Source organism: Bubalus bubalis, chromosome 16 (assembly GCF_019923935.1).
Source record: "Bubalus bubalis isolate 160015118507 breed Murrah chromosome 16, NDDB_SH_1, whole genome shotgun sequence".
Classification (NCBI taxonomy): domain Eukaryota; kingdom Metazoa; phylum Chordata; class Mammalia; order Artiodactyla; family Bovidae; genus Bubalus; species Bubalus bubalis.
Genome location: NC_059172.1, coordinates 3735 through 75340, shown reverse-complemented (window position 1 = coordinate 75340; position 71606 = coordinate 3735). Strand labels below are relative to the sequence as shown.

At 43.7% G+C, this 71606-nt stretch overlaps 1 protein-coding gene and 1 long non-coding RNA gene across 3 annotated transcripts; one reads left to right on the top strand and one right to left on the bottom strand.

Moving 5' to 3' along the window:
• Positions 1 to 15424: 15424 nt before the first annotated feature.
• Positions 15425 to 42437, bottom strand: LOC102394940 (membrane-spanning 4-domains subfamily A member 12). 2 transcript variants are annotated; one of them, XM_006068475.4, is made up of 8 exons: positions 41921 to 42436; positions 40103 to 40192; positions 34095 to 34189; positions 31898 to 32041; positions 28716 to 28772; positions 21597 to 21716; positions 19687 to 19807; positions 15425 to 15624 (listed from the first exon to the last, which is right to left on the bottom strand). In XM_006068475.4, the coding sequence occupies exons 3-8, from the start codon at positions 34137 to 34139 to the stop codon at positions 15590 to 15592; spliced, it is 522 nt and encodes a 173-aa protein (XP_006068537.1). In that variant the 5' UTR covers positions 34140 to 34189; positions 40103 to 40192; positions 41921 to 42436; the 3' UTR covers positions 15425 to 15589. The 2 variants fall into 2 exon arrangements, with proteins under 2 accessions (XP_006068537.1, XP_025121749.1); XM_025265964.3 differs by lacking the exon at positions 40103 to 40192 and having other exon boundaries at positions 41921 to 42437.
• A 9424-nt stretch (positions 42438 to 51861) lies between these two features.
• Positions 51862 to 61162, top strand: LOC123329677. Its single transcript, XR_006640063.1, has 2 exons — positions 51862 to 52520; positions 60926 to 61162. It is a non-coding gene; the product is annotated as an uncharacterized LOC123329677 (long non-coding RNA).
• The last annotated feature ends 10444 nt before the right edge of the window (positions 61163 to 71606 follow it).

Genomic DNA, 71606 nt, shown 5'->3' with positions numbered 1-71606 from the left:
TCAAAAAACTAGAGTTAAACCATATGATTCAGCAATCCCACCTCTAGCCATGTATCAATGGCAACCCACTCCAGTACTCTTGCCTGGAAAATCCCATGGATGGAGGAGCCTGGTAGGCTGCAGTCCATGGGGTCCCTAGGAGTCGGACACAACTGAGAGACTTCACTTTCACTTTTCACTTTCATGCATTGGAGAAGGAAATGGCAACCCAGTCCATTGTTCTTGCCTGGAGAATCCCAAGGATGGGGGAGCCTGGTGGACTGCTATCTCTGGGGTCGCACAGAGTTGGACACGACTGAAGTGACTTAGCAGCAGCAGCAGCAGCAGCCATGTATCAAGACAAAGCTATAATTCTAAAAAATACCTGCAGTATTCTAAAGAATCTTGCATACCAGCTGCAGATCTGACAGGAAACCTTTACTCTCACATCAGATCAGATAAGATCAGATCAGTCGCTCAGTCGTGTCTGACTCTTTGTGACCCCATGAATCACAGCACGCCAGGCCTCCCTGTCCATCACCAACTCCCGGAGTTCACCCAGACTCACGTCCATCGAGTCAGTGATGCCATCCAGCCATCTCATCCTCTGTTGTCCCCTTCTCCTCCTGCCCCCAATCCCTCCCAGCATCAGAGTCTTTTCCAATGAGTCAACTCTTCGCATGAGGTGGCCAAAGTACTGGAGTTTCAGCTTTAGCATCATTCCTTCCAAAGAACACCCAGGGCTGATCTCCTTCAGAATGGACTGATTGGATCTCCTTGCATTCCAAGGGACTCTCAAGAGTCTTCTCCAACACCACGGTTCAAAAGCATCAATTCTTCGGTGCTCAGCTTTCTTCACAGTCCAACTCTCACATCCATACATGACCACTGGAAAAACCATAGCCTTGACTAGACGGACCTTTGTTGGCAAAGTAATGTCTCTGCTTTTGAATATGCTATCTAGGTTGGTCATAACTTTCCTTCCAAGGAGTAAGTGTCTTTTAATTTCATGGTTGCAGTCACCATCTGCAGTGATTTTGGAGCCCCGAAAAATAAAGTCTGACACTGTTTCCACTGTCTCCCCATCTATTTCCCATGAAGTGGTGGGACTGGATGCCATGATCTTCGTTTTCTGAATGTTGAGCTTTAAGCCTACTTTTTTACTCTCCTCTTTCACTTTCATCAAGAGGCTTTTGAGTTCCTCTTCACTTTCTGCCATAAGGGTGGTGTCATCTGCATATCTGAGGTTATTGATATTTCTTCCGGCAATCTTGATTCCAGCTTGTGCTTTTCTTCCAGCCACGCATTTCTCATGATGTACTCTGCATAGAAGTTAAATAAGCAGGGTGACAATATACAGCCTTGACGAACTCCTTTTCCTATTTGGAACCAATCTGTTGTTCCATGTCCAGTTCTAACTGTTGCTTCCTGACCTGCATACAAATTTCTCAAGAGGCAGATCAGGTGGTCTGGTATTCCCATCTGTTTCAGAATTTTCCACAGTTTATTGTGATCCACACAGTCAAAGGCTTTGGCATAGTCAATAAAGCAGAAATAGATGTTTTTCTGGAACTCTCTTGCTTTTTCCATGATCCAGGAGATGTTGGCAATTTGATCTCTGGTTCCTCTGCCTTTTCTAAGACCAGCTTGAACATCTGGAAGTTCACACTTCACGTATTGCTGAAGCCTGGCTTGGAGAATTTTGAGCATTACTTTACTAGCGTGTGAGATGAGTGCAATTGTGCAGTAGTTTGAGCATTCTTTGGCATTGCCTTTCTTTGGGATTGGAATGAAAATTGACCTTTTCCAGTCCTGTGGCCACTGCTGAGTTTTCCAAATTTGCTGACATATTGAGTGCAGCACTTTCACAGCATCATCTTTCAGGATTTGGAATACTCAATTACTCTCACATAGGAGTTATAAAATTTGCCTTCACATATTGCCTGCTTGCTATATGTAGACCCTTGGTTCATACTCCATGTAACCACACACTGTTATAATTAAATCCAATTTGAATTTTAGCCTTATTTTTTGGATGTGGTTTCCCTCCAGCAGTGTAGGAGCATTCCCTTTTCTCCAGGCCCTGTCTCCCTGGTATGACATTTCATACCTCAAAAACTGTTATTTGTTGATATGAATATCAACTTCATTTTAGCTCATTTTGAACAGAGAAGCAAAAAATTGGGGAGGGTGGCATTTTTTTCTGTTTTCTTCATGAAGAGAAATGAAACTGTTAGAAGCTAAAGTACCTGTGGCTCCTGTGCTCTTTGAGTCACTCATTGTTTGCAGGAATTTGCTTTTATTTTTTTTCAAGTGTGAAATAGTAACAAATAACAGAATTAGAAGAAACTAGTTTGAAATGATGCTTTGTTTCTACCTGGAAAATTTGAACCAATGGGACCAATGGGAACTGCAAAAATCAGGGTGCCACACTTTTAAGAATGTGTTAAGTTGCAAATAATAACTAGTATGGTTGAAATTTCAAGAACACATTTTTATTCTGATAAAGAATATACTTTTCCAAAAGGTTTCCAGAGGGGCCACCTCCTGCTGGAAGCCTGGGATGCTGAATCAGGCCACATCCTGTGTGTCTTTACACGGCACTGGGCTGCACTCTAAAAAATTCCCGGCCCCTGGATCCTGAACGAAGGAAAAAGCAAACGAGCCAAGCTGGTGGTAATCAGGCTCTCTCGCCCACTGCCTCCCGCTCCGGCCCCACGTTTTGTAAATACACGGCTCTGCATCAGCTGAGCCCGCTCACAGCGCAGCGCACGCACTTCACAGGGAGTGTGGCCGCAGACGGCTTTTGCTCTGTAAACATTAGTAAGTTCCAGGAGAAACGCCCTTGTGGCTACGATACGGCTGCGCCCGCTGGATCTCCACGAGACCAGAGGATACAGCGCGTCTGCTCTTACAGCCGCTGTGCCAGTCAGGAGAGAATGAACAAGTCTGCGGTTCCTACGCTCCCCAAGGTTTCTTCCAGCTTCCCTGCTCGTGCCTTGCCTGCCTTGGGTGCAACGAACAGTGAGAAACAGCGAGACACTGACCTTCACGTGGCCAAAGCAATTGGTAACACTTTGTTTTGCCTGTTGGAATGTTCAATGACACAGATTCTTCCAGTTTCACCCTCCCCTGATGTGGGTGAAGGGTGGAGCTTGCTGATTATTTCTTGGTCAAGAAACGTGCATCCTAATTCACAGGCAAGGGTGAGCGCCCTTCAACAGTGAGAGACCCTGCATGTGTGTGACCTGTGCCTCCTGGGAGAGCAGCTTTAAGCTAGTGTAGAAAGCTGAGTGCCGAAGAATTGATGCTTTTGGACTGTGGTGTTGGAGAAGACTCTTGAGAGTCCCTTGGACTGCAAGGAGATCCAACCAGTGCATTCTAAAGGAGATCAGTCCTGGGTGTTCTTTGGAAGGAATGATGCTAAAGCTGAAACTCCAGTACTTTGGCCACCTCATGCGAAGAGTTGACTCATTGGAAAAGACTCTGATGCTGGGAGGGATTGGGGGCAGGAGGAAAAGGGGACGACAGAGGATGAGATGGCTGGATGGCATCACCGACTCGATGGAGGTGTTTGGGTGAACTCCAGGAGTTGGTGATGGACAGGGAGGCCTGGCGTGCTACGATGCATGGGGTTTCAGGGTCAGACATGACTGAGCGACTGAACTGAACTGAACCCTGACGAAGGTCTGTATACGAGGTAGGTTCAGACCTGCCCAGGTGCCGTCCACACTGATGATGTTTAGATGAGACTGTGTGCTTCTACAGTGAGAGCATTTAGGCCTGGCCTTGTCCTGTGTGCGCTGGGAATGGAGACCTGGGTAGAGACCTGGTCTGGCCTCTGGCCTAGAAAATTCTGTGCCTGTGTCTGGATGTCAGTGCTCAGAGGTCTGGGGGCTGGGGCTGAGGTGGGCTTCTCTTGGTAACGTGCTCTTCTCTGAGTGGGTCGCATGGCCCTCCCAGGGGTCAGTGTTGCGGTAAACTCTTAGTCTTTCCTCCTGCCAGGAGTTGTTTGTATGTGTTGGAGACAAAGTCCTGTGGGTATCTTCCTTTGCAAGAATTTTTTTCCATCCTGAGGGTTGTCTTTTTCTTTCACTGCAGGTGTCCTTTGTTGTGCAGATGCTTTAAATGTTTATTAGGTCCCATTTGTTTATTTCTGTTTTATTTAAATAGTCCTGATTCTAAGAGGTGGATCAAAAAAGAACTTGCTGCATTTTATGTCAAAGTGTGTTCTGCTTTTTTCCTTAAGAGTTTCATTGTATCTGTCCATTTATTTAGACCCTTAATCTATTTGCAGTTTATTTTTGTATGTGGCATTAGGAGTATTGTAATTTCAGTCTGATTTTCTTTGCTAAGGATTCTGCCCGGTGTCCTCCACAGTAGCTGCTCCCATTGGCCATTCCCAGTATCAGTGTAGGAGGGCTCTCTTTCCTCCACACCCTCTCCAGTATTTATTGTTTGTAGAGTATCATCTGACTGTAGGCATTCTGACTGGTGTGAGGTGATAACTTGAAGTTTTCATTTGCATTTCTCTCATATTTAGCGATATTGACATGATTTTTGAAACTTTCTGAGTTTGAAATTCTGCCCTATTCTGAATATTTTTCCAGTGACCTCCCCTAAGACATTTCTTGAGGGCAGGTGTTTTTTACTTGCAGCCCTGCAGGCCCTGTTAATGTCCATTAAGTGCCCATCCGCAATGGCTTCAAAGTTGTTGTTATGGGAAATGGCCACAAGGTGGCAGCATATCTTTATGCTCAACCATGTTCTGGGGGAACCAGAGCCTTAGGGAAAGTCCTGTTCCTGGACTGTCAGAATGGAAAGTGCTGGAAGAAACACCCAAGGCTTGTCTCCCATTCCTCCTGCCTTCCTCACCCCCATCCCCTGGACACATCCCAGTTCCTGCAACACCACTCTCTGGAGGGTGCTTTCACCATAGGTGGGGCAACCCCAAGGAAGGAGGCTGGAGGTGGGAACCCCAACACTGGGAGACATGGAGCCCAGGGGGCTTTTCATAGCTCTTCCAGCCCAGAGGCTCCACATCCTTTGGGTGCAGGAGGACCCCCTGGATCTGGAGGTTGTGGGCCGGTGCAGAGGGGAGCAGGCACGCAGGCCTGTGGGGCAGGGCTCATTGGCCGGCACATCTCTCCCAGCTCTGTCGCCCCACGACAGTCCATCTGGGAACCCAGGCTTCAGGGATGTGCCAGCAGCCCAGGTCACCAAGGCCTGAGGGGAATAGAGTCAGCATGCTCTTTTTGTAATTTGTATTTCATATTGGTGTATAAGTGACTTACAATGTTGTAGGGTGTGTGTGTGTGTGTGTGTGTGTGTGTGTGTGTTTATCTTTGTTTTAGGTGTACATCAACATGATTCCCTTTGCAGAGATGTGGACATGTCCTTTTTTGGGTTCATTTCCCATATAGTTTATTATGCAGGGTTGATGAAGGGTCCTTACTGACTATTACACCTCATTTCTCATTGCCCACCACCTTTCCTTTTTGGTAACCATTAGGTGCTTTGAAGGTGATGGCACCCCACTCCAGTCCTCTTGCCTGGAAAAATCCCATGGACAGAGGAGCCTGGTGGGCTGCAGTCCATGGTGTCATGAAGAGTCAGACACGACTGAGCGACTTCACTTTTACTTTTGACTTTCATGCATTGGAGAAGGCAATGGCAACCCACTCCAGTGTTTTTGTCTGGAGAATCCCAGGGATGGAGGAGCCTGATGGGCTGCCGTCTATGGGATTGCACAGAGTCAGACACCACTGAAGCGCTTTTGCAGCAGCAGGTGCTTTGCTGTGTTGTGGAGCCCTTTCTATTTGGTGAAGAAGTTCATCTGTGTCTGTTTTTAGAATCTGCCTCTAAGTGATGCCCTATGGTAGTTGTCCTTTGTCTGATTTCACTTTCTGTGATCATCTCTACTTCCTTCCTTGTTGCTGGACATGGCATGATATCATCCTTTCTACGGCTGAGTGATGCTGCTCTGCGTGTGTATCCCATCTTCTGTATCCATTCATCTGTCCTTCTCTGATTAGCTGCTTTCTTGTCTTGCCTAGTGGAACCGAGATTGAAGATTACCCATGCTTTTAAATTTAAGTTTTCTCTGGATTTATTTCCAGGTGTTGGATTGCTGGGTCCTAAGGTACTTCTGTGTTATTTTTCAAATGAACATCCGTACTGTGGTCCCTATTGGATGTATTTATGTGATTGCAAAGAATGCTGCAGGAGGGTTCCCTTCTCTCCACACCCTCTCTATCATTGATTGTAGAGTGGCAATGGCCATTCTTACCAGTGTGATGTAATATTTCGCTGTAGCTTGGATTTGTATTTCTCTAGTGTTAAGTGATGTTGACATTTTTCATGTGATTTTTTTTTAAAAAACTGTGAATTAAACTTACATCTTGAAATTGGCTTCTTTAACGCCTGCCTTCTCTTGGATTCCTTTTCGATGACAACCCCTAGGACATTTTCCGAGGGCAGCTGTTTTTACTTACAGTCCCTGGGTTCTTGTGAATATTAAATGCCCAACAGCAGAAGGAAATGGCAACCCACTCCAGTGTTCTTGTCTGGAGAATCCCGTGGACAGAGGAGCCTGGCGGGCCACAGTCCATAGGGTCACAGAGAGTCAGACACGACTGAGCACATCAACTGCACAGCTCTTCATGGTGTTATTACAGAAAATGGCCACAAGGCGGCAGCCCTTGTTCATGCCGCATGCTTTTTTTTTTTTTTTTCAATCTGTAAATTCCTTGCAATTTTCTATTGGAATAGAGTGGATTTCTAATGATGTGCTTGTTTCAGGTGCACAGGAACTTGATTCAGTTATACATAGATGCTTATTCTCTTTAGGGCTCTTTTTTTGCATAAGGTCATGGCAGTGTGTTCAGTAAACTTCCCTATGCTGCTCAGTAGATACTTTTATCCTCTATTTGATAGATACAAATGTGCGTATGTTACTTCCAATCTTTTCATTTATTCTGCCTGTATCTGGAGGTGGGGGTCTCTCCAGAGGGAATCAGGAACTTCACCGCCTGCCACGTGCTCCCAGCTTGCTCTGCCCCAGGACACTCCAGCCTTGGCACCCAAACCAGCTGGGCTCCAGGGATGTGGCACTGCAAGTCACTGTGCCCTGAGGGAAATAGCGTTGGGGTATCCTTTCCGCTTCATCTGCTTTCATCCCTTCATTGGAACTGGAGCATACAGGTGGATTACAGTCTTGTGTTTTGCTTTTTCCTTTTCCTTCTATGACAAACTGTTTGGCTTCAGCATAGATGCATATATGATTTGTCAGGGTTTTTTCTTTATAGGTAGTGCAAGGTGTGAAGTATGTTTCCTCCTGTTACATGGTGGTCCTGGTCACTTGTTTTGTCAATAGTAGTGTGCATATATTGCTATAAAGCAGCTCTTTTCTTCCTGCCCCACATCTTTATATTTTGATGACCAGAAGTTTCTTTTCTAAGTCTGTGAGCCTGTGTCTCTGGGCAGTAAGTTCATTTGTATCCATCTTTATATTACACCTAGAAGTGATATCATATGATACTAGTCTATCCCTGTCTCTCTTACTTCAGTTGGAATGATCATCTCTGCTTTCTTTCCTGACACTGGACTTGGCATTTATTCCTACTTCTTTATGGTTGAGATGTATTCCATTATGTACGTGTACCCCATTGTGTATCCCTTCACCTGTGCTTCTACAATTAACTTTTTTTTTTGGTCTTGGCTGTTGTACATGGAGAAGGAAATGGCAACCCACTCCAGTGTTCTTGCCTGGAGAATCCCATGGACGGAGAAGCCTGGTAGGCTGCAGTCCGTGGGGTCGCACAGAGTTGGACATGACTGAAGCGCCTTGGCAACGGTGGCGTTGTACATAGTGGAGCCAAAATTTCAGGGTTGCCCATCTCTTAAAATTTTGGTTGTCTCAACCCATCTGCCTCAACCCCAGATGAGCCCAGACATGAGACACAAGCCTGCTGAGGCTCCTGAATGGCAGAACTGCCCAAGTCAGGGAGCTTGGAGGCAATAAGCTAGGCATTGCTTTTTTATTCCTTTGCTCTAGTCTCCTGCCTGTGCTGTGTTGGAGTATAGTTGATGTGTAGTTTTGTGCTTGTCTTCAGGGCACAGCCACGTGAGGCACTAATGACATGTACACTCAGCTTATCAGGGCAGTCATGTGAGTCAGTAATGACATATACACGCAGCTTATCAGGGTGTAGACACGTGAGTCACTAATGACATATACACGCAGCTTATCAGAGCAGTCACGTGAGTCAGTAATGACATATACACGCAGCTTATCAGGGTGCAGACATGTGAGTCACTAATGGCATGTACATGGAGCTTACCTGCCGGGGTCCAGCCCCAGTGGATCCAGGGAATTCGAAGGGGAGATGGAGTCAGTGATCAGGAGACAATAGCTTACTTAAGTGTTAATTAGAGATATAAAGAGTGGTTAAATAGGGATAGCTCAGTGAGAAAATTCAATGGAGAAAAGAGGCTGAATAACTTGGTTTACGTGGAAAACCAATAAAACTCCAAGACAAGGAGTTTGCGCCACCCACATAGGCCACAGGCGTCCTCCCGTTCTCCCGAAGGAGAGGAGACACTAAGGCCTCCCCATTCAGATCTTAGAAGCCCAGGCAAAATTAGTAGGCTTGGCGAGCCTCCACGCTCCAGATGGGAATTCAGCCAGAAGGTGAGAGAAAGAATGACATGGGGAGGCCAAGCTTTGGTGAGCAAGGCCTGTAGCTTTATTTTCAACAGGGGCTTTTATACCCTAAGTTGCACATAGAGAATAATAGGGTGGTGTGAAATCATGCAAAGTCAGCAGTCTTTGATCCTTATCGAAACCAGGGTTTCTTTTCTGCAAACTTATCGTGTACAAATGGTTTAGGTGATGTACATCATCTTCTGGCCAGAAGGCCTGTTAACATTTTATGACTCTGACAAAGGTTTATAAACCAAGTTATTCAGCCTCTTTTCTCCACTGAATTTTCTCACTGAGCTATCCCTATTTAACCACTCTTTATATCTCTAATTAACACTTAAGTAAGCTATTGTCTCCTGATCACCGACTCCATCTCCCCTTCGAATTCCCTGGATCCACTGGGGCTGGACCCCGGCAGGTAAGCTCCATGTACATGCCATTAGTGACTCACGTGTCTGCACCCTGATAAGCTGCGTGTATATGTCATATGTCAACCATAAGACTTATTTTCTCTAAGAGTAATTATTTTAAAGTTTGGCGCCATCCTCCAAAGGTGTTAGATAAAGTTGCATTCCTATAGGGCAAAGGTGCAGTGGGTTTACAACAAAGGAAAGAATTTATTACCTTAAGGGTCTAAAGTTGTTAACACCAAGGCCACTACTTATTTTTTCTACATACCAACTATATTAATTAATACACATTCAAGGATACAATACAGGGGATGTGGAAACTTGGCAGCAAGCATTGGCTCAACAATGAAATCTTCTACTATTTCTATTCTGACAATTTCTGACTCTCTGAGAGGCTCTATACTATTTGACTACCTTAAGCTCCCTGTGCCTCTCGCGGTTGGGAGACTGTAAACAACCGTATGCATAGCTGTAGGAGTCCGGGTAAACCTTTCAGGCCAGTTAGGGAGCCATCTTGAGAGAGTCATTTCCTAGGCAGGTTGATAGGAAATCTAGGGGTCCCCAAGGAGACAGGGGTCTGGAATTCTCAAGGAGGAAGTAAGGACAAACTTTTCACAGTCTTTGTAGACCAGGACCTGGGGACTGGAGTCGATGAAAATGAGGGGGTAACAGGCAGGAAGGCCAGGGGTCTCCAAATGGAGGAAATAGCCTGCAAGTGTCAGACATTTTTATCTCTCTTAAGCGGCAGGAAGAAGCAAACTAGCAATATTTTTTTCCTTCTCTATACAAATTTAAAGGGAGGTTTCTCTTAAAATACTGTGTTGCCATAATGACACCTGGTTTCGCCTGAAGTTAGCTATTCTTGAGCCTAGAGATAACCAATGCCTTTTTCTTATGGAAATGTTTGTCTTAAGCTATGCTAATGTACTATGCCTTTACCCCAAACTCTGTCTCCAAGTCGGTTCCGCCTCTTGGCCCAGAACCTACTTGACAAACCAGTATGTTGTACTCAGATATTGTTCCCCTAATCTATGTAAATGAAACTATTTGTATGGTGGTCTGCCCTTCTTCAAGATTCAAGTTAATCATTTTATGGCCCAGGATAAACCATTTGGTGCCAAGATTATCCCAAAATGCATCTTATGGGTGAGGGGCCTGGTGCCATTCTGAATTTTAAGACATTCCTTTCTTTCATTTACAGACTGCTAGTGACTATATAACATCCAGCTGAAGACTAGCAGGGGGGGTACTCTTTCTGCCCCCTTCTGATGCCTATGTCAGAAGCTTTCTCTATCTCCTTTATACTTTAATAAAACTTTATTACACAAAAGCTCTGAGCGATCAAGCCTCGTCTCTGGCCCCAGATTGAATTCTTCTCCTCCGGGGGCCAAAAATCCCGGTGTATTCGTGTGATTCAACAACAACCTTTCAATCTAGGGGGTTCGGATTTAAACACTCCTATTATGCCCAGGAAGCTAATTAGCTAGAGCTCTAAGTTGATTTCCTTCAGAGAAAAGGTGGTCGGGGATAGCCCCCGCCCCGCCCCATGACTGTCAGAGGAGTAGGTGAGAGCACAAAGCAGCAAAGTAGGCAGACTCTGGTTTTGGGGGTAGGTGCTTGAGAATTTCCAGGGGTACTCCTGAGGCTCGATCCCGCCTTTGCGAATGCCGAGCCTCCTTCCTCATGACCTTTGCCACGGGCGGAGTTCCTCACGCTGGCTCCGGCACTTACCAGGGCACAGCCACGTGAGTCACTAATGACATATACACGCAGCTTATCTGTTCTGTTTTGGATTCTTTTCCCATAGAGGTTATTGCAGAAGGTTGAGCAAAGTATCCTGTGTTGAATATCAGGTTCTTCCTGAAAATCTATTAGAGATACTGATTTCTGTGTATATGTGATGAGAAGGAAGGAAATAATGATTTTGGATTATCCATTACAGATAGAGATTTCTCTGTATACGTTAGAAATACAAATTTCTGTGTCTGTTTGGAAGGAAGAAAGGAAAGAGAGAATCCTTCTGGATTGTCTATTACTGATACAGATTTCCGTGTATATGTTATCCCTGACCTCCTAATTCATCCTTGTTCTTTCACATTTTTTTTTGGAACCTTCTGTTTCTGTTTGAATTCTGAGAGTCTCTTTTGTGGTGTAAATTTGTTCCTTTATTAATCTTTTCTTATTTTGCCTAGAAGAGATGATATCATATGCTGTTTTCTTTCTTGGTCTGGCTGAGCTCGCCTAGACTATATTCCTCCAAGGTCCATCCTTGTGATTATTACTGGCATAATTTCATAATTTCAATGGCCATTTTTCATGGCTGAGTAATACTCCATTGTATATATGTACCACATCTTCTTTAACTTTTAATCTGTCCAGATATATCTTGCTGGTTCTCTGTCTTGGCTATTGTAAGCAGTGCTGCAGTGTATGTGGGGTGCATGTGTGTTTTTGAATGGTGGTTTTCTTGGGATATAGGCCCAGGTGTGGGTATGGCAAATCATGGGCTGTGCTCTCTTGACATCTTGCTTTCTGGAGTGTGGACACACAGGCTTTCCAGCAGCTGTTGCTAATGTCCATTCCAACGTGCATGTAGGAGCTCGCTCTTCCCCTAGCTCTCGCCTGTGTTTATTGTTTGTAGAATCGTGAGTATGGCTGTTCTGACTGGTGAGATTGGATCTCTTGTCGCTTTGACTGGTCACCCTGTCCTATTTAGGGATATAGACCATCTTGTTCTCTGGCCATTTGGTGATTTTATTCTTTTTGTTTTTACTTTAAAGGGTGTGGGGAAAATTAACCTTGCAGTTGGCCTCTTCAAAGTTGGTTGTGTTTGCAGTTGATTTCCGCAGTACTCACCCCAGATCCTTTCCTGAGGGCAGCTGTCATTAACAGCCCCACAGGCCTTGTGACTTGGAGGTGCCAGTAAGCACAGGTGCTAAAGTTGTAGTTGTGGGAAATGTCCACAGGGAGGCAGCACTTCTTCATGCCCATCTTTGGCTCTACCTGTAACTGGAGCCTTAGGGAAAGTCAGCTTCCTGGGCTGTGAGTTAATGTGGAATGTGCTGAGCAAATACCCAAGGTCTTGGGTCTCACTACTTCTTCCCCCTGCAGCCTCACCCCTCCCCTCCAGAGTTATGTGTACCTGGGACACCCCTCCCTGCTGAGGAACCCAGGAGGCTGCACTCTCAGGATGGAGGCTTCAGTTGGGGACCACCTCCCCCACGGATCTGGATACCTGGTGACTTGACCCTGGTCCTTGAGGCCAGACAGTCGTGTCACCGTCAGGGTGCACAGGGAAGACGACACAGTTCAGGTTTAAGAGGAGTCTCAGTGCAGGGGGCCCTACCAGGTGTGTCAGCCCCAAACCAGTCCAGCCTCAGGAGTCAGAGCTGCTCTGGTCCCAGGGGTCGGCTAGCATCCCATGTCAGGGACATTTGAGGGAATAAACTGGGCAACACTTTCCTTCCTTTTCTTTAATCTCATGCTATATCACACACCTGGGTCTTCTTAATCACATGTGTCACACAGCCTGTGGCATAAGTCCTCTTGGAGGAGGTGGCCATTAGTCCCACCCACCACAGAGCTGCCAAGCAGATGGCCCACAGACTGCAGAACAATTACACCAAAGAAATTATCACACTGTTAAAAAAGTTCTAGGGCCCATAAAAGACTTCCAAACCTGGAATCTGGCAAAGGGACTGAGAACCCCCAGGGAATTTGACTTTGGAGGCCAGTGGGATTTGATTACAGAACTTACACAGGACAGGGAAACAGACTCCTGGAGGGCACAAACAAAACCTTGTGGGACTAGAAACCAGGAGAAAGGAGCAGTGACTCCACAAGAGACTGACCCAGACTTTCCCGTGAGTGTCAAGGAGTCTCCGGCGGAGGCATGGGTTGGCGGTGGCCTGCTGCAGGGTTGGGGGCACTGAGTGCAGCAGTGCATCATGGGATCTTTTGAAGGAGGTCATGATTATCTTCATCACCTCCACCATAGTTTGGCCTCAGGTCAAACAACAGGGAAGGAACACAGCCCCGCCCATCAACAGAAATTTGAATTAAAGATTTACTGAGCATGGCCCCACCCATCAGAACAGTTTCCCCTTCAGTCAGTCTCTCCCCTAAGGAAGCTTCCAGAAGCCTCTTAATCTCCATCAGAGGTCAGACAGACTGAAAACCACAATCACAGAAAACTGACCAATCTGATCACATGGACCACAGCCTTGTCTAAGTCAATGAAACTATGAGCCATGCCATGTAAGGCCACCCAAGACAGACGAGTCATGGTGGAGAGTTCTGACAAAATGTGGTCTACTGGAGAACGGAATGGCAAACCACTTCAGTTTTCTTGTCGTGAGAACCCCATGAACAGTATGAAAGGCTAAAAGATATGACACTGAAAGATGAACTCCCCAGGTTGGTAGGTACCCAATATGCTACTGGAGATCACTGGAGAAATAACTCCAGAAAGAATGAAGAGACAGAGCCAAAGCAAAAACAACACCCAGCTGTGGATGTGACGTGATGGAAGTAAAGTCCGATGCTGTAAAGAGCAATATTTCATAGGAACCTTGAATGTTAGGTCTGTGAATCAAGTTCATGTCCCTCTGAAACCTATGCAAGAAGGACCCTTCTTGACCTCTTTCTTACTTCTGCTGATTCTCCGGTAATCTTGCTATTACTGTTTCATAGCTCATAGATACATTGCTCCAACCTTCTGTCTTCATATGATGTGTTCCCTGTGAGTCTTCCCATAACCTTTGTGTGCATGTCTATCTCAGTGTCCAAATTTCCCCTCTTTATAAGGACACCAGTCATATTTTATCAAGGGCCCATCCTAATGACCTCATTTGCACTTGATTACTTCCATAAAGATCCTATTTTCAAATAAGGTCCCATGATGAGGTGCTGGGCATTAGGGCTCTACCATAGCTTTTCTGGAGGCTTCCCTAGTGGATCTCTTGGAGAAGGAAATGGCAGCCCCCTCCAGTATTCTTGCCTGGAGAATCACATGGACAGAAGAGCCTGGTGAGCCCCAGTCCATGGGGTCACAGAGAGTTGGACACAACTGAGTGACTAACACATACTTCACTTCCCTGGTGAATCAGATGGTAAAGAATCTGCCTGAAATGCAGGAGCTGCCGCTGCTAAGTCACTTCAGTCGTGTCCGACTCTGTGTGACCCCATAGACGGCAGCCCACCAGGCTCTGCCATCCCTGGGATTCTCCAGGCAAGAACACTGGAGTGGGTTGCCATTTCCTTATCCAATGCATGAAAGTGAAAAGTGAAAGTGAAGTCACTCTGTCCTGTCCAACTCTTTGCGACCGCATGGACTGCAGCCTACCAGGCTCCTCTGTCCATGGGATTTTCCAGGCAAGAGTACTGGAGTGGGTGACCATTGCCTTCTCCAGAAATGCAGGGGACCCGGGTTCAATTCCTAGGCCAGGAAGATCTGCTGGAGAAGGGAATGGCTACCCACTATAGTATTCTTGCCTGGAGAATTCCACAGACAGAGGACTCTGGTGGGCTACAGTCCATGGGGTCACAAAGAGTCAGACATGACTGAGCGACTATCACTTTCACTTTCTTCTTCATCGCTTTTATGAGAGATACAATTCTGCCCATAGTAGCACCTCTTAGCAAGCTCTCAATTGATCTTTTGGGCTTAGGATATTGAGTATATCTTCTGCTTTCAGAATGGACTCTCATCACCAATTCTTGGAAAATGGGAAGAACACTACATAGCTCTAACATCATCATGCTGCAGTTATAATAAGAGCTAATAAATGAAGACTAATAATTTACTGAGGGATTACCGTAAACTAGGCGCTGTTGTAAGTCCTTTTTTAATGATGTATTGTCATTAATCCTTGCATCTGCTCTGTGGTCCAGGGACTGTTACTTCTGTTTGGTAAGTGCGTTAGTTGCTCAGTCATGTCCAACTCTCTGTGACCCCATGGACTGTAGCCTGCCAGGCATCCATGGAATTCTCCAGACAAGACTACTGGAGTGGGTTGCCTTTCCCTTCTCCAGGGGATCTTCCCGAACCAGGGATTGAACCCATGTTTCCTGCATTGCAGGCAGATTCTTTACCACCTGAGCCACCATGGGTGAGGAATAAAAACATAGTGTCTTGCTATTGCTACATCGACATCCTGCCTGCTTCCAAAGTTAGAGCCTCCTTCTTTCAGATGGAGTCCCTTCCCTCAGGCCAATCTCCTCCAGTGTGAGATAAAGTGGGCATTCAACATTACTTTCCTATATTCCCCAGACTGACTTCATTTTTCCATGTCAACTCAGATTGGCTTTTATGAAAGGAACAGTCAACTTGTCATCAAATTGCATCCTTTATTGAAGAGGCAGGAAAAAGGAGTACCAGAAAAGACTTCATTAGAATGCATTTTCCATGAGGTCTCTTGAAAAAAAAAATTATGGAGTTCTTCACTAATTCACAATTAATCTTTTCTTGACTGGAGTCACACTGGTTCTTTGGAAATTACGAAGACACAGAGGATTCAGACAGTGTGTAACCTGGGGTGAGTAGAGTGATAGCAGATTCCTCATTATTATACTGTTATATAATAACATTATCCTTAGCCACTGGGTCAAAACAAGATAAAACAATAGCAATAACAAACATGTAAACCTGTGTGACCAGTGGAAAGCATACAAAGAGAACAGCATCTGCTCTGTCCTGGGGCCAAAGACACACTGGACCCATGGCCCATCAGAAACTGGTGGCTTCAGTGGATTACAAACCACCATGTTAAACTGAATTATGACTCTTTGCAAAACAACTTTCACCGTCAGCTGGACATTTATGGGTCTCAAGATTCCTCCTGGATCCTCTACTTCATGTTCTGGGTCAGAGAGAGAAATACCCTTCTGGAGTGGACAGCTATCTGGCTCCGATTACAGGATTTGGGGGAGTCACTGAAGCTGCAGAAGGCATTCTGATGCTAACAGTGTCATTCCGGTCCCCAGTAAAACTTTGGTTGGTCTTTTTGCATTTTAAGTTTGTAGCAGAATACTGTTACATTAACAGAGACACAAAAAACTGAAAATAATGAATATTTTGAACAGTTTTATATTCAAGTGAAATACAGATCAGCATTTAAAGCTAAGCTCAACAGTTATTGAGTATTGGAATTAGAAATAAACCATAAGCAGTTTATGTAACTAATCTACTACTTTTGTATCTACTAATTTTAGCTATTGAAAAACATTGAGTGTGAACCTAACTAATACATGAAACATTGATAAAATTCCTAAATACCTTTCGAGTTTATCCTCTTTAATTCTCTATAGTTCAAATTTAGGAATTCATCATTTGGCTCTAATGTGGCCTCTGTTGAAGCAATCATCTAAGTGTCCTTGTCTCTAGGCTTGTTCTTCAATTCTCTCTCTATTCTTCAGGTGAGTGACTTCTTCAAAATCATGCTTCTACATCTTTATCTAAATTCGTCATGGCAGTTCCATCCCCTTTGCCATTATTCAGTTCAGAAAGGGGCTGGACTAAGGCAACTGGGCCAGTATAAGGTAAAGAAAGGCTTCCCTTTGGCTTCTGAGAAAGAGAAACCATTTTCTTCTGCTGGCTGTGAGCCAGGAAGTATGCATCTTACAACTTTAAAATTAAGATGAAGATTGCAGAGGGAGACAGAAAGAATCTGGGTCACTGATACCATCACTGAGCTGTGGAATCAGTTGATCCAGAAGTCCCTTACTTGGGAACTTGCTGTTATAAGACATATTTTCTGATTAATTAAGCATTTTGAGTTGGGAGATCTGTAATTTGCTGCAGAAAATACTCTCATGGAAATAATGATATAACCATAAAGCTTGATAAAGAAACACTGCTGTGTAAAACCCTTCAATAGCATGCTGTTACTTACAGACTAAATTCCAAACTCTTTCGTAAGCTGGTTTAGCTGTATTAGCAATTGGTCTCAATTTGCTTCTCTGCCTTCACTTTCCAATTATCTCCTCTGCACACTTATCCTGTGCATGTGTGTGTGCTCAGGCGTGTCTGACCCTTTATGACCTCATGGACCGTAACTCGCCAGGCTCCTCTGTCCATGGGATTCTCCAGGCAAGGATACTGAAGTGGGTTTCCATGCCCTCCTTCAGGGCATCTTCCCAACCCAGGGATCGAACCTGCATCTCTTGTGTCTCTTGCATTACAGGTGGATTCTTTACCATTGAGCCACCCTGGAAGCCCACATTATCCTATAGGAATCCCACAAGTATCTATTCTTCTGGATCCAGGCAGAGTTTTAGATTGCCTTATTAGTGTGCAGTTTTTTTGGAGGGATTAATGATTGATTTTTATTTTGAAAGAACTTAGAGTTAAGGAGATAAGATCATCAGCCATTACAGCCTATTAATGTTTCCTTCTATCTATCTTTACTGATCATTTCTTTTATTCTATCAATACAGCTTACTATTAATATATTGCTTTTTTCCATTTAAAAATTGTGCTAAAATATATGTAATATTTAACGTCTTAATCTTTTTAAAAATTGATTTAAATTGTTTTGAAAGTGGTTTTAAATATGTACATTATATTGTGCAACCATCACCACTATTTATCTCCATAGTTTTTTAATTTTGTAAAACTGAAACTCCATACCCATTAAACAGTAACGTCACGTGACTTGTTCTCCAGTCTCTAGCAACTATCCTTTCACTTTCTGCCTTATAATTTCAATTATTCTAAGTATCTCATATAAATGGAATGATATAATATTTGTGTTTTGGGTCTTCTGTACTGCAGGTAGATTCATTACCATCTGAGCCACAAGGGAAACCATGGACATTGCACTGTACAGTTTTTTTGTTTTTTAAGTTATTTGATCAGCCTTTTGTATTCCCCAACTGTCATCCTTGATTTAGGCAGACATGATGCTAAGTACCACTGTCTGTTCAAATACCCCATGGACGGATTATCCTGGTAGGCTACAGTCCATGGGGTCACAAAAAGTCAGACACGACTAAGCGACTTCACTTTCACTTTCACTTTGATCAGCCTTTTGTATTCCCCAACTGTCATCCTTGATTTAGTCAGACATGATGCTAAGTGCCACTGTCTGTTCAAACACCCCAGGGAGAAAGCTGTTCACAGTGACTAAGCTTTGAGTGAATTCAGATTAAGACCAGGCTTGCCAGTGGAGGTTTCTAGGGAGCTGCCAGACAAGTTAATAAAAATTCTCTAGGAATAGGGCTTTTTTGGGAGAACTCCAATACCACCCCTGTTTTTGTACTTGTTGCTGCTGCTGCTAAGTTGCTTCAGTCGTGTCTGACCCTGTGCGACCCCATAGATGGCAGCCCACCAGGCTCCCCCGTCCCTGGGATTCTCCAGGCAAGAACAGCGGAGGGTGTTGCCATTTCCTTCTCCAATGCATGAAAGTGAAAAGCGAATCCCTCAGTCCTGTCCGACTCTTAGCGACCTCATGGACTGCAGCCTACCAGGCTCCTCCGTCCATGGGATTTTCCAGGCAAGAGTACTGGAATGGGCTGCCATTGCCTTCTCCGTTGTAGTTGTTAGGCTGGTGTTTTTCACAAGTTCTGTGTTTGCCAGCAGGGTTGTATACATGCCAAAGGAAAACCAGAGAATGCCCTAGTCTCCCACCTCTGGTTAACCTAAGGCTGTCTGCAAGCAAGGAGCGATGGCTAAGGCAGAGTTGCCAACTGTGTCTCAGAGCTTTAAAGACTTACCCCCAAAGGCTACTATGGAGATGGGGCAAGGAGGATGGGAATGTGACAAGTTAAAGCACCACGGATCTCACTGTTCTTGCCAAGATGCAGCCATTTTTCTTGAATAAGCTTCTTGGATTATTGCAAGTTTTTAACTAATTTCAAGATTTCTGAAAAAGTTGATTTTGACAACTTTTTTTTGCCAGTGTTCTCATGTATTTTATGGAAGAATGGGTTTTAGAGATCCTTATTCTTTTATTCCAGAAGTATTCTCTGAAGTGGCCTCTAAAATCTTCATTTTCTGAAGGCATTTGTGCTTCTGTGTGCTCAGTCATGTCTGACTCTTTGTGACCCCATGGACTGTAGCCCACCAGGCTCCTCTGTCCATGGAATTTTTCAGGCAAAAATACTGAAGTGGGTTGCCATTTCCTTCTCCAGGGGATCTTCTCCGACCCAGGGATTGAAGGAAACTGTATCTCCTGCATTGCAGACAGATTCTTTACCTGCTGAGCCATCTGGGAAGGCATTTGAAGATCCCAAATTTTACAGGCCAGCATTTCATAACTAAATTTGAACCTCTGAGTCTATAGCATTCAGTGTTCCTATATTTGGTATGACCTGTGAAACCTCTGCAGTCTACGTTTGCTTTATGAATCTCCTGGGAGATGCCAGTTCTAAAAAACATAATTCTCCCACAACTTTTCCCAAGACAAGCTGTTCAGGTTCAGGTTTTCACAGTACCAAGCAAATGACATTTTAGCATATTTTCTGCTGCCACTGACCTCAGTTTAGAAGCAACACTTCTGTTCCTTGAGTCTAGCTAAACTTTGGTCGCTCAGAGAGAGGTTTTAGCAGAAGCTGTTTTATTTTGCTCTGTCAGCCAGAAACAAAGCTACTTACTTTCTTTTTTGGGTTCTGAGCGTTGCAAAGCTCGCACAATCCAGGACATGAGTATGCTTACGGTGATCAGTTCTGTGACACTGCTGAAGAGTAAATATTGTAAAAGCATACCACCAGCTAACTGGATTAAAAAGAAGAGAAATATTCCTCCTGTTAATTAACCATTTAAAAACTATGCAGGAACAACATTCAGAAAATAGGGTAAAAATCATTCATCCCAACAGTTTCACACACCTATGATGATTTGGGTGGGGGGGGGGGTAGTTCTCATAACAATATAATGTTTCAAATTTTACTGAGTACTTATATATATATATGTCACACCTTATGCTAAGCACTCTCATTTAAGAACAATCCTACAAGTAGGATGCTTTTATTTCTATTTTACACGTGAAAAGTAGACTGAGTAGTGGAGAGTGGCCTACAGGACCATATGCCATACTGGTGGCCATCCTCTTCTCTTTGTAGTCCCTCGTTTAATGAGAGTGACTAGTGACCTCTGTTTTATGCTTTCCCCCGGCACATGTGTAGTTTGCATGTTCTGTTTTTTTCTAACTCATGTATCATGAGCATTGTGGCACGTGTCAGGTGGAATCGTTCTCCCTCTACTTCCAAATTTCTACCATGCTCCCAAGTAGGAGTTTTCTCTTTCTTAGAAATAGGTAAAGAATGGCTTCTGGTGCTTTTTCATGCTCTTCACTTACAATTCCCCATGTGAGAAGCAGGGATTTATCTAATTGTTGATTTTTGAGAGGAGGAAGCCAGCTCCTTCCAGAACGATCTGTGCTTACAGCTACGAGTTCTTCTCAACATCTGGAAGTTGTCTAGGGCCACTGTAGGGAGACTGGTGGTCTATTCATAACTAGCAGGATGAGTTTAATTCATAAGGGGAGGTATCAGTACATTAGCAGGTTAATTTTGGCCAAAGATTTAAAACTTTTTCTCCAACTATGGTGGTGATGGTGGTATTGGTATTGTTCAGTCACTAAGTCATGTCCGACTCTTTGCAACCCTGTGGACTGCAGTACACCAGGCTCCCATTTCCTCCACGATGTCCCAGAGTGTGCTCAAATTCATGTCCCTGGAGTCAGTGATGCCACCTAACCATCTCATCCTCTGTCATCTCCTTCTCCTCATGCCTTCAATCTTGCCCAGCATCAGGGTCTTTTCTAAGGAGTCAGTTCTTCACATCAGGTGGCCAAAGTATTGGAGTTTCAGCTTCAGCATCAGTCCTCCCAGTGAATATTCAGGACTGATTTCCTTTAGGATGGACTGGTTTGATCTTGCACTCCAAGGGACTCTCAAGAGTCTTCTCCATACCACAGTTGGAAAGTATCAATTCTTCGGCACTCAACTATGGTAATCAACAATAAAGCTGATAGTTTCTACTATATCTGCTTGATTCTGTCTTTGCTCCTTTGGTTCGGAACATGAGAGCAGAAGAGTGGATGGCTGCTTACTGGGCTCCCATGCTGGCTTCTTAGGGCTGCTGTAATGAAGTACCACAATTCAGTGGCTTAACACAACTGAAATATATTTTCTCACGGGACTGGAAGGTAAAAGTCCAAAAGGAATGTATTGGTCTGACACTGTTCCTTCCAAAGCCCCCTCGGGGGGAGGATTCTTCCTTGCCTCTTCCAGCCCTGGTAGCCCCAGATGTCCCTCTTTTTCTGAGGTTTCTACTGTTTACAAATACTAAAGGAAAACTGATTTTAAAATATTTCCATGACAAAAATTTGGAGGAAATACAGGCTTTTTTTTTTTTTTTTTAATATTTCTCTGCCAAAGATGTTTGATAACTTTGGTTGTCTTTTCCATACCTTGTTCATTGCAAACATACACCATTCATCATAGTTTTTTTCAGTTATATCTAAAATTTTGATACAGTAATTATTAAATTTGGTACCTACCTGTGACCAAACATAGTCTTCCATTTCTGCAACATAAGAGAAACATGCAATACATAATATAATTGAACCAAATGCAGAAAAGCAGGCGCTAAAGATGTTCATGACGATGGCAGATGTAAGCTGTAACAAACACACGAGAAAGCTGATCAGGAGCAGCAGAAGCAGATTCTGATGAAGCAACCAGTCTAGCCATCAGCTAGAGAACATTCCAGCTAAAATTTTAATCTGATTTTCTGGAATTTTACTGCACTTACTAGCAAGACTCTGAGTTAAATTTGTCTAGTACCCAATTAGGATAATTTTTTTTTTCAGAAGATATATTTATTTATTCAACAAGTAATTATACAGTGCCTACAACATGCTAAATATTGTGTTAAGGATAAACTCAGACTTCAACTGAAGAATCTTATAATCAAATGGGGGAGGCAAAAAGATACTTCATGTGGTAAAAATTCAATAAATAATGAGCTTAAGTCTGCTGCTGCTGCTGCTGCTAAGTCGCTTCAGTCATGTCCGACTCTGTGCGACCCCATAGATGGCAGCCCACGAGGCTCCTCCCTCCATGGGATTTTCCAGGCAAGAGGACTGGAGTGGGGTGCCACTGCTTTCTCTGGAGCTTAAGTCTAGCATCTGCCAATGTCATCCTCCTTCAGTAATGCCACTTCAGTACTTAAAACCTTTCCATAGTCCCAGCATCCTTCCAGACAGCATGGAGGGCCTTACATGAGCTGTGAAGAGAGGCTGTATCCCTTTTCAAAGATGCTGCATGTATTTTTGTATATGTGAGGATAATTACATTTTAAAGAGAATTTTTAAAAAACTAATAATGGAAAGAAGGATGTGCTTTGATGCTGGTTAACAAAAGGAAAGGATGATAGTGGCAACATTAATTTTTGGTTGTCCAGTCAGCAATCCCCTTCCTACTTTAAGGGCTCTTCTCATTGTTCTAGTCTTTATGAGAGATGCTTATCAAACTTCTATGAAAGTCAGAGGGAGGTCCTTCCTGTCTTCAATCTCTAGAGCCAGAGTCAGACCACAGCTAATAAAATGCTCCTCTTAAGGACTGTAAACCTTGAGCAAGTAACTTAAAGATGAACAAAAGACTAGGATTCATTCCTAGAAGAGAGAGCTATGATGTTATGCGGGGGGCGGTGGCGGGGTGGGGGGGCAGTGGGAACCTGGACTGCTGCTGCTGCTGCTAAGTCGCTTCAGTCATATCCGACTCTGTGCAACCCCATAGATGGCAGACGACCAGGCCCCGCCGTCCCTGGGATTCTCCAGGCAAGAACACTGGAGTGGGTTGCCATTTCCTCCTCCAATGCATGAAAGTGAAAAGTGAAAGTGAAGTCGCTCAGTCCTGTCCGACTCTTAGCGACCCCATGGACTGCAGCCCACGAGGTTCCTCCCTCCATGGGGTTTTCCAGGCAAGAGTACTGGAGTGGGGTGCCATTGTACTACTGTGCTTTCTGTTTCTGGGTCTCGGGCTCCCTCAGATCCTGTTTATTTTCTAAGACTAGTCCTTCATTTCCTGTAGATGCTACAAGCCTGGCATCTTCTCAATATTTCTTATTTTTCCTTGGATAGCCAGACTCAGTTCACAGTGGCAGACAAAGTTGAGAAAGTGTATTATGGGAAAGAGAGCAGTGTATATGCAGTTTCAGAAATATGGGGAAGCAGGAGTTCCAGAAAACTCCTGGCATTTGATGTGGCTGAAAAGTGAAATGCTGAAGGGGAGTTGGGTTACATGTGGTCAGAGAAGTGGGTGAGGGATGGATTATGAAGAATCTAGTTTCTGTGCTGAGGATTTTTAAATTTTATCTTTATGTACATGTAGAGCTGCTGGGAGTATCAGCCAGAGGGCCTCTTCCTTAGTAAAGATCCAGGCTGTGGCATGCTCCAGAAAGTGCCCACTACTCCTGCCTCTGCACACTTACCCTGTATCCATTTATGAGGTCCCTCATCCCATGAGTGGGGGCTGGGCAGATGAAGAGAGCCCCCTTCTCTAGGTTGGGGGGAAAGAGAACAGTGATTCATCCTTATGAACCAGGATCACCTAAAGAAAGATATGTATGTTCCAAAAAAGCCTAGTTGAACATTTGAATTAAATACACAACATCATTACTTTTGAGGGATCCTGTTTCTAGTGTGAGAGTCTGAGGAACAAGGACCAACTCCCCACTGAAACTTGTGAATGTTACTAAAAATAAACCCAATCACTTAAAAATCTGTGGAAACAGTCCTCAGGGCATACAGCAAATGAAGAAACATTTATTCAAGAAAATCTACTAAAACTCAGTACAAATTGTGAGTCTGTGGTATATGAACCGAGGTCTGCAGCCTCTTGTCTCTTCTCAGCAGGGCAAGACCACTCCAAATCTTTCCCCTCATCCCCTAGTCCGAGTTTCATCTAGTGCTACCTTCCCTGGAGGCACAGGTCATTTAATTAGCATGTCTAATCCTGTGCCCAGCCACCTGTTGCCCAGGCTATGTCCCAGTGCATGCAACCTAGAGAAGGGGGCTCTCTTCATTTGCCCAGCCCCCCACTTATGGGATAGGGGAATACCTTGGATGGTATCAGTGAGTCCTGGGCCCTGATCACCCCTGCCCTGGCTTATGGGGTCAGGGTTCCACATCATAAGAGGCAAACAGAGGAGACCTGGCTGCTGCCAGCCTTCATCAAGCCCTCAGCTCTGAAAATGGAGGGGTCACGCAGAGAGAAGCACCCCATTGTCTTTGACACCCAGCACATTCTAGCACCAGAGCCCTGGCTTAGAGAATTTGTCCAGAGAAGGAAGCTATAGAAAGAGAGCTTCAGTCTCCCCAAGGGAGATGACTTCATTTGCAACAGAGTATGGAGAAATCTGGGCCTAAGGGTATTCTCAAAAACAGCTGAAGTGTTAAGGGAAACGCTGACTGAAACCACCCACCCTAGCTAGACAAGGTAGTAGCCACTTGAATGAGCTATCTTAACAACAGGAGGTCCTGGTAAGGCATGTGGAACAAGCCACCACCAACCAGAAGAATTTGGGAAAAGTCAAAAGGAGAGAGGAGACCCCAGTCCATAAGTCCTATCAACCTCCCAGAATCCTCCTTGTTGGAACATCTTGGGTGAGTGATGTATGCACCACCAGAAAGTACCCTGAGTCAGAATGATTGGCCAGAGACCATCTGGAAACTAACCCCATTACCACGAAAGCCAAGACTGTGAGCCATATGGCAGAGCAGTCCTCCTGGGTTCCCTTACCCTCCTGCCCTCCACCTGGGTTCCCCTTCCCAGTAAAGTCTCTTGCTAACATTTGTTAGCATGCGTGTATTCTTGGACAATTCATTTCTGAATGTTAGACAAGAGTCCACTCTCAGGCCCTGGAAGGGGTCCCCCTTCCTGCAACAAGCTGTGGTGAAAGACAATTTGAAGGAGTTGATAAGATGCATAGGAGATCTAGGCTTTAACTGTAGGGAAGTTAATTTGCTAGAGAAATGGGGAAACAAACAGGAAGAGCCTTCCTGGGTTCAGAACAAATCTCTCCCTCAGGCTTTTCTCAGATGCCATCTTCTCAATGAGATGAATCTGGATCATCTTATTTAAGCACACAAGCTCTCCCTGATGCCGGGAAAGACTGAGGGAAGGAGAAGAAGGAGTCAGAGGGTGAGATGGCTGGATGGCATCACCAATGCAATGGATATGGACTTGGGCAAACTTTGGGAGATGGTGAGGGGCTTCAGTGAGGCCTGGGGTGCTGCAGTCCATGGAGTTGCGAAGAGTTAGACACAACTGAGCGACTGAACAACAACACTTAAACACTCAGACTCCCAAGGGCAGCCCTGTAGGTGTTTACCCCACTCCCACTCTCACCTTCTCACATGTTACTGTTTCCTTATCTGTCATGTTTAATTTCTTTATCCTCCTATTACAATATAAGTGCCACAGGGACAATAAATCTCTGTTTGTTCACCAAGGCATCCTACACACCAGAACATGCCTGATGCTCAAGATGCTTTTTTGAACTAAATTATTGGAATTTATAAAGAAAGTTGAGCACTGAAGAATTCATGCTTTCGAACTGTGGTGTTGGAGAAGACTCTTGAGAGTCCCTTGGACTGCAAGGGGATCCAACCAGTCCATTCTAAAGGAAATCAGTCCTGAGTATTCACTGGAAGGACTGATGTTGAAGCTGAAACTCCAATACTTTGGCCACCTGATGCGAATAACTGACTCATCTGAAAAGACCCTCATGCTGGGCAAGATTGCAGGCAGGAGAAGGGGATGACAGAGGATGAGATGGCTGGATGGCATCACTGACTCAATGGACACGAGTCTGAGTAAACTCCGGGAATTGGTGATGGACAGAGAGGCCTGGTGTGCTGCAGTCCATGGGGTCACAAAGAGTCGTACACAACTGAGCAACTGAACTGAATTGACTGGAATTTAGAAACATTAAAGGTACATGAGGTGCATTATAGCACCCAAGAATAATAGAACATTATGCTGCCACTTGAGTAAATTTTCCAAGGCATTTTCCTGACTTGATAAGTATGAATTCTACAGAATAAATTTACAATTCTACAGAATGAAATTATAATTGATTTCATTCTGTAGAATTGAGCCACACTAATTTGGAAAATTCCTGGACTAGCATCCTTGGGGCAGAGGAGTCTTTGTGTTTCTGTGAAGAATGATATCATATGTTTCTAGAGAAGGAACTGGAACTACACTGGATGAGATGAGAAGAGATGTTTACTTTTGCTTCTTGAGGTTGGGGGAAGAATGACAAGGGGAGCCAGATTGTGGCTAGAACTTGGATGTTATAGCCATCATCCTCTCCCACCATCCTTCTGGTAAAAAACAAAAACAAAAACACTTTTGGTGCGTTTTTGTGACAACCAGTCAAGTGAAGTGAAAGTCGCTTAGTCATGTCCGACTGTTTGTGACCTCCTGGACTAAAGTACATGCCAGATTCTCCAGGCCAGAATACTGGAGTGGGTAACCATTCCCTTCTCCAGGGGATCTTCCAAACCCAGGGATCAAACCCAGGCCTCCTGCATTGCAAATTTATTCACACCTGTTTCCTTGGATGTGATGAAGAAAAATGGAAACAGTCTGTGCAAATATGAAACTGAACTAGGATAATGTCAGTTGCCAGTTAAAAATGGGCAATTGCTGGTTGCCTCTGACAAGGATTAAATCACAAGCTGGTTCCCCCCTTAACCTTCAACATCCACCTGAAAGGAGTTCAGGGTGGAGATCAGGAATGAGACACTCTGTGCTCTGGGAAAAACTAGCCAAACAGGTCTTCAGATACTTAGATATTTTCAGAAGATTTTATGAGTCCAATTCTTGCATTCCTCATATCTAGAAAAATACTAAAATCCTTCATGGTGACATCTGCTCCTTGTGAGTAACAGTATCTTTCATGAAACTAGCAGCAACCTTTGTAAAGCTAGCAGTAACCTTCATGAAACTAGCAGCAAGCTTCTGCAAAAAAATGCTTGCCTGCATGTACTCCCCCTTCACCAAAATCACATATACACTGACTGTTCCTCCTGCCTGTTTGGAGCAGTTTCTCAGAGCTGTCTGAAATGCTGTCTCCTGGGCTATACTCTTCACTTTGTCCCCAAATAAAGCCTCAGTTGGGGCTTTCCAGGTGGTGCTAGCGGTAAAGAACCCTCTTGCCAATGTAGGAAACATAAGAGATGCGGGTTCAATCTCTGGGTTGGGACGATCCCCTGAGGGAATCATGGCAACCCACTCCAGTCTTCCTGCCCAGAGAACCCCATGGATGGAGGAGCCCGGTGGGCTGTGGTCTATGGGGCCACAGAATCGGACATGACTGAGCAACTGAGCACAAAGCTTTCAACTCTAGTGTTGCATTTTTTTTTCCTCAGACAACCCAGTTTCAGGGATTTGAAAAATCACAAGGGCATTCATAGACTTCGAGGCCAACTCTACTTGTATCTTTGGGCAAAAGTAACACCAGATCACATCTGGGTCACATGTACATGCTGTGGGTAACTGTCCTTTATGCTGCGTGCATGATGTGCCAAGTCGCTCAGCTGTGTCTGACTCTTTGAAACCCTGTGGACTGTAGCCCTCCAGGCTTCTCTCTCCATGGGCTTCTCCAGGGCAGAAGACTGGAGTAGGTTGCCATGCCCTCCTCCAGGGGATCTTTCAGACCCAAGGATTGAATCCACATCGCCTGTGTCTCCTGCATTGGCAGGCAGGTTCTTTACCACTATTGCCACTTGGGAAGCCTCATCCTTCATGCTTATTTACTCTTGTAACCCTCACAACCAACTTTTGAGGTAGGTAACTTTATGGGTCATTTTTTTTTTTCCAGATGAGGACAGTGAAGCACAGTAATTTGCCCAAGTTCATGCAGCCAGTTGGACAATCCACCTCCAGAGCTGTGATCCCAATCACAGTGGGGGAGGTTCTACAGGGGAAAATGACTATCCTTTGTTGGATGTACTTTAATGGTATCTGATTCATAGTCCAATATTATTCTCTAGATCTGAGTTTGCTGAAGGCAATTCTCTTTTCAAACATCATTTTGTCTTATCCCCTCCCCACTACTTTGACTCTTAGGTCAGAGTTCTGTTTGGTTGTATATTCCCTTCTGGGCATCCCTGGTGGCTCAGTGGTAAAGAATCTGCCTGTCAGTGCAGGAGACGTAGGTTTGATCCCTGGATCGGGAAGATCCCCTGGAGAAGAAAAAGGCAACTCATTCCAGTATTCTTGGCTGGGAAATCCCATGGACAGAGGAACCTGGAGGTTACAGTCCATGGGGTTGCAAAAACATCAGACACAACTTAGCAAGTAAACAACAATGACAACATACTCCACTAGATAGCTTGAATTGATTTTTCCCATCAGAACCCTCTCATCTGACATCTTATAAAACTAACTCCTTGCACTGCACCCTCCTCAACACCCAGACACCCCACACACATAGAGATGCACTGGAGGGCATCCTGATAACAAGTGGTTGTTTTTTCCTATACAAACATTTGGAAAAGTATTTTTTCCTCCTAGAGAAATTGACTGAAAAGCAATAATTTCTTCTCAGTTTGTTCCAGGCACAAACCTTTTATTCTTGGCATTGCCCCAAACGTCCCGCATACCTGATATCGTGTGGGCTTCTTCTGTGCAATGATGGCCGTGGACCCTGAGATGAGGAACTGGGGGCAGAAACACGGGTCTGTAAACACCCATTCCTGGTGATGGGCCCCCAAACACTTTCCCTAATGCCAGTGGCATTCCTGAGCTCTAACGTATCACTGAATTCTCTGAAGAAGGTGGTTTTAACTATGTATTTCAGTTCTGCAGTGACCACTGGTAGACTCTAAGGAATGGATTCACCCTTTCTCCGTTACAGAGAAGAAATGACATTTTAAAGTCTTTGGTCATTAATGAAACCTTTGTACTGGTGATGGTGCTTAGGGATCTCACAAAGACCATGAGGGACAAGGAGGATGTACTTCACTTGTTTTGATTGCCATTTATTTGAGAGAACATTGCCCCACACCCATCACGCTGTAGAAAAAAAGATTTCATCAACTGAAAATAGTTTCAGAAAGCATTTGATCCGAAGAATTAGAGGGTGACTTCCATGTAGTCTGTCTGTCTGTTGCTCCTGGCAATTAGGACTTTTTTTTTTTCTTTTTGAAATGGTTTGTCTTATACCTGATCTGCATCTGTTCACAGCAGTTACAAAAGATGACTTATTTGAAGGGGGCTGGGGACATTGCAGTCCGGGAAAATGAGACCCTGTCATGAAAGCAGAAGCATTCTTAGCTTGGTAAAAAAAACAAACAAGCAAAAAAACAAAACCCTCTGATACTTATCCTGGGTCACTCTGTAAAATTTACTTACACTTTCTAAATCTTGGTTGCCTCATTCATTAAATGGGAACTAGTAACATTCTCTCATGGGGTTGGTTTTTCCATCATATAAAACAGACCTGAAGTACTTTTTGGAACATGCCTGATATGCAGCAGATATAAAATTGAATAATTACTACCTGTGACTAATTTCTTCTGTAAGCTTCTCTTCTACATCATGGACTTGGGAATCCTTCTGGATGCCTTGTATTGGGCAATTCACTTTCACTGTATTCTGTCAGTGTAAAGCATTTCTCCTTATTACATATGGCCGTTTCCAGAAAGTTCTGGTGCTGGTAAATGCCCTTCACTTGAGGACCAACCCTAAAGGAAAGTCTCTGAGGGAATATCTCTCATCTGGGGCACTGGTGACCAGACCCCCCAGGGTTAAAACTGCTATAGTACCATGTTTCAAGGGGCTTTCTTGGAAGCCCTAATGGTAAAGAATCTGCCTGCCAATGCAGGAGGCATCAGTTCAGTTCAGTCACTCAGTTGTGTCTGACTCTTTGCAACCCCATGGACTGCAGCACGCGAGGCTTCCCTGTCCAGTTGGAGCTTACTCAAACTCGTGTCCATCGAGTCAGTGATGCCATCCAACCATCTCATCCTCTGTCGTCCCCTTCTCCTCCTGCCTTCAGTCTTGCCCAGCATCAGGGTCTTTTCCAATGAGTCAGTTTTTTGCATCGGGTGGCCAAAGTATTGGAGTTTCAGCTTCAGCATCAGTCCTTCCAATGAATATTCAGGACTGATTTCCTTTAGGATGGACTGGTTGGATTTCCTTGCAGTCCAAGGAACTCTCAAGAGTCTTCTCCAACACCACAGTTCAAAAGCATCAATTCTTTGGCGCTAAGCTTTCTTTATAGTCCAACTCTCACATCCATACATGACTACTGGAAAAATCATAGTTTTGACTAGATGGACCTTTGTTGGAAAAGTAATGTCTCTGCTTTTTTATATGCTGTCTAGGTTGGTCATAGCTTTTCTTCCAGGGAGCAAGTGTCTTTTAATTTCATGGCCATAGTCACCATCTGTAGTGATTTTGGAGCCCAAGAAAATAAAGTCTGACACTGTTTCCATTGTTTCCCCATCTATTTGCCATGAAGTGATGGGACCAGATGCTATGATGTTTGTTTTTTGAATGTTGAGTTTTAAGCCAGCCTTTTCATTCTTCTCTTTCACTTTCATCAAGAGGCTCTTTGGTTCCTCTTCTCTTCCTGCCATAAGGGTGGTGTCATCTGCATATCTGATGACATATCTCCTGCATATGGTAGGAGGCATAAAAGATGCATGTTTGATCCCTGGGTTGGGAAGATCCCCTTGAGAAGGGGAATGCAACCCACTCCAGTATTCTTGTCTGGAGAATCCCATGGACAGAGGAAACTGGTGGGCTACAAGGGTTGCAAAGAGCTGGAGATGACTCAAGAGACTTAGCATGCATGCAGCATGTTTCAGAGTCCTTTTCACAAAGCATGGGGACTGTGTTACATTCAAATCTCCTCTCCCACAGCCTTGTTTTTGGTTGAGGAGTACAAAGGGAATTGGTCAGAGGCTAATAAAACCTTTTGCCCTCTAAGGAGAAATTTGGCCTTGGGTCAGCTTTGATGGAGAAGAAAATGGCAACCCACTCCAGTATTCTTGCCTGGAGAATCCCATGGAGGGAGGAGCCTGGTAGGCTACAGTCAATGGGGTCTCAAAGAGTTGGACATAACTGAGCGACTTCACTTTCTTTCAGCTTTGATACACTAGGAATATTAGTTGTGTTACTATGCCACATCACTTATGAATAAAATCCCTGATTGATGAATTGTTTCTGGATTGGTTGTAGCTATGAGCCTAAATTAACTTGTGGGAGACCACAGCTTTGGGTTTCCCTGAATACAGTGTCTTGTAGTTAATCGTGCATGTCTCTGGCAGGTACCTTGGCAACTATGCTTATGGAATTACTACAATATCCTTCCTTACTCAAAATATCCACTTTAGAAATCTGTTTTAATTTATTCTCCACCCCATGTTTCTTCTTTTCTCTTTCCTTGTGTAGTCTCTCTAAAAATCTCCAAAAATCATTAAGCTCAGGCCTTTGGATTTTCACTCTGCCAAAGAAGGGCATCATCGTTTTCCAAACAGCCACTCTCTTTATTACTCTTCAAACATACCCTTCAATATCATTTATGCATGCACATGCCATTCTTTTAAAGGATTCATCAAACATACAACAAACATAAAAAAGCTTTCCCTAAGTATACACTCCCCTCCCCCCCCAGCCCAAATCCTACCCTCCACTTTGTTAAGGCTGTTTCCACAGTAAAATTTGATGTTTAGAGTCAGATACTGGGTCTTTAGTCCATTTCTTGATCTCATAAGTAATTCACTTGATACATTAGAAAAAATATGAAAGAAAAAATACCATAAAATGGTTTACTCACAAATGGTGATGACCACATTATGTACCCTAGTGTAAGTAATACAGGGACACTGCCAGTGCTTTTTACATCCTCTTCGCCGAGAAACAAGACAGCACAGAGAAAACCCAGTGTATAGTGAAACAGGGCAAGAACTATTTGCACAGCCTATGAGAAGAGAGAGTCATCATCATTACTCAAGTCAAGTCTATCACAGATGCATACAATCTGAGTGACTGAAAGGTCATGGAAATGTTTACCTTACCCTGGTATTTCTGAAGCAGTGATGAAAGACTTAACATGTCAGGGAGGAACCAAGGTGGATAAAGGGGCCACATTTGGGGTTATTTAATGAAACTGGGAGTATTTGTCTTTGTTTTATAATAATCTTTGGAGGTAATTAATTTAAATCTAGTTGGTTCTAGCTAAGTGAAAAGCAGAGACCTATTTGTTTGGTTCAGGCAGACACACAACAGAAAGGAGATGTCTGGCTCTGGGGATGTCTCAAGCTCTGCCTTGACACTGGTCTCCTTTCTGCAGTTGGTTCTCTGAGGCCACCTCCAGTGCATACTTGGTCCTTTTGGACTTGCCTCCTTTCTTTCATCCTCTCTTGCCTGGGACTTGGACTTGGGTTTCCCTTTGCTCTTCACCATTCCCATACCCTGTGCTGACTTTTGTAACTACAGGCTGGACCAGAGCCCTAGGCTTTGTTCAAGAAAAAGCATGAGGAGGGATGCTCTCTAATGACCCCTGGTTTTCTATACTCTCATGTGAAATGCGCTCATGTGCTGGGACTTGTCTGCCAGCTTGCGTGGAGCCTCACTCACACATGAGCCCAGAGCATCCTTGTCAGGCAGCAAAGGAGGCACATGGGGAAGGTCAGTCTTCTAGCCAGGCCTTCAACTGACTGGGTGCGGCCCACCCACACATGGAGGGCAATCCGCCTTACTCAGTGTTCACTGATTTAATTGTTAATCTCATCCAAAAGACATCCTCACAGACATACCCAAAACAATGAGGGCAAATATCTGGGCACCCTGTGGCCCAGGTAAGCTGACACATTTAATTAACTGTCACAGAACCTTGACCTTGAGATAACACATAATCACGCATTTATTGGTGACTTGTGCCTCTATCTCCCACATGAAGGATGCCAATTCGGGTTGGGATCAGATGGAGTTGCCCACTGATGACTCACTCTTCAATTTTAGCTTCTTTCTGGGTTATAAATCCACTGACTTCCTTTGATTTCAGTGAAGGACCCATGAGAGTTTAGTAGAAGAATCTAAACAGAAGATCCTAACCCTCATCCTCTCTTAAGGTGACAGATCGTACTGGTGGGTCAGGGGGCGGGCACAGCAGGCTTATAGCTTCCCCACATTGTGATTCCTGCCTTCCTGGCCAGATAAGGAGATAAGGAACAAGCAATCCAGACCTAAAACACCATGGTAATGCAGGATGGGGGTAGAGAAAACACATCTCCCCCCTTACCCTGCCCCATGTGAGACTTTGCTGCAGTAAGGTACATTTCCATTCTGGAGGTGGGTCAAGTAGCTACCAACCAGCTGAAGGTGGTCACTGACTTGATATGGTGGGAATTTTCCTGGCACAAACTTCACTCTTGCTGCCTTCGATCAAAATGTGCTTCAAGCCCCCACAAATATTGGTGGATAATAGAAAAGGTTATAACCTTTTGTTAACATTAAAGAAAAAAACCTAAAGCATTCTAAGGTTGAGAACAGGTGAGAGGGAGGGCACAGTGCAGAATATGACCTACCTGACCGGACTATATGGGGAGCATAGTGAGAGCACAGTGTCATCAAGCAACCACAGGCCCCAGAGCCCCATTGTCTACTGGCCCTTCTGGTTTGGAGCCCATTGCTGGACCACCTCATCTATGATCTATAAGCTTGTTTCAAATTGTTCACAAACAAAGGCAGGAAATGGACTGTCTCAGGGCTGATGAGATTTATAAGCAATCTCAGAGTATATTTTCTATAACCCTGGATAGGTTGTGATGACATTGAACTATTCAAAAATGGATTGTGGATTCATAGTTTGTGCCCAACTAGCTCTAGCCTGGTCAGCATCACTCCACAACACTGTCACCAACTCTCCTTCCTTAGGGGAGTTCATTGTAGATATGGTCAACGTCTCTCACCTTTTCTATTAGGCAGATACAACACATCATTTATTAACCCAAGTAGCACTTAGTCCTTACCCCTAATGCTCTGGCCTCCGTTCTTAAAGGATATCTTCTTGTCATTTTAATTAAGATATGGTCTAGAAATTATAGAGAATAAATTGACTCCTTTTCTGTAGAGAAATACAGAGAAAAAATAATACTAATTATTTTTGAGATAAGGCACTTAATATTGCAGCCTGTGGTTTTCTACTACTTTCCTTGAGGGAAGCTTCTTTGATCAACCTACATATGTTACTCTTTGCCCTGTGGCTAATAACTTCCTGTCAAAACCCAAGAGTTACTGCTTAGATTTTATGCTTTCATCATGGTCTCTAAATGAGACTGAGTAAATGCCTTTAGAGGTAGGTACCTCCGCTCCTATTCTCACCTTTTCTGAGAAGTGCTCACTACCCTAAATGCCCAGGGTTATCCAGGTTTGAGCTCCTGGTTGCTATCTTTGGTCTTCACACAAATATCTCTCAATCAAGCTATAGATGATTGGACAAGGTGTGACCATGTGAATTTAACTGAGTCAGTCAAAATTTCCTTTCCAGAGAACTATACAGGCATGCCTTGGAGATACTGCAGGTTATTTATAGACCACTGCAATAAAGCAAATAATATGAATTTTTTGACTTCCAATGTAAAGTTACGTTTATGCTATATTGTAGTCTATTGTGTGCAATAGCATTGTCTAAAAAATGTACACACTTTAATGAAAAAGTAGATGACATACAGATGGCCAAGAAGCATGTGAAAAGATGCTCAACATTACTAATTATTAGAGAGATGCAAGTCAAAACTACAATGAGATACCACCTCACACCAGTCAGAATGGCCATCAAAAAGTCTACAAACAAATGCTGGAGAGGGTGTGGAGAAAAGGGAACCTTCCTACATGTTGGTGAGAATGTGTACAGCCACTATGAAGAACAGTATGGAGGTTCCTTAAGAAACTAAAAATAGAGCTAACATATGATTCTGGAATTCCACTCCTGGGCATAGGTCCAGAGAAAAACATGGTTTGACGGGATACATGCACCCCAGTGTTCACTGCAGATCTACGATAGCCAAGACATGGAAGTAGCCTAAATATCCATCAAAAGAGGAATGGATAAGGAAGTGGTACGTATATACAATAGACTATTACTCAGCCATTAAAAAAACTGAAATGATGCCATTTGCAGCAATGTAGAAGACCTAGGGATTATCAGAGTAAGGACAGTAAGTCAGACAAAGACAAATATCATAGGATATTGCTTATATGTGGAATATAAAAAAAATGATACAAATGAACTTATTTATAAAACAGACTCACAGAGTTACAGAACAAACTCATGGCTACCAGGAGGTAAGAGTCAGAGGAGAGATAGGTTGGGATTTTGGGACTGTTAGGTACACACTGTTATATCTATTCAACAAACATATGGTTATATTTTGTTGTTATATCTAACAAACTAAGACAATCAACAAAGACCTACTGTACCGCACAGGGAACTCTGCTAAATACTCTGTAATAACCTAAACAGGAAAAGAATTTGAAAATAATAGATACATGTACATGTATAACTAAAGCTAAAGGCAAAGGAGAAAAGGAAAGAATACCCATCTGAATGCAGAATTCCAAAGAATAGCAAGGAGAGATAAGAAAGCCTTCCTTAATGATCAATACAAAGAAATAGAGGAAAACAATAGAATGGAAGAGACTAGAGATCTCCTCAAGAAAATTAGAGATACCAAGGGAACATTTCATGAAAAGTTGGGTACAATAAAGGATAGAAATGATATGGACCTAACAGAAGCAGAAGATATTAAGAAGAGGTGGCAAGAATACATAAAAACACTATACAAAAAAAGATCTTCATGATGTAGATCACATGATGGTGTGATCACTCACCTAGAGCAAGACATCCTGGAATGCAAAGTCAGGCAGGCCTTAGGAAGCATCAGGACAAATAAAGCTAGTGGATGTGATGGGATTCCAGCTGGACTATTTCAAATCCTAAAAGATGATGCTGTGAAAGTGCTGCATTCAATATGCCAGCTAATTTGGAAAGCTCAGCAGTGGCCACAGAACTGGAAAAGGTCAGCTTTCATTCTAATCCCAAAGAAAGGCTATGCCAAAGCATGTTCAAACTACTGCACAATTGCACTCATCTTAGAAAGCTGAGCACCTAAAAATTGATGCTATTGAACTGTGGTGTTGGAGAAGACTCTTGAGAGTCCCTTGGACTGCAAGGAGATCCAACCAGTCTATCCTAAAAGAAATCAGTCCTGAATGTTCATTGGAAGGACTGATGCTGTATCTGAAGCTCCAATACTTTGGCCACCTGATGTGAAGAACTGACTCATTTAAAAAGACCCTGATGCTGGGAAAGATTGAAGGCAGGAGGAGAAGGGGATGAGAGAGCATGAGATGGTTGGATGGCATCACCAATTCAAAGGACATGAGTTTGAGTAAGCTCTGGGAGTTGGTGATGGACAGGGAGGCCTGGTGTGCTGCAGTCCACAGGGTTGCAAAGAGTCAGACATGACTGAGTGACTGAACTGAACTACAGGCTATCAAAGTAATGCTCGAAATTCTCCAAGCCAGGCTTCAACAGTACGTGAACTGTGAGCTTCCAGATGTTCAAGCTGGATTTAGAAAAGGCAGAGGGACCAGATCAAATTGCCAACATCCGCTGGATCATGGAAAAAGCAAGAAAGTTCCAGAAAAACATTTACTTCTGCTTTATTGACTATGCCAAAGCCTTTGACTGTGTGGATCACAATAAACTGTGGAAAATTCTTCAAGAGATGGGAATACCAGACCACTTTACCTGCCTCCAGAGAAATCTGTATGCAGGTCAAGAAGCAACAGTTAGAACCAGACATGAAACAATGGATTGTTTCCGAATTGGGAAAGGAGTACACCAAGCATGTATAATTGTAACACTGCTTATTTAACTTCTATGCAGAGTACATCATGTGACATGCTGGGCTGGATGACTCACAGGGGGAATCAAGATTGCCAGGAGAAATATCAATAACGTCAGATGTGCAGATGACACCATCCTTGGTTTGATCCCTGGGTTGGGAAGATCCTCTGGAGAAGGAAATGGCAACCCATTCCAGTACTGTTGCCTGGAAAATCCCATGGACAGAGGAGTGTGGTAGGCTAAAGTCCATGGGGTCACAAAGAGTTGGACATGACTGAGCAACTTCACTTTTTTCACTTATGGCAGAAAGAGAAGAAGAACTAAAGAGCCTCTTGATGAAAGTGAAAGAGGAGAGTTTAAAAGCTGGCTTAAAGCCCAGTCTTCAAAAAACTTAAGATCATAGCATCCAGTCCCAACATTCATGGCAAATAGATGGGGAAACAATGGAAACAGTGACAGACTTTATTTTCTTGGGCTCCAAATCACTGAAGATGGTGACTGCAGTCATGAAATTAAAAGATGCTTGCTCCTTGTAAGAAAGTCATGACCAATCTAGATAGCATGTTAAAAAATAGAGACATTACTTTTTTGACAAAGATCCGTCTAGTCAAAAGTTCAGTTTTTCCAATAGTCATGTAAGGATGTAAGAGTTGGACCATAAAGAAAGCTGAGCACCAAAGAATTGATGCTTTTGAACTGTGGTGATGGTCTGAAGGACTGATGCTGAATCTGAAGCTCCAATACTTTGGCCACCTGATGTGAAGAATTGACTCATTTAAAAAGACCCTGATGCTGGGCAAGATTGAAGGCAGGAGGAGAAGGGGATGACAGAGGGTGAGATGGTTGGATGGCATTATCAATTTGATGGATATGGGTTTGAGTAAACTCTGGGAGTTAGTGATGGACAGGAAGCCTGGTGTGCTGCAGTCTACAGGGTCTCAAAGATTTGGATATGACTGAGTGACTGAACTGAATTGATATGTATAACTGAACCACTTTGCATGTATCTGAATTTAGGACAACATTGCTAATCAAGTCTACTCCAATACAAAAATAAAATTTAAAAAATTTAAAAAATAAAAGTGTTAAAATGAAAAAGCACTTAATAGCCAAGAATGCTAACCATCATCTATGACTTCAATAAGTCATAATCATTTTACAGTAGTGACATCAAGGATTATTTTGATCACTGTAATAAATACGGCACAATGAAACAGTTTGAAATAGTGTGAGAATTAACCAAAATGTGACACAGAGGCATCAAGTGAGCAACTACTGTTGGAAAAATGACAACAGTAGACTTGCTCTATGCAAGGTTGCCAGAAACCTTCAATCTGTATTTTTAAAAAATGCAGTATTGGGAAGCAGAATAGAGTGAAGTGCATCTGGGCTTGTCTTGTGTCCTGTGCAGTGGCTGCACAAAGTCTAAACCAGAATACCACCAGGCAAGTCCCACACTAGTGTGTTTAAAAATACCGTCTATTCAAATTGCTGTTACCCTTGGAAATATAAAGAGAAAGGGAAGCTAGAATTTACTGAGTGCTTACTCCACTAAGTACTGTTCTAAATTCTGTACAAATACTACTTCATACAGACTACTCAATAAGAGAGATACTCTGAAATGGTTAAACATCCTAGAACTATACAACCTACCAAGACTGAATCATGAAGAAACAGAAAAGCTTAACAGATTAGTGATGAGCAAGGATATTGAATAAGAAATCAAAAATCTAACAAGAAAATAAAAACCCAAGACCACACAACCTCACTGGTGAGTCTACCAAACATTTAAAGAATACCAGTTCTTTGTAAACTCTTAAAAAAAATTTAAGAAGAGAGAACACTTCCAAATTCATTCTATGAGGCCAGTATTACTCTGTTGCCAGAGCCAGACAAGGACATTGCAAGAAAGAAAATTACAACAAATATTAGCAAACAAAATTCAACAGCACACTAAAAGAACCACACACCATGATAAAGCTGGATTTATCCCTAGGATGCAAAGGCAGGATAACATATACATCTCATTAATAAAATGAAAGACAAAAAACACCTGAAGTGATGTAGGAAAAAAAAACATCTGACAAATGTTCAAGGTTGTTTAGCAATGATGAAACTGTTAGTTGCTCAGTCGTGTCTGACTCTTTGCGATCCCATGAATGGTAGCCTGCCAGGCTCCTCTGTCCTTGGGATTCTCCAGACAAGGATACTGGAGTGGGTTGACATTTCCTTCTCCAGGGGATCTTCTCAACCCAGGGATCAAACCCTGGTCTCCTGCATTACAGGCACATTCTTTACCATCTGGCCACCAGGAAGGAATGTATCTCAATGTAATAGAGACCATATATGACACATACAGAGCAAACATCGTATTAGTGAGAAGCTGAACACCTTTGCTTAAGATCAAGCATAAGATATGGGTGCCGTCTGTTGTCAGTTCTATTTAACATAATATTAGAAGTTCTAATCAGAGGAATTAGGCAAGAAAAAGAAAGAAAATATGTCCAAATAGGAAGGAAGGCGTCAAATAGTTTTTGTTGGTAAATAATATTATCTTACATATAGAAAACCCTAAAGAAACTGTTTGAACTGATAAATGAATTCAATAAAGTTGTAGGATTCAAAATTAACACAAAAATCAGCTGTGTTTCTGTATACTAACAGAAACTATCTGAGAATGAAACAAAACCATCCCATTTACAGTAGCATCAAAAAATACTTAAGCATTAATCAAGAAGGTGAAAGATTTGTATATTGAAAATTACAAGACAGTGATGAAGGAAATTGAAGAAGTCACAAATAAAATATATCCTGTGTTTATGATATAGAAGAATTAATATTATTATAATTCCATAATGCTCAAAGTCATCTATAGATTCAGTCCAATTCCTATCAAAATTTCAGTATTTTTCACAGAAATAAAAAAATTCCTAAAATTTATATGAGACAACGAAAGTCTCTGAACAGTTAAAACAATATTAAGCAAGAAGAGCAAAACTGGAGGCATCACACTTCCTTGTATCAAACTATATCACAAAGCTATAGTAATAAAAATATTATGGTATTGGCATAAAAACAGATATATAGATTGATGGGACAGAATAGAGAGCCTAGAAATAAACTCACATGCTTATGGTCAACAAGATTCAACACCAGGAACGTTCAATGGGGGAAGGACAGTCTCTTCAATAAATGGTTTGGGGAAGTTGGATATTCCTATAAAAGAATTAAATTGAAACTTTATCTTACACCATATGCAAAAGTCAAATAAAGATAAATCAAAGATTTAAATATAAGACCTTAAACCACAAAACTCCTGGAAGAAAACATAGTGGGAATGTTCCTGCCCTTTACCTTTCTTCCCTCCAAGTCAAGTCAGCCAACCAAGTAAAACACGGAGAAGCCAAATGTCAAATCTATTGTATTGCTCTACTGAGGAGTAGGGGCAGAGGTAGAAATGGGAGACCAAGCTAAGAGATCAGTAGCTGAGTTGACGTGGGATTCTTTTTTTACTTGGATTATTGCTAAAGTTTCCAGTTTGGTCTTCTTTCCTCCAATGTCTCATTAATCCTTTTCTTGCCCCTTTAAGTCCATCTCAATCCAGCAGCAATCTTTTGAATCTGATCAGATCATTCAAAAGGCTCCCCACTGCCTTCAAAATAGCATCCACACATACATCAGCCTTTCATGAGGTGCCCTCTAGTTCCGTTTGCAGCTTAATTTCTCAAACCACTCCCAACATTTCTGAGTAGAAATATTCTAATCATTAGATTAGAAATATTCCACCAGTAGTCCTCATTTTTTTGGTATGTTTGTGCCATACTCATCTTTTAACTGTCGATGTTGAGCCTGTGCATGGCACATTTTTGGAGCTCAGTGAGTATTCCTGTAGCCTGAAAACATAACTGGCTTTCATTTCATGATATTTGAGATGGTAAGTCTTAGTGTATGAGCTCATGCCATTCACAAAATTAACACTGAAGGAAAAAAACATTATCAGAGTGTTTGCTGTGTAATAGGTGGGCCAAAAACGTAGCCATGGTTGTCTTATTACTACCATTGTCCTAAGGAGCAAGCTGCAATTCCAGATAACTTTTCATCAGATGTGAATGATATGCTGGGAATGGAGTGACTTAAGTCTAAACGCCGTGAAGATACAAAAATTCCTTTTAGGGACCCTGGAGACACAGCTTAAGGTGATAAGATAGCTGAAAACCAGACTTAGGAGGCTCTTCTATGGAGATCTGAAGTGTTAGTTTGAAAAGAGAAAGCAAACAGTGGTTTCAAAGTGACCCCAATGCCATTCTCCTAAATCATCCCACCCTTGCCCTCTCCCACAGAGTCCAAAAGACTGTTCTATACATCTGTGTCTCTTTTGCTGTCTTGCATACAGGGTTATCATTACTATATTTCTAAATTCCATATATATGCATTAGTATACTGTATTGGTATTGATTTGGGAGAATGGCATTGAAACATGTATAAAATATGTGAAACGAATCGCCAGTCCAGGTTCAATGCGTAATACGGGATGCTCCCGGCTGGTGCACTGGGATGACCCAGAGGGTTGGTATGGGGAGGGAGGTGGGAGGGGGGTTCAGGATGGGGAACACGTGTACACCCGTGGCGGATTCATGTTGATGTATGGCAAAACCAAGACAATATTGTAAAGTAATTAGCCTCCAATTAAAATAAATATTTATATTAAAATAATTTTTATAAAGAATATTAAATATATCAATCTAAATATCTAATGGGAATCTAATCTCAGCTAGAAGCTGTAGTGAATTTGTTTTGTGAATTTAAAATTAGTGAATTAAAAAATAAATTATCAAAAGCCCCCCCCACCAAAAAAAACCAAACCCCAAAGTGACCCCAAGCAGTAGCCCTTAATTGTAGTAGCGCTGCAACTCACGGAGTGAGCTCTCCCACGGATATACTTACTTGAAACGGTGGAAGATTCTCCCAGGCAATGTTTGGTAAACCACCTAGCAGTCTGAATGGTGCTGAGATGCGTAGGACGAGCATGGATCTTCCCGACGCAAGGCTTGTTACCATTCCTAGCAGCTGGACAGCCAGGCCGAGGGAGGCCCAGGGCGCCAGGGTCCTGCGGCCTCTGATCTCCCTGTGATTCGCACCGCCTCCGCTCACGTCAGGCCCTGCGAGCCGGGTCAGAGGGGCGCGATCCCCAGAGCGGAGCCCTCGGCGCAGGGCCTCCCAGCCCGGGGAGCCCGGTGGGCGCTGCCTCCTCTGCCCAGCCCCTCATCGCCCCTCGCGCGGGTCCAACGCTGCGGTTGCGGCGGAGAGCGCGAGCGCGGGCGGCGGGGGTGGGGGGACGCCATTCAGGGAGCCCCGTGGGAGAGAGCGCGAGTGCGGGGGGCCGCGCGGGGAGCCCCACCGGTCCGAGAACGCGAGTGCGGAGGGCCACGCGGGGAGCCCCACGGGGCGAGAGCGCGAGTGCTGGGGCGGGGCGCCGCACTGGGAGGCCCGAGCGAACACCCGTGGCGAGGCCTGTGCGGACACCCGCGTCGCCGTAGGACCCCGCAGTTCCTCTGCGCCTGCAGGCTCCCAGGAGGAGGAGGGGGGATAGAGGTATGATGGAGAGATGCCGGCCTTTCCTGCCTGTGGACATCACACTCTGTTGGTGGATCTGGGCACACCCAGGCGGAAGTGGGTGTGCTTGACGCCACCGCCCTGGCTGGTAACTCCGCAGAGAAATCCCCTTGAAGAAGCATCATCGTGGAAAGATAGAAAGAGCTGATAAAAAAATCTGCTGGAAGGAAGAGGGGGAATATTACTGTGGAAAGTAATGATGGTACAGATGCTCTTATTGGTTTTAGGGAATTTGCAGTACATTTTGCAGTGAAAGAAGGACTGAGGAATAAACCAGGGTCGACGTAAAGTCTGATACAAAAGTATTGGAAGGGGACAGGTGTTGGCATTCCCACAGGGGCATCATCCTGAAGCTTGTTGGCTTATTGAGCGCCCTGATTCACAGTGTGAATGCGATCCACTTAGTGCTTCTTTCCAAGTTATGTGACTAGTCTAAAATACACATTGAAAAAACCTTTTCTGGAACCAAATAGTCTTGCTAGGTAGTTAGAATAGGAAAAAGGAGTCCAGAATGGCGGTGGCTAAAAGACAAAGAATGGAAAAGCCCCAAAGATAGAACAAAGGAAGGTCCGAGGACCAGAGTGAGGACCTCAGGTAAAACAAACAGCCCTCCTGGCTAGCCCAGTTTACATAGGGCAGGCTCAGGGGGAGAAGAAAAATCATATAGAGAAGCCAAAACTGAGCAAGGGGCTTCTCTTCTCTCAGCGTCTTTAGGGTCCGCCCTTCCTCACACCTGGAGGATGTATTTTCCTTTACTTTCTAAATAACCAGCTGTAACATGGAGCTGTAACACTGGTCCATCCACGGCGTCAAAGTTTTGCTGCGGTGAGACTGAACCAAGGAAATTATGAACTCCCCTGACAGTTTGATCACTGACCTAGAGCCAGACATCCTGGAATGTGAAGTTAAGTGGGCCTTAGAAAGCATCACTACAAACAAAGCTAGTGGAGGTGATAGAATTCCAGTTGAGCTATTCCAAATCCTGAAAGATGATGCTGTGAAAGTGCTGCACTCAATATGTCAGCAAATTTGGAAAACTCAGCAGTGGCCACAGGACTGGAAAAGGTCAGTTTTCATTCCAATCCCAAAGAAAGGCAATGCCAAAGAATGCTCAAACTACCGCACAATTGCACTCATCTCACATGCTAGTAAAGTAATGCTCAAAATTCTCCGAGCCAGGCTTCAGCAATACGTGAACTGTGAACTTCCTGATGTTCAAGCTGGTTTTAGAAAAGGCAGAGAAACCAGAGATCAAATTGCCAACATCCGCTGGATCTTGGAAAAAGCAAGAGAGTTCCAGAAAAGCATCTATTTCTGCTTTATTGACTATGCCAAAGCCTTTGACTGTGTGGATCACAATAAACTGTGGAAAATTCTGAAACAGATGGGAATACCAGACCACCTGATCTGCCTCTTGAGAAATTTGTATGCAGGTCAGGAAGCAACAGTTAGAACTGGACATGGAACAACAGACTGGTTCCAAATAGGAAAAGGAGTACGTCAAGGCTGTATATTGTCACCTTGTTTATTTAACTTATATGCACAGTACATCATGAGAAACACTGGACTGGAAGAAACACAAGCTGGAATCAAGATTGCCGGGAGAAATATCAATCACCTCAGATATGCAGATGACACCACCTTTATGGCAGAAAGTGAAGAGGAACTAAAAAGCCTCTTGATGAAAGTGAAAAAGGAGAGTGAAAAAGTTGGCTTAAAGCTCAACATTTGGAAAACAAAGATCATGGCATCCGGTCCCATCAGTTCATGGGAAATAGACGGAAAAACAGTGGAAACAGTGTCAGACTTTATTTTTCGGGGCTCCAAAATCACTGCAGATGGTGACTGCAGCCATGAAATTAAAAGATGCTTACTCCTTGGAAGGAAAGTTATGACCAACCTAGATAGCATATTCAAAAGCAGAGACATTACTTTGCCAACAAAGGTTTGTCTAGTCAAGGCTATGGTTTTTCCTGTGGTCATGTATGGATGTGAGAGTTGGACTGTGAAGAAGGCTGAGCGCCAAAGAATTGATGCTTTTGAACCGTGATGTTGGAGAAGACTCTTGAGAGTCCCTTGGACTGCAAGGAGATCCAACCAGTCCATTCTGAAGGAAATCAGCCCTGGGATTTCTTTGGAAGGAATGATGCTAAAGCTGAAACTCCAGTACTTTGGCCACCTCAAGTGAAGAGTTCTCATTGGAAAAGACTCTGATGCTGGGAGGGATTGTGGGCAGGAGGAGAAGGGGACGACAGAGGATGAGATGGCTGGATGGCATCACTGACTCGATGGATGTGCGTCTGAGTGAACTCCGGGAGTTGGTGATGGACAGGGAGGCCTGGCGTGCTGCGATTCATGGGGTTGCAAAGAGTCGGACACGACTGAGCAACTGATCTGATCTGATCTGGACTGAAAAACCCAAAAGAATGAGTTTCATCACCCTGGTAATAGTCTCTTCAGTCATGTGTTCTAGTCTCTGAACTGCTGAAAAGAGACAAGTTAAAGACAGTTAAGTTATCAGGAGTAAGGAATTGTCATCAGATGCCAAAACGTGTGTGTTTTAACTTGAGAAATTATTGCTCATTGAAGCAGAATAAGTGAAGTCGCTCAGTCGTGTCTGACCCTTTGTGATCCCATGAAATTTTCCAGGCAAGAGTACTGGAGTGGGTTCCCATTTCCTTCTCCAAGGGATCTTCCTGACCCAGGGATTGAACCCAGGTCTCCTGCATTGCAGGCAGACGCTTTACCGTCTGAGCCACCAGGGAAGTTCCCCAGAAGTTCTGAAGCAGAATATCAGAACAAATAAATATACCCCCTCTCAAACTCTTCTGTCTGACTATTTATAATTTTCTGAAGCCAAAAATTGAGGTTTAATAAAAATAATGTTTATAAATATATGCAATATTTTAGGTTTAGATTATTTTTAGTCATATTAAGTAATAGAGAGAATAAACACATTTTAAAATATCCTGCTCCCATATTTACTTCTCAGTGGAGTAAAACTTTAATATGTAATATTTTATTTGTTTTAATAGACATTTATTTTAACAAATGTTCATTATGCTAAATATTGCTTGCTATTGCTAAGTCGCTTCAGTCGTGTCTGACTCTGTGCAACCACATAGAAGGCAGCCCACCAGGCTCCCCCGTCCCTGGGATTCTCCAGGCAAGAACACTGGAGTGGGTTGCCATGTCTTTCTCCAATGCATGAAAGTGAAAAGTGAAAGTGAAGTTGCTCAGTCGTGTCCGACTCCTAGCGACCCCATAGACTGCAGCCTACCAGGCTCCTCCATCCATGGGACTTTCCAGGCAAGAGTACTGGAGTGGGGTGCCATAGCCTTCTCCGTATACAATACACATATGTTAAAAAGTAGAGTTCTTTATAATCATTTACTCAATGGACTTGAGTTTGAGCAATCTCTGGGGGACAGTGAAGGACAGGGAAGGCTGGCATGCTGCAGCACATGGGGTCACAAAGAACCAGACACGACTGAGTGAGTGAACAGCAACAAATAGTTTTACATTAATCATTTTCAACACACAATCAGGAATACTTTCTAAATTATTGGTGAAACATTATTGGTGTTACAAATTTTTAGTGATTTTTTGCCCAGGGAGCCCTAACGCGGGGCGGCCCAGCAACTGCTTGCAAAGGCCTCCCGTGGCTGTTTGCTTCCTTCTGCCAGAGCTAGCTGTGCTCTCTGCTTCAGTTTTTCACAAGCCAGGGCTCCACCTGCCACTCTTCACTGGGGGCCCATGGAAAGTGCCAGGTGCCCTCGGCTAGGTGGCCCCAGCATGGCATCCCGCTGTGGTGCTGATACACTCCGGAAGCCTCCTTCCCCACGGGCAGTGCTGCGCTTACCTGGAAATGTGTTTGCAAGGCTCGGAAGGTGTAGGCGGCACACGGCCCTGACCTGGGAACTGAGGCCCTGGAAGTAGGCTTGGTGGGCTGACCTCTGGGGAGCCATACCCCAGCTGCGAGGAGAGCCCTGAAAACACATTCTCTCGCCTGCCTTTCCTTCCTCCAAGATAGACAGCTTTCCCAGTCTCTTGTGTGCTGAGAGTCACACAGGGCTGGAATGCACTTGCTTTAATGTCATTATTCAGTAGCAATTGCCCCTGAGGCCCTGCACCTAGGTTGGGCTACCACACTCACAGGCAAATCAAAGTGACCTCCAAATGAGTAAGCTCTTTGCATCAAGTGGCCAAAGTATTGGAGTTTCAGGTTCATATTTGTCCTTCCAATGTATATTCAGGCCTAATTTCCTTTAGGATGGAGTGGTTGGGTCTCCACAGTTCAAAAGCATCAAAATTTCTGTGGTCAACTTTCTTTAGAGTCAAACTTTCACATCCGTACATGACACATGGATAAACCATAGCCTTGACTAGACAGATCTTTGTTGGCAAAGTAACGTCTCTGCTTTTTAGCATGCTGTCTAGTTTGGTCATCACTTTCTTTCCAAGTTGTAAGCATCTTTTCGGAGAAGGCAATGGCATCCCACTCCAGTACTCTTGCCTGGAAAGTCCCATGGATGGACGAGCCTGGTAGGCTGCAGTCCATGGGGTCGCTAAGAGTCGGACACGACTGAGCGACTTCACTTTCACTTTTCACTTTCATGCATTGGAGAAGGACATGGCAACCCACTCCAGTGTTCTTGTCTGGAGAATCCAAGGGACGGGGGAGCCTGGTGAGCTGCCGTCTATGGGGTCACACAGAGTTAGATACGACTGAAGTGACTTAGCAGCAGCAGTAGCAAGCCTCTTTTAATTTCATGGCTGCAGTCACCATCTGCAGTGATTTCCGAGCCCCCCAAAATAAAGTCTGCCGCTGTTTCCATTGTTTTCCCATCTATTTGCCATGAAGTGATGAGGCCAGATGCCATGATCTTTGTTTTCTGAATGTTGAGCTTTAAGGTAGCTCTTACACTCTCCTTTTTCACTTTCATCAAGAGGCTCTTTAGTTCTTCCCTTTCTGCCATAAGGGTGGTGTCATCTGTATATCTGAGGTTAATGATATTTCTCCTGGCAATCTTGATTCCAACTTGTGCTTCATCCAACCCAGCGTTTCTCAAGATGTACTCTGCATGTAAGTTAAATAAGCAGGGTGACAATATATAGCCTTGACATATTCCTTTTCCTATTTGGAACCAGTCTGTTTTTCCATGTCCAGTTCTAACTGTTTCTTCCTGACCTGCATACAGATTTCTCAAGAGGCAGGTCAGGTGGTGTGATATTCCCATCTCTTTCAGAATTTCCCCCACTTTATTGTGATCCGCACAGTCAAAGGCTTTGGCATAGTCAATAAGGCAGAAATAGATGTTTCTCTGCAACTCTCTTGCTATTTCCTTGATCCAGTGGATGTTGGCAATTTGATCTGTGGTTCCTCTGCCTTTTCTACATCCAGCTTGAACATCTGGAAGTTCACGGTTCATGTATTGTAGAAGCCTGGCTTGGAGAATTTTGAGCATTACTTTACTAGCATGTGAGATGAGTGCAACTGTGAGGCAGTTTGAACATTTTTTGTCATTGCCTTTTTTTGGGACTGGAATGAAAACTGACCTTACAACCTAGAGGTTTTCAATTGCAAATGCTAAAAGAACTAGCTTTGCAGTTTCCAAGAAAAAAAAAAGTTTCATTTTAACCAATTTTCTCTGAAATCCAAGGAATATCATGGCCATCCTGCATCAAAAAGTCATCTTTCCTTTATGTAGTCATAGTTTCATGCCTAAATTATAGACCACATAATGCTCAAATTGACTCTGATATCAGGGACAGATCAGCTGATAAAAAGCTTGGATTGTCCCTCTGGAGGAAAGTGAGACCTTGGTCCCATCAGAAGAATCTGAGGGGTTAAGGGAATTTGCAGGAGTGGGGAAAGCTTGGTCCATCCTACATGTACCATAATCTTAAATCATGCTTATTTACTTTACCAAAGTAAAAAATATATATATAAAAACAAATATAAATCACTGAAAGGAAAATAAATTCATAATCTGTGATCGAAAGATTCATTCTAAGCAAACTGTGTTCTCTTAACCTAGAGAGTAGACTAAATTCTAGTCTTACCAGCTTACCAGATAACAAACAAACAAACAAAAAAATGTTTATGGATAAGCTTAGAAAAGTCTTTTCCATATATCTTGAAGGAGCAGTATTTTTGCAAAGGCATCAGTGTGAAACCATAGAAGGCATCTGGCCACAGGGCAGATGCTTCATCATTTTTATTGAACAAGTTCAATTTCACACAATTATATCCATAGTGTCAGCAACACTATGAGGTATATTAGAACAGTGATCATCATAGTTGGTACTTCATGGATCAGTAAAGAAAGAAAAGTTTTTCTTAGGAAGGCTGTAACAATTGCTAAGTTTTAAGTTTATCCCACAAGGATATTAAAAAAAATGAAACACATCTCTCCAATCATCACCAAGGCCATCGGAGGTCTGTTGAGGACCCCACACAAGGGAGGGTTTACCTCTTGGGACACCCCTGCTTCAGCATCTCTCTAAGCCAGCAACCTGGGACAGCTGAGTACACTTGAAGTCCCTTCCTTGACCTTGGGAATTTTTTTGGAAGACAATTTTTTGACAGACGGGGGTGGGGGAAGGTTTTGGGATGTTTCAAGTGCAGTCCATTTATTGTGCACTCTTTCTGTTCCCTGGTGGCTCAGTCAGTAGTCTACCTGCAGCGCAGGAGACCCGGGTTCAATCCCTGGGTCGGGAAGATCTCCTGGAGAAGGAAATGACAGCCCACTCCAGTATTCTTGCCTGAAGAATTCAATGGACTGACGAGTCTTGTGGGCTACAGTCCATAGGGTCACAAAGGGTTGGACATGGCTGAGTGACTGAACACTTATTTCTATTATTTGATCAGCTCCACCTCAGGTCATCAGGCATCAGATCCTAGAGGTTGGGGGCCCCTGCTTTAGTTCCCTCTTTCATCTTCTACACAACTCCAGCCTGCTTCCTTCTCCTCTTCCATCTGCAGAACTACCTGAAGGGCTTCTCTGAATGTGGCTAAGAATCTCCTTCCCTCACTTCCTTGTCTCTGAGTCCCTTCTCCTAAGTGGGTTTCCCTGATCTCCATTTATGCAGTTTTGCCCCAGGTGGTGCTAGTGGTAAAGAACCTCCCTGCCAATGCAGGATTCGATCCCTGGATTGGGAAGATCCCCTGGAGGAGGGCACGGCAACCCACTCCAGTATTTTTGCCTGGAAAATTCCCATGGACAGAGGAGCCTGGCGGGCTCTGACAGTCAGACGTGAGTGAAGAGACTTAGCACAGCATACCAGAGGACGTTTGAACTGCAGACTCATGTGATTGTTTTGGCTCCTTGGAGTCCCTTGTCATTCCACGTGTATGTTAGGGTCAGCTTGTGTATTGCTTCCTACAGGCCTGGAGAGGGTAACAGGCAGGAAGGCCGGGGGTCTCCAGACAGAGGGAATAGGCTGCAAGTGTCAGACATTTTTTAATCTCTCTCTTAAGAGGCAGGAGGAAAGAAACTAGTGTTGCAATTTTTCTCCATCTCGATACAAATTTAAAAGGTTTCTCTGAAAATTCTGTGTTGCCATGACGACTCCTGGCTGCACCTGAATTTAATTTCTCTCAAACCTTGAGCTAAGCAATGGCACTTTTCTTATGGAAATGTTTGTCTTAAGCTAAGTTAATGTACTATGTATTTACCCAAGACTCTGTCTTCAGGTCGGTTCCCCCTAAAGGCTCAGAACTGACTCGACAAACCAGTATGTTTTACTCATACCTGGTTCTCCTAATCTATGTTAATGAAACTATATATTTGCTTGGAAATCTGCCTTTCTTCAAGATTCATGTCAATCATTTTATGGCCCAGATGACTCACCTGCTGCCAATGTTATCTCAATGCATGTTGCGGGTGAGGGGCCCGGTGCCATTCTCTGAGACATTGTCTTTCTTTAATTAGCAGACTGCTGCTATTGGAGAAGGCAATGACAACCCACTCCAGTACTCTTGCCTGGAAAATCCCATGGACAGAGGAGCCTGGTAGGCTGCAGTCCATGGGGTCGCTAAGGGCACGACTGAGCAACTTTACTTTCACTTTTCACTTTCATGCATTGGAGAAGGACATGGCAACCCACTCCATTATTCTTGCCTGGAGAATCCCAGGGACAGAGGAGCCTAGTGGGCTGCCGTCTATGGGGTCACACAGAGTCGGACACGACTGAAGTGACTTAGCAGCAGCAGCAGCAGCAGCAGTGGCTGTATAACATCTGGCTAAAGGCTAGCAGGGGTACTCTTTCTTCCCCCTTCTGATGTCTATGTCAGCAGCTTTCTCTATCTCTTTTATAGTTTTATAAAACTTTATAACACAAACCTCTGAGCGATCAAGCTTTGTCACTGGCCCTGGATTGAACTCTTCTACTCTGGAGGCCAAGAATCCTGGCATCTTTTGTGGTTTAGCAACAACCTTTCAGCCTTTTGTAATTCATATTGAATCTTCATTTCATATTGAAGATGCATCCCCTGGTATTGCCAACTTAAGTCTTTCCATCGCTATGGAATATCTGTACATGTATTTAGGGTAATTTCAGCCATCGTGTATAATTTCCAATGTGCCAGTCTTGTCATCCTCTTTACATCTGTGGCAAAGTAGTTTATTCATGTTGACATTATTGAAAGGGAAGTTTTAAAGAAAAATTCCTTTCAGATTGTTATTTGCTAGTATATACAGATAAAACTGTGTAATCATTCATTTTTATCAGTTTGGACAGCTTGATAGTAGTCTTTACTTTCTCATAATTTAAGATTACCCTGGCTCATATATTTACAGTCTCACCCCTAGTCTCAGTCATTTCTTCAAAGAACTGTCCTTTTTTCTTAACATTAAATTATTTTTGACTCTGCTGGGTCTTTATTGCTAGTCTGTCTAGTTGTAGTGAGCGGAGGCTGCCCTCTAGTGGCTGTGAATTACTGTTGACTATGCTGGGTCTGTATTGCTAGTTTGTCTAGGTGTAGTGAGCAGAGGCTGCCCTCTAGTTGCCATGCCATGGCTTCTCATTGCAGTGCTTTCTCTGGTTGCAGAACTTGGGCTCTGGAGCATGCAAACTTCAATAGTTGCTCGGGGACTTAGTTGCCCCTGGGCCTGTGGAATCTTCTAGGACCAGGGATTGAACCCGTGTTCCCTGCATTGGTAGGCAGATTCTTTAGTGTTAGGTAGGTAGAATAGGGAAAAGGAGTCCAAAATGGTGGTGGCTAGAAGACAAGGAAGGGAAAAGCCCGCGAAAATAGAACAAAGGAAGGTCAAAGGAAGGTCTGAGGACCAGAGTGAAGACCTCAGGTAGAACAAACAGCACTCCTGGCTAAGCCCAATTTGCATAGGGCAGGCCCAGGTGGAGGAACAGACGTATAAAAGGAGGAGCCAAGGTGCTTTCTCGCTCTTTCTCTCCTGCGTGCGTATGCTCTTTCTCTCACTCTCTCCCTCACTCTCTCACTCTCTCCCTCCCCTGTGCACTCCTCCACTCTCTTCTATTCGAGTCTTTGGGTTGGCATGCCCTCACGCTTCGAGGATGGATTCTCCTGCTATCTTCTACATAAAATAGAGCTGTAACACTGATTTGCCTAAGAGCTATAACACGGTTTGTCCAAGAGCCAAGAGCTGTGACGTGCCGAGAGCTTTAATGTCCATCGCTCCAAATCTTTGTTGTGACGAGACAAAGAACTGAGGAACATACACTTGCGCGACATCTATGGTGCCGTGACTCGGGTTTAGCCTGGCTGAAACAACCTCCGCATGGAAGAGGCCAAGCACAACAGGACCCCAACTCAGCGAAGCTCCCACGCTAGAAGCGGAAGGCGAAGAAACCCAGCACAAAGGCCCATCGTGCTGGAAACCAGGACAGTGAAAAAGGAACTCACCAGAAAGCTCATGCGGCCCAGTCTGATTCCAGAAGACCTCAGGTTAGGGTTAGCGGTCCTTGATCCTATAGCTGGAGGGATGTTTACAATCTCCCGTTTCTTGTTTGCTTGAACCTCCCGCGAACAGGCGGGCGGCAGGGGGCACAATTAGGGACTCTGGAGAGGCTACTCCTCAGCATGTCCCAAAGGTGCTATCTGCTGAGCCCCAGTAGCTGTTACACAAGTCGGTGGGGGTTTTTCTGTCCTTTCTCTTCTCTGTGCCAAGGATCAGACCAATGAAACTGTGAGCACCAGTCAGATATTTAGCAACTATTCTGGCAGGCTATGAAGGGGATTCCTTGGCACGTTTTTCCCACTGCTTTTTCCTCCTGTCCTTCAGCTCTTTCCTGGGACTCAAGCCTGGCCAAAACTAATGAAACTCATGCTCTGATGTCTCAATGCAAAAATTCATTGAGAGACAAAATTCACTGAGGTAAGAGGTGGATTTGTTAGGATCCAGAGAGAAGCCACTCTTCAGGGTGTGAGCCATTGCTGAGGGCAAGGGCTGGGGCCTTGGAATTAGGCCTGGCTAGGTTTTGTGAGGGGATGGAATTCATATGCTAATGAGTGGGAGGATCATCTCAGCCTTTGGGGAACTACCCACTCCTCCCTCTATTGACCGTGCCTAGGAGCTATCCTGCCACCTCTGGGTGTGTCTGTTGGCTTATAGATTGGGGATTAAGGTTTACTTGAATTTGACTTGTCATCTTGGACCCAGTTGATTTTAATTGGTTTACATTATACCCTTGTGCTTTGTCATTCTTTCAAAGGTTGTGCTCTGACCCCTTCCCTCCTGTTTCATGCTCTTTTCCTGAGCCCCATCCAGACCCACAAGGTTGCCTCTACAATCTTCTGGAGAGACAACCAGAAAATAGCTGGCCTTGGGAGGGAAATACTCTATGATATCCGGCACCCTAATCCTACCCAGTACTGGTCACACTGGAGATCTTGGGGACACCCAACTCCAGTCCGGGGGTCCCAGAAGGTCATCACGCCTTGACCTGCCTAGGGTTCTGGTCCTCAAAAGGTTGTCACGCCTCAACCTGCTCAGGGATCCGCTAGTCCCAGGGGTCCCAGGAGGTCATCACGCCTTGACCTGCCCAGGGATCCAATTCTCGGGAGGCCGTCATGCCTCGACCTGCCTGGGGATTCGATCTCTAGGAGGCTGTCATGCCTCAGCCTGCCTGGGGATCTGCACCTTGACCCAGGGACGCCTGGCTCTCAGGTTGCAACAGTTCTGGGTAGGATAAGCTTCAGAAAGACTCACCCCTAAGGAAGTCCACTCATGAAAACAAAAAAGCCTATTACTTGTGGGACTGTGCCCAGTCTCAGCAATAACTCAGGAGCCCAATGAGAACCCCATTGCCTTTCTGGAAAGGCTAAAAGAGACACTCCAAAAGTTTACCAATCTGGACTTAGACTCTTATGAGGGACAGGTGATTTTAAAGGACAAATTCCTGTCCCAATGTGCATCAGATATCAGAATTAAGTTAGAACAGCTACAACAGCAGGACCTTGCTGCCTCTTTAGATGAGATGGTCCAGACAGCCACCAATACCTTTTATAATGGAGAACAGGAGAAGGAGGCCAAGGCCCAGGAGAAGGAGAGAAGAAAGAAGACAAGGCATTCCCAGATGCTGGCCGCCCTCCAAAGAAGCCCTGTGGCAAACCCTGAGGCCTTGAAAGACAAGGCACGAGACAAATGCCTGATCTGTAGACAGGCGGGGCATTGGGCCAAAGAGTGTCCAAAGGTGACAAGTCTCCTAGAATGGCTTGCCACAAATTCCATCAACTGGGACACTGGGCAGCAGTCTGCCCTCAGGACCCCAGAGCCTCAAGGTGAAGTGCCAAGCCTACCCTCACGATGGTTCAAAAGGACTGAAGCAGCCCGCTCCAGGCAGCCCACCTGTCACAGATAACAAGGGTGCAACTGGATGTGGCAGGTAGGTCCGAGAATTTCTGGGTTGACACAGGGGCTACCTACTCTGTCTTGATCTCCTACTCTGGAGCCTTCTCCTCCCAAATCTGTACCATTTTGGGTGCAACAGGAAAAGCAACTACTAAAAGATTCACCCGAGCACTAATTTGATGCTGGGATGGACAAATATTTTCCCACCAGTTTCTGGTGGTCCCTGAGTGTCCTACTGCCTTATTGGGAAGAGATATACTCACTAAACTGGGGACCACCCTTGTGATGGGAAGTTTTTCAGCCCCTAGAGCTATACAGCTCCTGGTTACTACTGAAGAACCCATTACACCTTCAATAGAGAGGAACCAAAAACTATGGGAAGGCAAAATTAACCCCCAGGTGTGGGACCAGGGGATTCCTGGACGAGCCCACCAAGCTGAACCAGTCATCATTGTCCTCCGAGATCCCACTCGGTTTCCTAACTGGAAACAATACCCTTTCAAAAGAGAGGCTCGGGAGGGACTACAGCCTTTAATAAATAAATTCCTTGATTGTGGGCTATTGGTCCCCACCAGTTCACCATTTAACACCCCAGTCCTCTCAGTAAAGAAAAAGACGGAATCTGGCGAATGGTCCAAGATCTCCAGATCATAAATCAAGCTGTAGTCACCCTCCATCCCACAGTACCCAATCCCTATGTAATCTTGGGAGAAATCCCACCCAGTGCCAAGTAGTTTATAGTCTTGGATCTCGAAGATACATTTTTTTTTTGCATACCACTGGCTAAAGAATCCCAAATATATTGTTGCCCCAGGGAGGCCCTAGGAGAAAAACACCAACAGATGACTTGGACAGTATTACCTCGGGTTCAGAGATAGCCCCCACCTGTTTGGACAGGCCTTTGGCCGGGATCTCCTAGATCTGGACCTGGGACCTAATGGGAAAATATTACAATACGTAGATGACCTACTAATCTCTCCAGATGAGAAAAGTGCCCAACAACATGAAATTCAGGTTCTAAACTTCTTGGCAGAAAGGGGATATAAAGTCTCCCGTGCTAAGGCACAGATGGTCGAGACAAAGGTCACTTACCTGGGAGTTCAGATTACACACAGGTCCAGGAGGCTGTCCTCTGATTGGGTACAAGGAATCCTCCAGTTGCCCTCCTCCATGACTCTAAAACAATTGCAAGCTTTCCTGGGGCTAATTGGATATTGTAGAATCTGGACACCCAACTATGGTTTAATTGCCCAGCCCTTATATGAAAGCTTAAAGGGACGAGATGATTCAATCCCACTGATGTGGGGAACTCTTCAAAAGAAGGCAGAGGCTACACTAAAACAGGCCTTAACTCAGGCACCTGCCTTGAGGTTGCCAGACCTAGAAAAAGCATTCCAACTTTATGTCCATGAAAGAGAGGGAATAGCCTTGGGAGTGGTAACTCAAAGGTTGGCATCTGAGCCCCAGCCTGTAGCTTACTTATCCAAGAGGCTCGATCCAACTGCCCAAGACTGGCCCCCCTGCCTTCGAAATCTTGCAGCTATTGCAGTCATGATAGAAGATGCTTTAAAACTCTTCTTTGGGGGCAAGCTAACTATTTTTACCAGCCACCAAGTAAAACAACTCCTAAATGGGAGAGGCTACTTACGGATGTCTGATCAAAGACTCCTCAGATATCAAGTAATGCTGATGGAAAATCCAGGCCTCACTATATCCCCTTGTGAGTTTCTTAACCCAGCCACCCTCCTGCCTACCCCTGAGGGCTCTCTCCTGTTTCACTCTTGTCTAGAAACCTTGGACCACTGGACAAAACCCCAAGAGGAATTGTCAGAAGATCCCCTGACCAGTCCTGAGGAAATCTGGTACACTGATGTAAACAGCTTTGTCTTGGATGGAAAAAGAAGAGCCGGGGATGCAGTAGTCTCCAATTTTGAGACCATAGAGGCTAAGCTTCTGCCACCAGGTCAATAAGCTACAACATGCAGTGCCAGTTCAACAAAGACATAAAACTACAGCTGACCACGGAAAATATCACACACCCTTGAACACTGCTATAAGGACTCTGAGGCTTGAGACTAGCAAGAGGGGGAGGCCCAATACCCTTCGCCAGCCCAGTTCAGCAGGAAGTAGCCAGAAAGACCTCGATGCCCCTATTCCCAAAGAATTGGGCTTCCTATCTCTTGAGGGGGGAATGTTAGGTAGGTAGAATAGGGAAAAGGAGTCCAAAATGGTGGTGGCTAAAACAAGGAAGGGAAAAGCCCACGAAAATAGAACAAAGGAAGGTCCAAGGACCAGAGTAAAGACTTCAGGTAGAACAAACAGCACACCTGGGTAAGTCAATTTACATAGGGCGGGCCCAGGTAGAGGAAAAAACATATAAAAGTGCTTTCTCACTCTCTTTCTCTCCAGCGTGCATGCACTCTTTCTCTTTCTCTCCCCGCCCCATGCGCTCCTCCACTCTCTTCTCTTCGAGTCTTTGGGTTGGCATGCCCTCACGCTTCGAGGATGGATTCTCCTGCTATCTTCTAAATAAAATAGGTCTGTAACACTGATTTACCTAAGAGCTATAACATGGTTTGTCCAAAGACCTGAGAGCTGTGACGCACCAAGGGCTTTAATGTCCATCGTTCCAAATCTTTGTTGTGACGAGACAAAGAACCGAGGAACATACACTGGTGTGACATTTACCACCGGGCCATCAGGGATGTTTCCTGTTCCCTTTTATTAGAGAATTATATTTAAAACATACATGTAGGAGCTAAATATGCTCAGCTCCAGCTTACCTTTGAACATATTCAGTTAAAGGTAATTTGTGATGATGTCTCCAACCTGATCCACCATGACATGGATATTGTAACCTTTCCTTTTGTTTATCTGTAACTTCCCATTCCAATGGTAAGATACCTGGCTTCCACCACTTGTCATGTAAAGAATTCAATGCTTGTCCCATGTGGTTACTGAAAAAAACTGCCAGACTGTCTTCCAAAGGGGGCTCTGCATGCATCCCAACAGTATCTTGAGTATGTTTTGTATGATAGTTTACTATCAGTATACCCTCCATGGCCAGGTGTCTATTTCAATCGTTACCAATTATGAATGGGCTTGTTTGCTCTAGTGTTCTTGGACAATTCGAGTACAGATTCTTTGTCAGATATGCATTTTTTAGGAAAACGATTTTATTTATTGTTGGCTGTGTTGCGTCTTCATGTGTGGGCTTTTCTCTAGTTTTGGTGAGCGTGGACCGTAACTAGTGGTGTGTGGGCTTCTCATGCAGCGGCTCCTCTCGTGGGGCACAGGCTCACGGGCTTCAGTGGCTGCAGTATGTGAGCTCGGCATTGTTGCTTCCAGGGTCTAGAGCACAGGCTCGGCAGTTGTGGCACACGGGCTCCGTAGCATGCGGGATCTGCCCATAGGAGGGGTCCCACCTGCGTCTCCAGCACTGGCAGGTGGATTCTTTACTACGGAGCCACCAGGACGTACTTTAGATTTTAGTTTTCCACACATGTATCTAGTGAAAGAGGCCAGGATCAAGAGGCCTGGCAGCTGGGAATCCTCAGCCACAGTTCTGGCTGTGCTATGAAAAGCTCTGGGGCTTTTAGTGAGCGCCTCAACTTTCCTGGGACTGTTTCCTCCCCTCAGAAATGCCGTGCTGTTGGACTGTAGCCCACCAAGCTCCTCTGTCCCTGGGATTTATGAGGCCAGAATACTGGAGGTGGTGCCATTTCCTTCTCTGCTGCTGCTGCTGCTAAGTCGCTTCAGTCATGTCTAACTCTGTGCGACCCCATAGATGGTGGTCTACCAGGCTCCTCTGTCCCTGGGATTCTCCAGGCAAGAACACTGGAGTGGGTTGCCATGTCCTTCTGCAATGCATGAAAGTGAAAAGTGAAAGTGAAGTCACTCAGTGAAGTCGTGTCCGACTCTTAGCGACCCCAGGGTTGCAGCCTATCAGGCTCCTCTGTCCATGGGATTCTCCAGGCAATAGTACTGGAGTGGGCTGCCATTGCCTTCTACGATTTCCTTCTCTACAAGATAGTGTTTTGAAGATATTTTCTCCTGGATATTGCTTTTGATGAAGGAAGGGGGATCCCTTCCAGGGCTTGAGAGTGGGTTCTTGTCTGACACTTGGAAATGAGTTGTCTGAGGAGAGGAGTGCCATCCAAGTGAGAGCCTTTATTGGGAAGGGATGCTGGGGTGGAGGGCAGGAGGGTGAGGGAAACGGAGAGAACTGCTCTGCCACGTGGCTCACAGTCTCAGATTTTATAGTCATTGGGTTAGTTTCTGGTGTCTTGCCAGTCATTCTGAATTGGGATCCTTCCTGGGGGCACACGCATCATTCAGCTGAGATGGATTCCAGTGAGGAGGATCCTGGGAGGTTGGTAGGACCTCTGAACTGGAGTCTCCCATCTCCTTTTGACCTCTCCAGAATTCTGGTTGGTGGGAACTTGTTAGTTCCTTGTTTGTAAGATGACTCCAGCAAGTGTTTTCTTTTCTCTGTTGCCTGGCAAGGCTGGGTGGTCAGTGGTTCATTTAACAGTTTGTTTTTGGTTCTCTCGAGTAAGGTCCTCCACAGAGTAAATGTATACAATTATAAAAGTCAATGTTTTAAATAATTTATAATTCGGTAAGTTGGCTTTTTTTGTCGTGTGTTAGAACTGATCACCAGACCAAAGGTCATGTAGATCTTTTGTTGTTTTCTAAAAATTTTATAGTTTTTTAAATGGAATTGCTTGTTGCAGTTTGTGTTTATGTTCATTTCATATGTTTTATTTTTAACAGTTATTTATGTTTAGTTGGTTGATCATTGCTTTACAATATTGATTTGATTTGTCATACATCAATATGAATTAACCATAGGTGTACCTTTGTCCCCTTGCTCTTGAATCCTCCTCCCACGTCCCACCCATTCCCACCTGTCTAGGTTATTACAGAGCCCCAGTTTGAGTTCCCTGAGTCATACAGCAAATTCCCACTGGTTGTCTGTTTACAAATGTTGGTGTACATGCATCCATGCTGCTCTCTCCATTCATGTCACCCTCTCCCTCTTGTTCCCCACCCTTGTCCATAAGTCTGTTCTCTATGTTTGCATCTCCATTGCAGCTATGTGAACAGACTAGTCAGACCCATCCTTCTCGATTCCATGTTTTTCTCTTTTTGACTGACTTTCCTGTTTAATACACTCTAGGTTTATCCCCTTCATTAGGAATGACTCAAATGGGTTCCTTTTTATGGCTGCATTCCATACAGGCTCTCATTGTTCCCTAGCCATGTTTTGAGGAGAGTCATGGAGCTATTCTGCTCCATTTCAGTTTGGGCTTCCAGTCTGAGTGCTCACAGCAGAGCTGTTTCTGGGTGAGCCCTCTGAGGTCTGTGAGCACGGGGCTGCCTGCTCTTCTCTGGCGGCCTGCAGGGGGCGCCAAAACCCACTCTGACCCGCGGGCGCAGGACGCTTTGCCTTCAGACTGGGCTCGGTGACCAACTGGCGGGAGCTGTGTTTCCTCAGGACCGCCAGGACTCGGGCTTCTGGATAACGGGGCTGCAACCAGGCTGAGAGGAGCAGGGTTGCCTCAGTGCCCCAGCAGGGAGGCACTGCAAGAGGGAAAAATGAGGACGAAGTAGACGTTTCCCATGTCCAGCTGAGGGCTGACTGGAGGTCCATCTCAGAGGACTCAGGGGGGAAAGAGCTCCATGTACAAAACGGTGGGTTTTTAGTTAGATTTCTGTTAGATGATCTAGAGGATGACCAATGATGTTCTTTAGTGTAGGTGGCCAGTTTTCCTGTCCCTGTTTCTTCAGAAGACTGTCCTTTCCTCGTGGCTCATTCCTGGTTTGATTTTCATGAACTGACCACGTCTATGTGGGTTCATTCCTGGGCTCTCTCTTCTTTCCTGGAGTCCATGTGTCTGTTCCTCACTGTGGTGGTTACTACAGGTCTGTGATGTAGTTTGAAGTGGGAGAGGAAGATGCCTCCAGCTGTGTTCTTCTTTCTCAGAGTCTTTTTGGCCGTTAAGGTCCGTTCAATATTAGCCATCTAATATTAGGAATATGTCTATTTCTGTGAAACATGCCATTGAATATTATTTTGTGGTTGCAGTCAGTGTATTTGTTGATGACTTTGGTTGGAATGGCCATTTTAATTCCTCATTGTTCCTGTGCGTGAGCGTGGAGTAGTTTTCTGTTTATTTGTGTTTTCTTTGGTTTCTTTATCAGTGCTTTCTAGTTTTCTGACTACTGGTCTTTTATGTCCTTGATTAAGTTTGTTGCTAGATGTTTTATTCTTTTGGATGCAATTATAAGTGGGATTTTCTTAATTTTTGTTTCTGATTGTTATTAGTGTATAGAAACGCAAGTGATTTGTATATTGATTGGGATTGTAAATGATAGTATTTTATATGATTGTAAATTGATCTGAAATGATTCAGCTTTACTGAATGTAGTCTAACAACTTTTTGTGAAGTTATGTGAAACATTTTATTTGTTAAATCTGTTTCTCCTGCAATAGGTCATCCAGAGGACCCAAGACATGGTGGTTACTAGTGGACTTCCCACAGTAGTTCTTCATTCCATGTGGACTCCTTCAAGGGCAGTGAGCATCACAGCTTCCCTTGAACTTCGTCTGGGTAAGTCTTGGCCTGTATAAGAAAGTTTCATGCCTGTCTACTCTGAATTTCTTTTGTGGTATTGACATGGTTGTTTTGAAACATAATTTACTTTCCAGTAATTTCAAATGTATGGAAAACTAGCAATGGGAAAAAGTACTCACATTTGCCACTTCATCTAAAATAGTTTATGTATTTTATCCAAAAGGGGTGCCTTCTCCTGCAGAAGCAGTGCATAACTTCCAACATCAGGAAATCATATGGTTTCTACATTATAATATAATCCACAGCCCCACTTCCACTTTTAGTAATTGTTCAAATATATGAATATATCTTTTTTTCCATCCTCATCCTTTTTTCTTTGTTTAGAGTGTTACTGAGATTTTCAGTTATTTGGACACACTTGATGGATTTAAAGCAGACATGGTGAATATGGGATCTGGGTGGCCTTTTCTATATGGATTTTTTTCCCACTAAAGATGGTTTTCATGTTTATTCATGTTGTAACATGTATGAATCCTGCATTCTTTTTTCCCCCATAGTAATTAAAAATAAATAATATGCCATTTACCATTTAGATATTTGTAAGCATACAATATTGTAAGAAACAACCATTACTTGTTTTGCAAACCCGTTTAATAATGTGTGCCTCGTGCGTGCTTTGGAAAAACTCAGGAAACTGAGTCATTGACTGAAGTGGCCCAAGATACCACCTTAGATACCATCTTCATCTAAACACAAAACAGGGGCTTCCTGGTGGTCCAGTGGCTAATACTGGACACTCCCAAAGAAGGAGGCCCAGGTTCATTCCCTGATCCGAGAACTAGATCTCCCATGCCAGAACGAAGAGTTTGCATGCTGTAGCTAAGTATCTGGCTTGCCTCAACGAAGGTCCACCTGGAGCAGCGAAATAAAAAAACAAATAAACATTAAAAAAAAACCAAAGGAAAGGAAGGGTATGGTTGTTGTAGAGATTTATGTCTTAGCTTTCCCTATTGATAAAAAAAAAGTTTCACAAGACTGTCTGTCATCCTTCTATCTGGTATATACAGAGGATTCCTTTGAAATGAGATTTCTCTGGTAAATGTGACTCACAGAAGAGCCGTCTTGAACTTGGGTTTCAGAGATGATCATGTGTCCTCTTAAAAAAAAGTTAATTAGGTCCAACTAATTCTCATGCTGAAGTGGTATATTTTGGGGTAGTATCCGAATTTGTTTACACAGTTATCTACTGAAGACATCCTGATATTTGAAAGTTTTTAGTTATTAGAAGTAGAGCTGTTGTGTGTAATTGTGATACTTTTTGTCTGGACACTTTTTCAAAGCTGTTTACTAAGTGCTAGACGTGTAGTATTCAGGTCACAGGTGAGCCTTGTTTAACTGTGGAAAAATCCATCTATGTTTCTCTGTGGCATGTGGGATCTTCCTGGGTAAGAGATTGAACTAGAGTGTCTTGCATCATCAGGCAGATTCTTTACCACTGAGCCACCAGAGAAGCCCTGCCCCCCCCTTTTTTGATTTTACTGGATCTGATAGGTGTGCAGTGTTACTTCAGTGTTGTTTTAGTTTGTAATTTCTTAATGATACGTGAATTTGAGTATTTTTGATATGCTTATCTACTATCTTTATATTTTCATAGGCCTGGTGTTTAGAGTTATACATTTTTAATGAGATTGTTTGTTTTAGGTTTTTTGGTATAGTTGGAGTACAATCCTTTATCAGATATGTATTTTGTAAATACATTTTTTCTGTGGCTTGTGTTTAAGTTTTGTGAATAAGGTTTTTCACAGTTTAAACTTCTAATTTTTTAAAGTTCATGTTATATATATTTTATTTCCTTTTTGGATAGACTTTAGGTTTTTTTTTTGTTAAATTTGATAAACAAAACTGAGGTACTGTAGACACAGTTTTAATCAAAGCTGAGGTACCATAGATACAGTTTTGCCTTTTGTCTATTGAGAAGTTTGAATGAGGTTGGTGTAAACTGTAAAATTGTGTCTGCATTCATTTGATTGGATATGGCTTCCAGTTATTTGTGTTATTGGTTTTGGCGATATCATGGGAAGTCAGTTTCCCCAAGGGAAACTGGGGTCCAGGAAACATGAACTCTCTTCGATCCCTGGGAATCACTTTCTGCTTTTTCTGGCTTTGGATTTGACTTGTTTGGATATCTCATACTAGTGGAATCACAGAATGTTTGTCCTTTTTTGGTCTGGTTTATTTCACTTACTATAATGACCATAAGGTTCTTCCACATTGTAGCATTGTCAGAATTACCGACTTTGAAGGGCCGAATCATATTCCATTGCATGTCTACCACAGTTTGTTTATGGAGTTGGCTGCCATGGACACTTAGATTGCTTCTGTTTGTTGGCCAGTGTGGATCATGCTGTTGTGACTACGACTGCAGAAGCATGCATTTTTTCAGCCCCTTTTCCCGTACCTTTTGGGTACATAGCATGAATTAGAATCGAACTATGAATTTATTCCATGTGTTAGTTTTGGAGTAATTTCTGTAATGTTTTGCACAGTGGCAGCACCATTTAATTTTTTTTGTATGGTAGAATCAAGCTTTTGAATATACCCTGTGTTGCATATTCAATCACCCACCTATGGACACTTGAATGGGTTCTACCTTTGAGCTATTGTGAATAATGTCACTATGAATATTTGTGTACCAGTTTTTGATTGAATTATTAACAAATACATAGTACTCTATATGAAAGAAACCATAAGGACCTACTGTACAGTTTAGGAAACTGTATTGAATATCTTATGATAATGTATAATGGAACAGAGTCTCAAAAGGAATATATGAAAAAGACATAATAACCATGATAATTATTGTGCCAACACTGAGTTATCATAGCACTATTCAATGTGTATTTATACATGCCACTAAAATATTCACATCTGTAAGTATATTATAAAAAATTATATAAAAAAATCAAGAATTCAGAGAATAAACAAACTTCCTGTCATTGCTCATCATCATTTATGCACTGTTACTACCTGTACCACTCATGGTATAAGTGCTGGACTAGGAATTGACATTCGTGTAAACCAAGAGATTGTGAAGGTGTAAGGAAGTATAACTTATTGAATTCCTTAACAAAGGATTATAGACCTCTATGTACATGAAGTGAATGAAAGTCAGTTTAATTGAGCCACATTCTTCCTAGAGTGATGAGCTTCCACCCCACCGAGGGTTAGTTCACAATTCAATCCTGCAGTCATCTGGCCTCAATGTCTGCTTCCTGCCATCCAGAAAGAAAAGATGAGGAAACCGATGCTATTTTTCTTTTTTTGATTTGTATTTTATTGCAGGGCTTGGCAAAAAAGAGGGCCTAACCTGTTTTTAGAGTTCCATCCCAAGGGTTGCTCTGGCATGTTACATATGTTGACAAACTGCTGATTATTTTCAAGAAAGGACAATGATCTGCACTGTAGTATCAGTTGCTTGAGCTGGGATAGCAGGCATCCGTTGAAGTGCAGTCCTTCATGCTGAAGTAGGCACACCTGAAGCAATAGCATAAAAGGAACACATTTATCATGTAGATATCACATCCATTTGTAATAATTTTTCAGTTATACCCCTCATCATTTGAGGAACTGACTTGTCCCAGTGATAACTAGAGTACCCAGTATAACAGTTCCTTGACTTATGAGTACAGTTATGAATACTTCTTCCAATGTTCTTTCTCCTACTTTGGTCATGAACAGTAGAAGCTAATGGCAGTGGTTATTGAAATGTATATTGATTCCTAGGTGGCACAGTCGGTAAATAACCTGTCTACCCGTGCAGGAGATGGAAGTGATGTGGGTTTGATCCCTGGGTCAGGAAGATAACAATTCATACACTTATTTTATGTGAACAAGTTGGATACTCATGAGTTTTTTTCTGCTGTATACAGAAAAGCAAATGCTGTTCAAGGACACTGAAAGAACCCTGATGTTGAAAATCAAATCTGTATTGTGAGCAATGCTTAGAAATCCATGAGTTGAAGCATAGTATTATGCCTATCAACCTTGTATTTCCCTCAGTGAAATATGTTGAGAAAAGCTCTTCATTCATCGTATAGATTCATGAAGAAGCTAAACAGCATTAATCCTTTACACTGACAACTGTGAATTTAAGTCTCCTGTGAATCCTATGTGACAACCGCACACACCAACATGATTTATTAGTATTATATCAATATTTTTAGTCCTATTGTATGTCAACAAAATCTGTATGTAATTGTACATGAAGTCAAAGCATAAAATCAGTGCAAATACAAAAAAAATTGCATTTTTATGTATTAGATCCTTAAGTATTTTATTGACCACACCCAACTGAATGATTCACAAATCTTCAGAGAAGAAAGGATCATTTCTCTTTAACAATGAGTAGTTCGACTCCTCTCAAAGCAAAGTCGTAAGTGAGTCTAATTTTGTGTGAGACTATGAAAACTCAGTGTTTTTATTATGCTTTTGCTTATGACGGGAGGTCTGAGCAGGCACTTTTGAAGGTTTATTCATACCAGTCATTCTCATATTTATCAAGTCTTTAAAGGTTGAATCACTGAGGTGTTGCTTCCACACTTGTACTAGGCTGAGTAGCAACATGCCTTTCTCCCTAAGTGCAGTAGATGTCTTCTCAACCTGTCTGTCTTCTGTCCTCTGGAGTATGTATTGCTTGAGCTCACCACAGCCTAGTAGATGGAAATCGCCAGGATATTCTGGAAACCATTTTTATTGCAGTCTCTTCAGGAGGTTACAACTGCTGCAAACCTCAGGAGTTTACAAAGCGCTTTTTACCACCTCAGATGAAGGATAAAATTCAACACTCATGACATCACAGGCGTTGGCTTTGCTTTCATAATCATCCTATTTCTTATACGTCATTGTATTTTTCTTATCATGATTTTGTCTTTGATGGTTTTTAGATCTATTATGGATTTTACCTATATATCTTCACTTATTGGTGAGGTTCTTATGTTAGTAGTAGTTACTAAAACTGACTTCCAGTTAGTTGGCTGTGGTACAATAGGAAAAAGAATGACCAACTGTATATTATTATTATGTATATAATATATTAGTTTCATTGTTTGCAGTCATCCAATTCTAACTTTCTGAAATAAACATTCAGAAAAATCATGTCCTTTTGAATGTCCATTTGACTGTATAGGAGCACAGAAATGTTATTACATAAAATTGTTTACAGTGTCCATTATGTTTCTCCTGTTTGATGTAGATATCGGCCTTTGGTTCTATCACTCGCATTGCAAGTAAAAAAAATTAATTAGAGCTCCTATGGTAATTTTACTGTTAGCAATAGGTATAGCATAAAGTGAACACAGAAGAGGTTAGAGTAGACCAAATATGAAAGTTAGTTTAAAAGAAAACATACAGTGTTGAATGAGTACAGTAGGAATATAGTTATGAAGTTCCTTTCTATCCTTTCAGTTTCCTTTGCAGGGGTGTTAATGTGCAGATTCCAGTACTATGGCTAGAGTGAATAATAGTATCATTATTCGTAAGTCTTAATGCTCATGTCACTCAAGGTTTTTTTAATACCTATTATGTTAGTAGTGTTTGTAGTTTGTGAAGTCACGTAAGTTGTATTCATTCAAGCAATAGTATCAAACAGCTATGGCATCAATTATAGATGTGAAGAGATATAGAATGTGAATCCTGTTTCACTGTGACAAGTTATTATTGAAGGTATTCTATTAATGATAGTAACAAAGCTGTGCAGAAATAATACAATGTTTATTAAGAAAATAAGATTTACTAATTTGTTTTATTATTCTATTCCTTTTAAACCAATTTAATGACAACAGGCTTAACTTTTCATTAACTTGTATGACTATCATCAGTTTGACCAAGTTGAAGAAGATGACTCGTTCATAGTCTTCCTCATCAGCTCATTCCATCTACTAGCTTTCAAATCATTTAGTACAGAGCTCAAACACTGTCTAGGTGTTAATCCAGTGTTTTGTTTGATTATCATGCAGGATCATTTTATAAGTAAAAGTATGCCTGTATGAGTTAGATCTCTGATCCCAACAGTTCATGTAGAAGCTTCCACTGAGAAATGTACAGTTTTTGCACCAATGCTACTTAAATTTGTGAGTGTGGTATACCACACATCACAGTAAGTGTAAACAGCTTCACATGCTACGTATTTGAAACAACCACTACTCATGACATTCTCATTCATTTGAGGACTAAATATAGCCAATTTAGGCTGTGTTTGCCAAATAGACTTTGAAGTATTCTTTACATAGTCCTTCATCGGTCGATGGCACTTTTCAGATTGAAGAAACCCTTGCTATATGAAGGTTGTGAACATGTATACTCATGTTTTGTTTGAGATTTTAAAGTCATTCTTCAGTTTTCTTTGAGGAATGGTTCTGTATATGCCCTGTGGATCCCCAAATCCATTGATGTTCATGTGTCTTGAGGCTTCCCACATGGTGCTAGTGGTAAAGAACCCACCTGCCAATGCAGGAGACATAGGAGATATGGGTTTGATCCCTGGGGCAGGAAGATCTCCTGAAGGAGAGCATGGCAACCCACTCCAGTATCCTTGCCTGGAGAATCCCATGGAGAGAGGAGCCTGGTGGGCCCTAGTCCATACGATTCCAAAGAGTTGGACAGAATGTAAGTAACTTAGCACAGCACATGATTGATTGTCACTGCTAATAAAATGGAGATGACATAAAAAGAAGTGTCAGCAGGTGAAAGTCAATATTCACCACTTCTAAACTTTGGAATTTATTGCGATGTTTTATATCCATATTTGTATGACTTCGTAGTTGGAGAATCCATGCATATGAAGGCTGATAGTGTTATATTTATGTTGAGGGAAGATTTATTTTTATGTGATTTGAGATACAGGTCCCTTTTTATTCATAGGCATATGTATGACAGTGAAAGTGAAATCGCTCAGTCATACCCGTCTCTTTGCAACCCTATGGACAGTAGCCTGCACCAAAATCCTCCGTCCACAGGATTTTACAAGGTTAGGGTTAGGGTTAGGGGTTAGGGTTAGGGTTAGGGTTAGGGTTAGGGTTTAGGGTTAGGGTTAGGGTTAGGGTTAGGGTTAGGGTTAGGGTTAGGGGTTAGGGTTAGGGTTAGGGTTAGGGTTAGGGTTAGGGTTAGGGTTAGGGTTAGGGTTAGGGTTAGGGTTAGGGTTAGGGTTAGGGTTAGGGTTAGGGTTAGGGTTAGGGTTAGGGTTAGGGTTAGGGTTAGGGTTAGGGTTAGGGTTAGGGTTAGGGTTAGGGGTAGGGTTAGGGTTAGGGTTAGGGTTAGGGTTAGGGTTAGGGTTAGGGTTAGGGTTAGGGTTAGGGTTAGGGTTAGGGTTAGGGTTAGGGTTAGGGTTAGGGTTAGGGTTAGGGTTAGGGTTAGGGTTAGGGTTAGGGTTAGGGTTAGGGTTAGGGTTAGGGTTAGGGTTAGGGTTAGGGTTAGGGTTAGGGTTAGGGTTAGGGTTAGGGTTAGGGTTAGGGTTAGGGTTAGGGTTAGGGTTAGGGTTAGGGTTAGGGTTAGGGTTAGGGTTAGGGTTAGGGTTAGGGTTAGGGTTAGTGTTAGGGTTAGGGTTAGGGTTAGGGTTAGGGTTAGGGTTAGGGTTAGGGTTAGGGTTAGGGTTAGGGTTAGGGTTAGGGTTAGGGTTAGGGTTAGGGTTAGGGTTAGGGTTAGGGTTAGGGTTAGGGTTAGGGTTAGGGTTAGGGTTAGGGTTAGGGTTAGGGTTAGGGTTAGGGTTAGGGTTAGGGTTAGGGTTAGGGTTAGGGTTAGGGTTAGGGTTAGGGTTAGGGTTAGGGTTAGGGTTAGGGTTAGGGTTAGGGTTAGGGTTAGGGTTAGGGTTAGGGTTAGGGTTAGGGTTAGGGTTAGGGTTAGGGTTAGGGTTAGGGTTAGGGTTAGGGTTAGGGTTAGGGTTAGGGTTAGGGTTAGGGTTAGGGTTAGGGTTAGGGTTAGGGTTAGGGTTAGGGTTAGGGTTAGGGTTAGGGTTAGGGTTAGGGTTAGGGTTAGGGTTAGGGTTAGGGTTAGGGTTAGGGTTAGGGTTAGGGTTAGGGTTAGGGTTAGGGTTAGGGTTAGGGTTAGGGTTAGGGTTAGGGTTAGGGTTAGGGTTAGGGTTAGGGTTAGGGTTAGGGTTAGGGTTAGGGTTAGGGTTAGGGTTAGGGTTAGGGTTAGGGTTAGGGTTAGGGTTAGGGTTAGGGTTAGGGTTAGGGTTAGGGTTAGGGTTAGGGTTAGGGTTAGGGTTAGGGTTAGGGTTAGGGTTAGGGTTAGGGTTAGGGTTAGGGTTAGGGTTAGGGTTAGGGTTAGGGTTAGGGTTAGGGTTAGGGTTAGGGTTAGGGTTAGGGTTAGGGTTAGGGTTAGGGTTAGGGTTAGGGTTAGGGTTAGGGTTAGGGTTAGGGTTAGGGTTAGGGTTAGGGTTAGGGTTAGGGTTAGGGTTAGGGTTAGGGTTAGGGTTAGGGTTAGGGTTAGGGTTAGGGTTAGGGTTAGGGTTAGGGTTAGGGTTAGGGTTAGGGTTAGGGTTAGGGTTAGGGTTAGGGTTAGGGTTAGGGTTAGGGTTAGGGTTAGGGTTAGGGTTAGGGTTAGGGTTAGGGTTAGGGTTAGGGTTAGGGTTAGGGTTAGGGTTAGGGTTAGGGTTAGGGTTAGGGTTAGGGTTAGGGTTAGGGTTAGGGTTAGGGTTAGGGTTAGGGTTAGGGTTAGGGTTAGGGTTAGGGTTAGGGTTAGGGTTAGGGTTAGGGTTAGGGTTAGGGTTAGGGTTAGGGTTAGGGTTAGGGTTAGGGTTAGGGTTAGGGTTAGGGTTAGGGTTAGGGTTAGGGTTAGGGTTAGGGTTAGGGTTAGGGTTAGGGTTAGGGTTAGGGTTAGGGTTAGGGTTAGGGTTAGGGTTAGGGTTAGGGTTAGGGTTAGGGTTAGGGTTAGGGTTAGGGTTAGGGTTAGGGTTAGGGTTAGGGTTAGGGTTAGGGTTAGGGTTAGGGTTAGGGTTAGGGTTAGGGTTAGGGTTAGGGTTAGGGTTAGGGTTAGGGTTAGGGTTAGGGTTAGGGTTAGGGTTAGGGTTAGGGTTAGGGTTAGGGTTAGGGTTAGGGTTAGGGTTAGGGTTAGGGTTAGGGTTAGGGTTAGGGTTAGGGTTAGGGTTAGGGTTAGGGTTAGGGTTAGGGTTAGGGTTAGGGTTAGGGTTAGGGTTAGGGTTAGGGTTAGGGTTAGGGTTAGGGTTAGGGTTAGGGTTAGGGTTAGGGTTAGGGTTAGGGTTAGGGTTAGGGTTAGGGTTAGGGTTAGGGTTAGGGTTAGGGTTAGGGTTAGGGTTAGGGTTAGGGTTAGGGTTAGGGTTAGGGTTAGGGTTAGGGTTAGGGTTAGGGTTAGGGTTAGGGTTAGGGTTAGGGTTAGGGTTAGGGTTAGGGTTAGGGTTAGGGTTAGGGTTAGGGTTAGGGTTAGGGTTAGGGTTAGGGTTAGGGTTAGGGTTAGGGTTAGGGTTAGGGTTAGGGTTAGGGTTAGGGTTAGGGTTAGGGTTAGGGTTAGGGTTAGGGTTAGGGTTAGGGTTAGGGTTAGGGTTAGGGTTAGGGTTAGGGTTAGGGTTAGGGTTAGGGTTAGGGTTAGGGTTAGGGTTAGGGTTAGGGTTAGGGTTAGGGTTAGGGTTAGGGTTAGGGTTAGGGTTAGGGTTAGGGTTAGGGTTAGGGTTAGGGTTAGGGTTAGGGTTAGGGTTAGGGTTAGGGTTAGGGTTAGGGTTAGGGTTAGGGTTAGGGTTAGGGTTAGGGTTAGGGTTAGGGTTAGGGTTAGGGTTAGGGTTAGGGTTAGGGTTAGGGTTAGGGTTAGGGTTAGGGTTAGGGTTAGGGTTAGGGTTAGGGTTAGGGTTAGGGTTAGGGTTAGGGTTAGGGTTAGGGTTAGGGTTAGGGTTAGGGTTAGGGTTAGGGTTAGGGTTAGGGTTAGGGTTAGGGTTAGGGTTAGGGTTAGGGTTAGGGTTAGGGTTAGGGTTAGGGTTAGGGTTAGGGTTAGGGTTAGGGTTAGGGTTAGGGTTAGGGTTAGGGTTAGGGTTAGGGTTAGGGTTAGGGTTAGGGTTAGGGTTAGGGTTAGGGTTAGGGTTAGGGTTAGGGTTAGGGTTAGGGTTAGGGTTAGGGTTAGGGTTAGGGTTAGGGTTAGGGTTAGGGTTAGGGTTAGGGTTAGGGTTAGGGTTAGGGTTAGGGTTAGGGTTAGGGTTAGGGTTAGGGTTAGGGTTAGGGTTAGGGTTAGGGTTAGGGTTAGGGTTAGGGTTAGGGTTAGGGTTAGGGTTAGGGTTAGGGTTAGGGTTAGGGTTAGGGTTAGGGTTAGGGTTAGGGTTAGGGTTAGGGTTAGGGTTAGGGTTAGGGTTAGGGTTAGGGTTAGGGTTAGGGTTAGGGTTAGGGTTAGGGTTAGGGTTAGGGTTAGGGTTAGGGTTAGGGTTAGGGTTAGGGTTAGGGTTAGGGTTAGGGTTAGGGTTAGGGTTAGGGTTAGGGTTAGGGTTAGGGTTAGGGTTAGGGTTAGGGTTAGGGTTAGGGTTAGGGTTAGGGTTAGGGTTAGGGTTAGGGTTAGGGTTAGGGTTAGGGTTAGGGTTAGGGTTAGGGTTAGGGTTAGGGTTAGGGT

Bases quoted from the DNA above. Each gene is read 5' to 3' on its own strand.
- LOC102394940 (XM_025265964.3), bottom strand. From the start codon at position 34,139: ATGACAAGAAGATATCCTTTAAGAACGGAGGCCAGAGCATTAGGG. The intron at 21,717-28,715 runs GTATGCGGGACG...TGTTTGTTACAG, and splicing joins AGAAGCCCACACGATATCAG to CTTACATCTGCCATCGTCAT. The intron at 15,625-19,686 runs GTAAGTAGCTTT...TACTCACCCCAG, and splicing joins CTCAGAACCCAAAAAAGAAA to GTTACACACTGTCTGAATCC.